General features: G+C 35.5%; 11 protein-coding genes across 12 annotated transcripts in view; 9 read left to right on the top strand and 2 right to left on the bottom strand.

Annotated features, from left to right (window-relative positions):
* LOC103863765 (protein PLASTID MOVEMENT IMPAIRED 15) overlaps positions 1-216 on the top strand; it is a 2,484-nt gene extending 2,268 nt beyond the window's left edge. The window contains exon 3 of the mRNA XM_009141514.3: positions 1-216. This exon is cut by the window's left edge and continues 1,695 nt beyond it. The gene's annotated coding sequence lies outside the window, so the exon portion shown is untranslated.
* Positions 217-914: 698 nt separating this feature from the next.
* LOC103863872 (probable serine/threonine-protein kinase sky1) lies at positions 915-4,802 on the top strand. Of its 2 annotated transcripts, XM_033290018.1 has the most exons (3): positions 915-3,220; positions 3,254-4,370; positions 4,452-4,802. In XM_033290018.1, exons 2-3 carry the CDS (start codon positions 3,558-3,560, stop codon positions 4,743-4,745), a joined length of 1,107 nt encoding a protein of 368 aa, XP_033145909.1. In that variant the 5' UTR covers positions 915-3,220; positions 3,254-3,557; the 3' UTR covers positions 4,746-4,802. The 2 variants fall into 2 exon arrangements, with proteins under 2 accessions (XP_033145909.1, XP_009139882.1); XM_009141634.2 differs by having other exon boundaries at positions 915-4,370.
* Positions 4,803-5,272: 470 nt separating this feature from the next.
* LOC117133330 (secreted RxLR effector protein 161-like) lies at positions 5,273-5,725 on the top strand. Its single transcript, XM_033289321.1, has one exon. The coding sequence runs from the start codon at positions 5,273-5,275 to the stop codon at positions 5,723-5,725; it is 453 nt and encodes a 150-aa protein (XP_033145212.1).
* Positions 5,726-21,152: 15,427 nt separating this feature from the next.
* On the top strand, positions 21,153-31,759 carry LOC103863871 (endo-1,4-beta-xylanase B-like). Its single transcript, XM_033289320.1, has 4 exons — positions 21,153-21,167; positions 21,836-23,232; positions 24,082-24,180; positions 30,815-31,759. The coding sequence occupies exons 1-3, from the start codon at positions 21,153-21,155 to the stop codon at positions 24,125-24,127; spliced, it is 1,458 nt and encodes a 485-aa protein (XP_033145211.1). The 3' UTR covers positions 24,128-24,180; positions 30,815-31,759.
* LOC103863870 (transcription factor GTE4-like) lies at positions 24,508-29,685 on the top strand. Its single transcript, XM_033289319.1, has 10 exons — positions 24,508-24,759; positions 24,818-25,264; positions 25,471-25,716; positions 25,775-26,278; positions 26,549-26,619; positions 26,675-26,703; positions 26,794-26,817; positions 26,902-26,985; positions 29,272-29,394; positions 29,534-29,685. The coding sequence occupies exons 1-10, from the start codon at positions 24,508-24,510 to the stop codon at positions 29,683-29,685; spliced, it is 1,932 nt and encodes a 643-aa protein (XP_033145210.1).
* LOC103863868 (basic proline-rich protein-like) lies at positions 31,523-31,957 on the top strand. The gene has a single exon (XM_009141630.1). It carries the CDS (start codon positions 31,523-31,525, stop codon positions 31,955-31,957), a length of 435 nt encoding a protein of 144 aa, XP_009139878.1.
* A 570-nt stretch (positions 31,958-32,527) lies between these two features.
* Positions 32,528-39,386, bottom strand: LOC103863867 (putative F-box protein At3g28280). Its single transcript, XM_033290017.1, has 2 exons — positions 33,757-39,386; positions 32,528-32,603 (listed from the first exon to the last, which is right to left on the bottom strand). The coding sequence occupies exon 1, from the start codon at positions 36,178-36,180 to the stop codon at positions 34,990-34,992; it is 1,191 nt and encodes a 396-aa protein (XP_033145908.1). The 5' UTR covers positions 36,181-39,386; the 3' UTR covers positions 32,528-32,603; positions 33,757-34,989.
* A 1,383-nt stretch (positions 39,387-40,769) lies between these two features.
* On the top strand, positions 40,770-43,983 carry LOC103863762 (E3 ubiquitin-protein ligase SINA-like 7). Its single transcript, XM_009141508.3, has 2 exons — positions 40,770-42,075; positions 42,197-43,983. The coding sequence occupies exons 1-2, from the start codon at positions 41,968-41,970 to the stop codon at positions 42,887-42,889; spliced, it is 801 nt and encodes a 266-aa protein (XP_009139756.1). The 5' UTR covers positions 40,770-41,967; the 3' UTR covers positions 42,890-43,983.
* Positions 43,984-45,635: 1,652 nt separating this feature from the next.
* Positions 45,636-48,525, top strand: LOC103863761. Its single transcript, XM_009141507.3, has 3 exons — positions 45,636-47,103; positions 47,192-47,267; positions 47,379-48,525. Exons 1-3 carry the CDS (start codon positions 47,059-47,061, stop codon positions 47,966-47,968), a joined length of 711 nt encoding a protein of 236 aa, XP_009139755.1. The 5' UTR covers positions 45,636-47,058; the 3' UTR covers positions 47,969-48,525.
* Positions 48,526-48,588: 63 nt separating this feature from the next.
* On the bottom strand, positions 48,589-51,769 carry LOC103863760 (pyridoxal kinase). The gene is made up of 13 exons (XM_009141506.3): positions 51,520-51,769; positions 51,311-51,407; positions 50,880-50,973; positions 50,696-50,800; positions 50,512-50,595; positions 50,343-50,416; positions 50,077-50,141; positions 49,817-49,880; positions 49,573-49,638; positions 49,401-49,457; positions 49,158-49,202; positions 49,006-49,059; positions 48,589-48,904 (listed from the first exon to the last, which is right to left on the bottom strand). The coding sequence occupies exons 1-13, from the start codon at positions 51,576-51,578 to the stop codon at positions 48,764-48,766; spliced, it is 1,005 nt and encodes a 334-aa protein (XP_009139754.1). The 5' UTR covers positions 51,579-51,769; the 3' UTR covers positions 48,589-48,763.
* A 233-nt stretch (positions 51,770-52,002) lies between these two features.
* Positions 52,003-58,306, top strand: LOC103863758 (uncharacterized protein At1g66480). Its single transcript, XM_009141505.2, has 2 exons — positions 52,003-57,914; positions 58,061-58,306. Exons 1-2 carry the CDS (start codon positions 57,327-57,329, stop codon positions 58,112-58,114), a joined length of 642 nt encoding a protein of 213 aa, XP_009139753.1. The 5' UTR covers positions 52,003-57,326; the 3' UTR covers positions 58,115-58,306.
* The last annotated feature ends 888 nt before the right edge of the window (positions 58,307-59,194 follow it).

Below are 59,194 nucleotides of genomic sequence, written 5' to 3'. Positions count from 1 at the left end.
GATCATATCTTCACATCTCATCACATATTCGTGATAGTAAGTTTTGTTATTCAATTTCTGCATGGTCATATCTTCACATCTCATCCCATATTTTCGAAATGATTCATATTCTTATTCATTGTTATGCATGGTCGTCATATCAGTATGACATTCTAATGGTTTGAGTTTTTCTTTCCTGAAAAACAGTATTATAAATATCTACCACTTCGATTTACATAATTTGGGATTTTGTGAATCAAAAAGTTAAAGGTTTAACGTTTCTCATACATCGACAAATATGTTTACTGAAACATATTTGAACTCTTTTAACTAATCTGATACATGTACTTGTTTTTCAAAAAAATGTGAAATGATTAACCGATATATAGAATATTATTGAAGATACTTATTATCAACTAATGTTTATGTATAGACCAATATAGATAGTTATTTATGATTACTAATTTCATAGTTTTACATATATTGTATATACGAACATGTTAATTCTTTTTAATAAAAATCAAATTTGAAGCTGTTGTTTCTTGATCAAAACTATTTGAGATACAATAAAACCCCTATAAATTAATATTCTATAAATTAATAATTTCTATAAATTAATAAATTTCGCAGGTTCCAACTTAAGTCAATTCAAAATTTGACACAAATAGATAAAATAATAAGATAATATTTTTTTAAGAAAATTCTATGTAAGTATACATATTTTATATAAGTAAGAACCTATTATTCTTTTGTTTGTTTTAAATTCACAATGGAATTATCTTTATATTTTCTTAACACTTCATATATTTTTAATGAGATTTAGTAATATTATATCTAAAATCACATTTAAATTCTATGTAATATATATTATATACACCAAATAGTATAATAAAATTAATATAAATATCAAATTTTAAAAATAACAATTAATTTATGTACACTAAAATCAAAGATTTTTCTTATCTTAGAATAAATATATCTTACAATAAAAAATCTAAATAAGGATTTTTTGTAAATTAGCATTTCTATAAATTAATAAAATTCCAAAGTCCCAACATTATTAATTTATAGAGGTTCTACATTAGTCGTAATTAAAATATTAAAACCAGCCCGAAGTGATCCTTTGTGGTTGTGCTAGAGGTATGTACTTCCCACATCCACGTAGGAGGCGCGGTAGTAGACTAACTGAATAAGCTCTGCATCATCTGATCTTGATGAGGAAAACTCTAATTTCCATTCATAATCGTCTGACCAACCGCAGCATCAATAAGAATTCTGAAATCCCTTGGTCTTGTAGGTTTAGTGATAGTAATTAAGGGACCGAGTTCAGTCAAGTAATCATACCAGAAGGAAGCTTTGATGCCTTAGCGAATGACACGTCTAAGGAGATTGAATAGCATAGGATTGAGCCGTAGCATATCTCTTACTGGTCTTGAGAATCAAGACGCGTCATCTGTCAGCCAAAACCCTCTTTTGCCAAAAACATGAGTGTTAATCCAACCAAATGCCTGACCCTCCCTCTTCTTTAGGCCAACAAATATCAGTTCAAGAATTTCTGGCTTTTCTTGCATGTAATCCTACTATATTTTTTTAAAGAAATGCAGTACATAAAAAAGCAGCCTTCAAGTGTATTGTTCGGAAGGAAGAAAACTGAACTTCAAAAATTGACTATACCCTACACAGTCAATGCAGCCAGCCTTATCGTCATGCCCGCAAATGAGAGGAATTTCATAGTCCAACAATGAATTTTTGGCTTTTAAGCCAATGTCTTAGTATGAGGATAGCATACTGATATTACCACCCAATGTAAGTTTGAATTCATATAAGCATTCTGTAACAAAGTTTCATGATAATTTACATATGTTATTAGCTACTTGATCTATTTAATTTCAAATTAAATTTATCGTAAGTGTCATTCAAAACAACTTTTCATATAAAGTATTTCTTTTACCCACCCAAATTAAAACAATAAAATACTAGTGGATTTCAGTAATCAAATTAAGATAGAATTGATCAATTAATTATTTTTTTAATTTTGTAAATAATGTGAACTCTATATATAAACTGAAATAGAAAGAGTACTATCATGAAGCTTCGCGCGTGGCTTTCACCAAAAAGGTCTGCGAGTGGTTCTTACTTATGTAAGTGTCACGAACTCCATGAGGTAAATCCTTAATGTTTTCATATTTGTACCAAAAGGTGTTCTTCATTTTGAAGGGAATCTCTTTGTCATTGATTATGGCTTAAATGATACTCGTTACGTTACTATTCAAGTTCCGTATATAAGCCCATGCTCTCCTCATCCGCTACACCTTTACCCGTTTCTCATAATCTGTTGTGAAGTATAACATGAAGAGGTCAATAGTTGCAAGCTCAGCCGAGTTACCAAATGCATCTGTCAAAGCATCTCGCATCAGGATGGACCTGTTGCGCCATATTCACATAGCATGATGGCAATGCCTACATCAACAAGATGTTTGTTGATGAATTTATCCTAAAGTTTTCATAATTTTTTGATGAGTTATTCTTAGTTCATTTTCATATCTATCTCATATGCATTTAAAGAATATTTAAATTGTATAAATATATTGGGGTATTTGATATTTGGGTAATTTAATTATTTTAAATAATATATCTATAAACCATTACGACTATTAGTGATGGTAACTTTTGGTGATTAATCATTGTAATTTTTGGTGTTAACAATTATAACTTTTAGCTAACTATTTTAACGTTTGTTTTTTGTAACCATTGCAATCTTTAACTTTCTATATAAGAAGTCGTGAATATTGACAAAGAATGAAAAATAAATAAATAGTTGAGATAAAAAAAAAAGATATCCATTTTTAATTGATCATCAAATATCTTGAAGAAAGACATTGATTACGAGAATTTTTAGTTATTATTTATCTACATTAGCCAAAAACATAATGAAAATGATTGTCTTATCCTATAAAGAATTTATAAAGAATTTTGTCTTATCCTATATTACTATTATTAATAATAATAACAAATTTACTAAAATGTCTTGTTTTTTTCTAATTCTTATAAACTGCATAATTTTTGTTATGTTACCTGATACGCTTTAAATCGGAAAGGATCACTTTAGCTGGGTGTTGGATATGATCCGAGAAGGCAAACGACACTTCTGGAACTGAGATGAATTGAAAGGATCGTCAAAAGATGTGAATGGCTCTTGATATACCCACGATCTAAGGCTAACCACCCAAGAAAGAATCTAGTGCGTTGGCTAACCACCCAAGAAAGAATGTAGTGCGTTGGCTAACCACCAAACAACACACAAAGATGAATTGGCTAACCACCAAATCAACATGCCGGTTCATACCAATGAAGTAGCTAAAGAACTCTCTCTCTCACTCAGAGAAGAAACAAAAATAAACTCAAAAACATAGACTGATTTTATTCATAGAATGAGACTACATATTTATAGTGTTTGTAGTCAAAGACTAATAAAGAAAATACACGGAAAATGATGCATATAAAATACAAATTTGACTAGTTCTGAATAAACAAGTCAAAAAGTCAAAGACTCAGTCTTCCATGCAGAGTGAACAAAGATGGCCCTTCAGATAATGTTCAGGTTCCTCTCAGCTGCTGCCGACGGAGACCTCCAAAACACCAAATGCGTAGTCCGTCTCATCGACCATTTCAAGCACGCTGGCCCCAACGGGCAGCACTTATGCATGGTGCTCGAGTTTCTCGGCGACAGCCTTCTCCGTTTGATCAGATACAACCGTTACAAAGGTCTGAAGCTAGACAAAGTCAGAGAGATTTGCAGATGTATACTAACCGGTTTGGATTACTTGCACAGCGAGCTCGGTATGATACATTCCGATTTAAAACCTGAAAACATTCTTCTCGTTTCCACCATTGATTCTAGTAAAGATCCGGTTCGATCCGGTTTAACTCCATTGCTGGAGAAGCCTGAGGGGAATGCAAACGGTGGTGGTGGTAGTTCGACGATGAATCTGATTGAGAAGAAGTTGAAGAGGAGAGCGAAGAGAGCTGTTGCTAAGATCTCAGAGAGGAGAGTTTCTATGGTGGGCGGTGCCTTAGGTGAAGAGGCATCGTCCAAGAGTGAGAGGAGTCTCGATGGGATTGATATGAGATGCAAAGTTGTTGACTTTGGTAACGCTTGTTGGGCTGATAAACAGTTTGCTGAAGAGATACAGACGAGACAGTATAGAGCTCCTGAGGTGATATTAAAGTCTGGTTACTCGTTCTCTGTTGACATGTGGTCTTTTGGTTGCACGGCGTTTGAGCTTGTCACGGGGGATATGCTGTTTGCTCCTAAAGAAGGGAATGGTTATGGAGAAGACGAGGATCATCTTGCTCTTATGATGGAGCTCTTAGGGAAAATGCCGAGAAAGGTATTTGTTTTTTTCTTGTTTTTGGTTTTTATGTTTCTTTTTGCTCGGTTCTTGTCTTCTTGACTTAATTTGATTGAGCAGATTGCTGTTGGTGGAGCGAGGTCTAAAGACTATTTTGACAGACATGGGGATTTGAAGAGGATCCGGCGGTTGAAGTATTGGCCGCTGGATCGGTTACTGGTGGATAAGTACAAGCTTCCGGAAGCAGAAGCGAAGGAGTTTGCTGAGTTTCTGAGTCTGGTTCTGGAGTTTGCACCGGAGAAACGACCAACTGCTCAGCAGTGCTTGGAGCATCCATGGATGAATGTAGTAAGTACACAGAATGATGCAGATAATGTAGAATCCCAAGTGAGGAACTTGAAGATCAAAGGGTGAACAGAAACTCTCAGCTTCGTCTTTTTGTTTTGTCTCTTTTTTTTCCTTCACACCTTTGTTCTTGTACTTCTTTTTGAACTAAGATACACCACCTTAACGTTAAGACCGCTTTTCTTCACGGAGAACTAAGAGAAGAAGTTTTTGTTACTCAACCGGAGGTTTTCATTGTTGCTGGGGAAGAACATAAAGTATACAATCTTAAGAAAGCTCTCTATGGTTTACGTCAAGCACCAAGGGTCTGGAATATAAAACTTAACCAGATACTGCATAGATTAAGTTTCCAGCGATGCTCAAAAGATCGTGGTGGCTTATGTAGATGATCTACTGGTTACCAGATCTTCTCTTAAAGCCATACTTGAGTTTAAGTGAGAGATGGCAGCTAAGTTCGAGATGAGTGACCTCGAGAAGTTAACATACAATTTGGGAATAGAAGTCTTGCAATACGAAGGAGGGATAAGCAAGACAGGTACGCTCGCAAGATACTTGAAGAAATTGGAATGAGCTTGTGCAATTTAACTCATGTACCGATGGAGTTAAATGCAAAGTTCTCTAAGGCGCCTAACGATGAGAAGATTGATGAGAAGGAGTATCGTTGGAGCATTGGCTGTCTGCAAAACTTGTTGCACACACGCCTGGATCTATTGTTCAGTGTTGGAGTCCTCAGTAGATACATGAAAGATCCTAAGGCGTCTCACGTTGCAGCTCTGAAACAGATTCTTGGGTATCTACGAGGTATTTGCTCTCTTGGTCTTTGTTACTTGCATGGTAGAGGGACTAAGTTGTTCGGCTATAGCGATAGTTCGCATAATGTTGACATAGACGAAAGCGAAAGCACGACAGGTCACATATTTTATCTTGGAGAGAGTCCTATAAATTGGAGTTCAACGAAGCAAGAAATAGTAGCTCTATCTCGTGTGAAGCTGAGTTTATGGCTGCATCAGAGGCTGCAAAACAGGCTATTTGGCTGCAGGAACTCTTAAGTGAGGCTATCGGAGAAGTTTAAGCAAACAGTGGTTATCACGGTCGATAACAAGTCTTCGATTGCGCTTACAAAAAATCTGGTTCTCCATGGACAAAGAAGCACTTTCACATGAGATTTCATTTTATACGAGAATGTGTCGAAAAAGAGCAAGTTGAATTTGAACATATCCCGGGAAGTGAACAGAAGGCATATATTCTTACTAAATCGCTTGGATGATAAAATTCAAAGAAATAAGAGATCTTATTGGAGTTCAAGATGTGTGTGAAGATAAGTTCAAACTTAAGGGGGAGAATGTTGGAAAATTTAAGTTGCAAGTTTTCTTTTCCTTATTGAGTTATGATTATCTAAAGGATTAGGAAATATGAATTGTGATAATGCTATTAGGATTAGGAGTTATCTAGTTATATATAAGGAGATGCATATTGTGTTGCAAGTGATTTGTGATTTGAGGTTTTGAGTGATGTATAAGAGAAAGACTTCTTATTAAGATTAGTTGTGATTCTATATCATTTGTGTGGATAAGAAATGAGAAAATGAAGAATAAATCTCGATTTTTAGGTGCATATAGAGCTTGAAATTGGTTGTTTATGGTGGTTGGTGTATAGATGACAAAGATAATATTGAATATACTTATGAAGATGAGGATGATTGAGTAAAACATTCGTTTTTTAAAAAATTAATGACATTTTTGTGAATAACTTGAATTTTTGGAGTGAATAAGACAAATTAATTTTTTTTTTAAAGACTGGTCATATTTGCATTTGACTTGAAGTTTTGAGTCATATTTGAAAGATTTGCCATATATCTTTACTAGTTTTTTTTTATAATTTTATCGTAACTAGGTTTTTCGCGCTATGCAAGGATTATATATTTGTTTTCATTTTCTTTATATTTATATCTTTGTTTTCATATACTTCAAGATATATCAATTACATTTTCTAACAATTCAAATTGAACCGGTTTTGTTCTCCCAAATCCACTGAAAACACACAAACAACAAACAATCAATTTTGTAACTAAATTTCATAAATTGTGAAAATTCAAACAAATCAAAAGAAAAGAAAAAACATTAAATCAATCAAGCTGATTTCAGGGCTATATATAACCATCAGCCTGGAGTTACACAGACAAATCTTTCTTTCTTTTTCTCTCTTTTTACGCAGAGGGTTATCTCTCTTTTGTGTGACGTGATTATAGAATTATCACTAAATATCACAATTCTTCATAAGTTGTATGATATTGAAGCTTTACCAAATTATTTGGAGCTAAAAGTTTATTTTCTTAATACTTTTGATTCTTATTCAGTAGTTACAACATATAAACATATTAATATGTAGGATTTTTTTGTTGTACTTGTATATGATGTAGCTGTAAGAACTAAATGAGAAAAAGAATAAAAATGAAAAAATATTCCTACAACAGTACATTTTCAACAACTCACTATATAATGTTTTAGGAAACAGAATTTCTACAACAATATTTTTATTTTTTGGATTTATTTTAAAATTTTTGATAAAGCATAATTGATAATTTTTATTGTTGTAGATAGAAATTTAATTTAAAGACACTTGATAAACTCTAACCAATCACTTCCAATAATATTTATCACCGCGATATCACTTGCAACAATTTAGTATATTCTTTGAAAAGATGAAAGTGAATCTCTTTCACGTTTGATACGTACAGACTCAAATGACTCAGAAGATGCACATCCGCATTCGCAAATACAAAATACACAAGCTTATGCTTGCAACCTATTTGTTGGTAGATGGATTTTTGACTTCGGGCTCACGGTACAATGGATATAGTTAAATATGTCTAGATGAGTGGAGAAGAGCAACTCCTATGTTGAGGAACAAAGAGAGACACTTGTCATCTCTTCATTCAGAATTGGATGCCTTTTTCTGGTCGATGGAATATGCTTCGACACACGACATGTCAGCACTTTGGGACGGACTGCAAAAATGTCATTTCAATGATACAAACCCCATCAGCATAGTCTGGTTTTTCAACAGAATTGGCGGAGATAACTTTACTACAAACACGATTCTATAGTATTTCAAGATCAGATATATACAAAGAGCAAAAAAACTGGACAACATATTTTTTTAGCCAAGATAACACGATCTTTTTGTAAAAACTTAGTTTTTGTTAGTTATTATATTACGATCTGAATTTTCATACCACGTCTAGTTTGTGTAATAGAATATTGTTTGAAATTTTTTGTAAAAACATAGTATAATTTTGTGGCAATGGTTTTTTTCCTTATCTCAGTATCTACCATACACATACGATGCGTTTGGAACTATCAATCTAAATCCATAGAGTATACGAATCTCCGTTGTATAACATCAAGAATTCTTCACATTATTCACATGTTCACATGCGTTTGGATTTATGTTTCCGTCCAATGGCTAGGCCATTTCACATGTTACAAGGTACAAATATATCTGTCCAATGTGTCTTATGTCAAAACAAACTATATATAATAATAACTGTAATGTTTGTCATGCCCATGTTTTTCAGGTGTATAAGCAACTTGTCAAATATTTGTCCACATCCTATTCGAAAAAAATACTATATTCACCTTAAAGGTTGAGGACCAATCATTTAAAGACATGGCTTCCTATTTTTCTCTTTTGCGTCATTTCTTTATCATCTTTATTAATGTTACAAAGTTCTCCATCATCTTTTCGACATATCCGAAATGGTAGAAGTGACCGTGATATCTTCGAGCACAGTTCGGCCCAAAAACATACACAAATCTGGTCGAACAAAGATCCATCTAACTCCTCATGATCTTGATCCTCTTTATCTTGTTTATCCTCAGAAAGGTCTTCTCTTCCCTAAACCAGACCCGAACAGCCATGTCATCCCTCGATTAAAGGCCGCTCTTTCCACTGCCTTAGATATCTATTTCCCGTTTGCCGGTCGTCTAGTCAAGGTCGTGAGCACTATAACATAATATATTCGCGTTTTAAAGTTGAAGTCAGATTGAATGGAAAATAAAGGTTAACCTGATTACTTGAAAACTTTGCAAATTTGTCAAAATATATAAATGTCCCATATTGAAAGTTCGGATCAAAATTAACTTGTATGTATAGTAGAGAACCTGAGGTAGAGGGTAGACCAACTAAACATGGAAATGCGCCTTTATGACCCAAATCGGTGTTCTTTCTTTGGAAAACGTTTGTTTTTATTTTTTTTTGTGCTCCAAGAATTTCAAATAGCTTCGGACAATTCTCATAGAAACCACAAAATAGTTTTATCACAAAATATCACATAGTGAAGAAAACAAGAATAATTATTAATTAAATAATAAATGAATAAGCTATCTTTAATCAATAATAAATTTAATTTAATTAAAATTTAAAATTTTCCTTTAGAAATATTTTTTTTCTTATATCCTAAACTTAAATCATATACCTTAAACAATACTAACCCCAAAGCTTAAAACTTCTATCTCAAAAATTTAAACTAATCCAAAGCTGCTATCTCTATTGGTAAATATCTCCTACTCTAAGAGTAGATCTAGTTGTAAGGTTCGATTCTCAGCAGTTGCAAAAAATGAATTGTTGTCTCTGATGCAAAAAAACTACGAAGTTCAGATTTTTTGGTATGGAAGCATTAATTAATGAATCATTGGTCAAACTATTGGACCAAGAAAACTTCCACAGTTCAAATATTATCTTTAATTTGTGGTTATTCCATATTCTCTTACTGTGAATATCTTATTTTCTGAACAACAAGTAAGAAAGAAAGGAACCATTTCATTGATGTATGTGTGAAAACAAGCTTGAAAGAGTAAGAGTTTACATGTTTTTGGATTGTTTTTTGCTCGATGAGACCTCACACTTTCCATAACTGAAGGATGTAATAATGATGAATCTGGGTGTCACTTGGGGACTTTGAAACAGATTTGGGAAAATTGCAAATCTAAATTAGAACATGAACAAAAATAAAAAAATAAAAACTCTCTCCGTTGAACTGAAAAATACAAACAAAGGGGATGATTAATTGTACTGTACATGTAGAACTTAGTCTATAGAAATTTTTGATGAAGTTGTAATGAATGTAGCGTTATAAATTAAATAAAAAATAATAAAAAGAAAAGTGATTCCTACAGCAATATTTTTTTTTACTTTAGAAAATAAGGCTCTTCAACATTTTTTTAAAATTTTTTGGCTTCAGCTTTAAAAATTACATAGAGCATGATTGGTAAATTTTATGGTTATAGATAGAAACTAAAGCTAAATCACTTGATACAACCCAACCAATCACACCACCAAACCACATTAAAATTAAACCGAACCAAGCACAAACCAAACAGAACTAAAACCAAACCAAACACAAACCAAACCAAACTAAAGCCGAACCAAACCGAACATAAATCAAACCAAATTAATTTGGGTTGATTTTGGTTCAAGTTTTCTTTAACCCAAACTAAACCGAACCCATAATTAAACTGAAATTACACCCTATATCTAATGGTAGGTATATTTAAAAATAATTTATTTTTAATTATGTTTTACTGGATAACTTTCCGCGATATTGGGGATGAACCATAAATCCAAAAGAGGACGAAAACCCCTACGTAAAACACAACTAATTGAGAGACTGGCGCTGTTACTACGTGGGAATGAAAGCAGTTCCTAGTAATTTCTTACTTTGACGACTGAAGGCTGTTGTCGAATTATATCATATAAATATTACTGTAGTAAATAAGTTTTGTATATATTTAAAATTTATAATAATTTTGATAAATTATTTTTTTTTGATAAATTTTGATACAGAACTTGTGATTGGTTGATAATGAAATAATAAAATTAAATTTTATTACTTTATATTAATCATCTTAACACTTGCATCTCATAATTATTAAAAAAATGTAAAAAAAAAAAGAAACTACAATATGAGTTGTGATATAAATCTAATATTTATGAAAAATTAAAAAAGGAATAGTAAGTTTTAAAAGATTCTATTATATTAAATATTAGATCAAGTGAAATATTTAGATATCTATAATAATCCTTATTTCTACTTATTATATAAAGTTCAAATAATTGTATAAATTTAAATTGATGATTCATTAATCAAAATTTTAAAAACATGACAAATAAACAAAATTATCAGACAAGTAACCAAATTCACTTCTCAAATAATAGTATAAATTTGGCATACAAAAAAGATTTTCAAAATGAATTCTAAAAGAATTGGAAGTTTCGGTAGAATTTTGAAACGAGAGAGAGAGAGAAAGGTTTTCTCTCGAGTGTCTCTCCACCCCGACGCCATCAAACCCTAATCCCACCAAATCGATCTTGTTTTCGAGGGGATCGAAGGCACTTGTCGCCGCCGGTCTCCTCCTCCGCCTCTATTTTGCTCGTCTCAGCCACTTTCATCGATCCCATCGACCGCCGTTACGTCCTCTTTGTCGAGCTACTCTGGATTTCTTCTTCGGTGGACCTAATCGGAAGCTAGAGGCGCGTGCCTCTCTTCTCTGAAGTACAGACGAGGGTGTGATGGTGGTGCGATTCTCGGTGGCCTTGATTCTCTGCCTCCTCCGACTGTCGGCGTAAGATCTGGGTCAGATCTTAATCTCAAGAGTGGTGATTTTTCGAGAGCGTAGCTACCTCTCTTCTCATTGCTGCCTTGCCTCCCGACGGTTCAAGGGTCTAGTAGCTTCAAGGTTCTTTATAGCCTCTCCTCGAGAATTCGTTTTCTCTGAGTATGGCGGAGCCGTGGCTCTCCGTTGAGGGCCTCTTTCCTTTGCTTCAAGTGTTAGCTTCCATGGTTTGTCCCTGTGTTCTTGCTTGTGTCTCTTTCTATTGTTCTTTGGTGGTTGAATACTCAGGGTTCTTCGAGGACAGTCCCGCCGTGTTCCCTCCAGGTCATGATGCTAGAGCCTCGCTCACACTCGGATTCACCTGTTTTTGAGGTGTCTACTGACTTCTCCTGATCTTCATCTCCTTCGCAATGCTCCGGGATGCTTCTCTTGACTGATTTGTTGTCTGCACTTAATCTCTGGGTCGCGTGGCCGGATATGGGAGCATTAAGACCGCCTGCGCTTGACCATGATACCTGAGTTTCAAACCAAGTGTGGTCAGCTTTGATAGTCAGGTTGTGAGCTTCCCGAGCGGTTATTGGTGTTGTCTTCAACGAAGCCCACCTCAGCTTGCACCGGATTGGGTGTTGCCGGCCCTCCGTCGTCGCAGCTTGAGAGAATCTCCGGGTTTGTCTTCGGCATTTCAACACCGTTTTAGCCTACTCTTTGATGCTTAAGGCTCAGCCTCAGGTATCAAGAAATGCTTGTGTAAGGTTCTAATAGCTAATGTTTGTTGCAATAATCTTAGTTCTAAGTGTTGTTCACCTCTGAACACTCTTAGTTCTCTCTAGGTTCTATGGGTTTTTTATATTTTTGCGGCCAATAGAATTTGAATTAGCTTTCGAGCAGATCAGATTTCAATTTGTATTGTGATCAGACCTTCATTCAAGTTAATGATATTTACACTTTTAGCAAAAAAAAAAAAAAAAAAAAAAAAAAGAATTGGAAGTTTCTAAGTGTCCAAACCTCTTGGCTTTATTCATTTGTTTTGTTCGAGGACGAACAAAGGTTCAAGCCGGCGAAAGTTAATACCTCTTTTTTTTTGTTAAAAGTTAATACCTCTTGTTGTTCATATCTTAACATGATTTTCATAGGTTTTTATATAGAAATTATCAAAGTTTTGGAGTATTATTCTTACTTTGTGTTTTCGAAGTTTTTTAAGACTTTGTTATTATTTTATACGGTTTTCGATTTTCGGTAAAAAAAAAGAAGAAGAGAAAAACAAATTTGGAGATTAGACAGCATTATAGTACATAACGTTTTGCATCAATGTAGGACTTTCTACCCTTGATCTATCTCAAAATTGGACACAAGAAATCTTAGGATATTACCTTTCATCTCAAAAATTATTTGAGGTCAATATAACTGTTATATCTAATGGTATTCCAAAATATTAAAGACTTGTTTGTTTGGTGTCGAGGCACACTAACCATGGAAGATAAAGGTGATTTACTTAAGGCTATCAACCAGGCCAGGTTGATCACATCCCTGAATATTTTCGTTAGGGACATGAATGTCTAGAGCCCAAAATGATCAGTCGATCACGTACATTTAAAACTCAGTTAAAACTTCTATACATATTTAAATTGTTTGGTTTGGTTTCCTATTTTTAAGAAATAAAATTATAGAGATATTCTCGTTTCTGGATTTGGAAGTTTTATCCACATTTTTGTTTCAGGCAAGGCACACAAGATTTTCAAAATTTATCTCAAGTTCTGAAGCGCAAGAATGGCAATGGGTGACAATCTCCATTAAACCCCCTCTGTTTCTGTAAGATATTTGTTCTAAATCAAGTCTTGTTGGAGGCTGACTCTGTTTGATATGAATTCCAAGCTAAACAAGGTATTGAAGGAAATGGTTATTGAGGAAGAAAAACATACGAATCATCAGAAGTATGAAGACCCATATATGGGATCAACAACAGGCTTTCAACCTCTGTGATAGGGTCAGAAGTGTAAGAATATCTAAGGATATGAAATAATTTTCTCTTCACTCCTCAAGTGGGAACTATTGGAGAACCACCACTTGGTATGTTGTTTTGGTTTCAAGAAAGTACTATTTGTTGTTAGTTCATAGTGCCTATTAGAGATAAAGTTTCCCACATCAGTAGTTAGAAGGGATCATAAGTAATATAAGATATGTGGGATATTTTGTCTCTAATATACCCCCTCGAAACGATGGATTTTTGAACGTCAATTTGGAAATGTTTGGGCAAGGATCGATAAACCAGTTTTGGGCCAGATCGATGTGGATCGAGTTGGATTATGTGATCAGACTCTGATACCATGTTAAGTTAGATAGACTTGAACCTTAAAATAAATTGATGATAAATGGATTGGTGCATCTATTTTATAGATGAAGATGCAATTTCTAGAGATGTTATGTACCAGTTCATGAAGTGCTACATAAAATAGTACAAGTGTATGTCATGAAGCTGAAGCTATGCTGGAGTTCTTGTTTGGGCTACTTAAGCCTGAGAAAGGAAAATAATATTTGTTTGAAGGAAAATAAATTTTTTCATTAAAAAAAGAGTTTGATGGAAGAACAAGTTCAACATTAAAAGAAAAGGAAATCTTCTTTAAAGGAAATGAAATACTTAAGAATATTTATTCATTGGGAAATTGGCTAGGGTGAACCAAGCAATCTATCTAGTATAACTAGGTTAAGGGAGCCTTGTATTGAATTAACACAAAGAAAAATATTTTTCACAAAAGAAGTTTCATAACTTATATGGTGAGTGAAACATAAATAGTCAAAGAAGAGAGAGTTTCTTGGATGTGTTAGATCATAAGAACGTGGGAGGCTAGTGTTTTGATGGTTAAGATAGACTTGTAAGTTTACTTGTAAGAGATCTAATAAAGACATATTTCATTGTTGAAAAGTTCTTTGTGTTCGTCCATCGTAATATTTCTTGACACGATACTCGTACTACTCTATATCAAACTCATCTTGCACTTTCAATACATTACTTAGGATTCATCCGAATTACCGATATGGAAGACTGTCTCTAATAGTACCGGCCTAGTAATATTAGTGGTCCAAAGCCAAAAATATATATTTTTCAATCATACAAAATATACATAGTTTAACTAATTCTTTTTAAATAAAAACACTATATATATGAATCAAATATTTCTACTGAACTTATCATAACAAAATACAAAGTTATTTAGTGATTACCAAAACTAAAGGATTTTTCTTAACATTGAAATTGAAAGATTCAATTTTGAAATACCTCAAAAAACTAGGGTTACGATGTTTCGACAAGGATGGGATCCTGGGGAGCAAATGGTATCAGGGGATAAAGGAAGAGTAGATCTTCATTATTATGATGGAACCGGATCCGAAATTGACGAACGGAAGCAAAAGGAAGGTTTTTCAATCAAAAATCTTTTGGATCTCCGAAGACAGTGCAGGAAATTTGGAAAATCTAGGTGGTCAAGGCAAATAGAATCGGAGAAATCTTTGGTTTCATTCCGGATTGGAGAGTTTTCTTCAATCTTCTTTCAATCACTTGATCTTGATGGCACGATTCTCGTTCTCATTAAAACGAAATCGAAAGATCTTGTCTTTCTTTTTTATCGTTTAATAAGCTCTTTGAGCATCTATTTGTGTTTCTCCTTTGAGTTTTATTGCCAATATGTTGGCTTTTGTTTCATTGCAAGGTGTTGTCTTAAGGCTCTTTGGAATAAAACTGGTTTACTTGGTGTTTGCTTCTATTGTGAAATTGTTTATTTGGGGAAGAATTTTTTCTGGTTTGGTGATCAATGGGGTAAGTTATGTGTTGCAGGATCTCATAAGTTAACAGGTCTTTATGGTTTTTTTGGAAACACGTTGTTATCTGTACTCTTCACAACACATATGCTGCAATTGGTCTCATTAAACCAAATGCAGTGTCTTTCTAGATACTCGGTAATGACGGGTGTTAGATGGTCTTTACCGTGGTGGAATTTGGAACTACGGCGGTGTTGCGTTAGAGGAAGCGTCATATATTTACTCCCACCGGTTCTATATACTTATATATATTCTTTCATACGTGCGAGTAAGCATGAGGGTATAGTTTGTGTGTTATGGTCAAGAGATGGTACTAGGAAAACAATGTGGCCAGTGAGTAGCTGGGTGGACGAGGTTTTAAATAATTTCTTAAATTTTATGGTTTTGTTAAGAATTATGGGACATGAGGGACACATATTGGAAGGGGATTTAAGGTGGAGTGGTCACGGGACTTTAAATGAATATGCGGGAGAACAAGTGACTTTATGTGTTTCATATTCTCAAACATTATTAATGTTTGGTACGTGCCTTCATGTAGGAGAACGAGACATAACAGTATCCAAAGCTTTGGGATTTGACAGTGTTGGAAGTACAGGGTATCATTACACCCGCGTTTTTAGCTCTTATGAGCACAATCAAAGTTTTTTAATACTTTCTCTGTTTTTAAAAGATGCATATTCTATCAGTTTGAGAGGGAGTGTAATGGAAAGCAATGGATATTGGAAGGAAAAAATATTACCTTTATATAGAATGTATGGTCAATTATTATATGATTGCATGGATATAATGAGAATTGGACGACAGGTACAAGTATTGACCGTCAAGCACAAATACAAGTCGCTAATGGGGATGGAGTTATTGGAAGATATTATTTGTTTGCTCACAATAATATGGTGGTGGTTACGATTTCAGGGTAGCTTCAAACCCAACTTAAGAAGCTCTAGTGAGCCCAATCGCAGATTATATAATGAGAGCACTTAGTTGGAATTGCCGAGGAATGGGAAGTAAGTGGACTATAAGTTATTTAAGGGAGATATGGCATAAACATAAACCAGATTTTTTATTCTTATCCGAAACCAAACAAGCGTTCGAGTTCGTTCAAGGTTTTCAAGACCATTTTGGATTTGATAATCTGGTCACGGTTGATCCAGTAGGACGGAGTGGTGGGCTGGCACTATACTATAACAATGATTATGAGGTCAAGGTGTTATATTCCAGTAACCGAATGATAGATGTGGAAGCAGTGGCTCTGGGCAAGACGGTTTATTTAACATTTGTGTACGGGGATCCAGTGCCAGATTTAAGAGAACAGGTGTGGGAGCGCTTGACTAGGTATGGATTAGCGAGATCGGAACCTTGGTTCATTATTGGGGATCTAAATGAAATCACAGGAAATCATGAAAAGGAGGGGGGCTCTCTGAGGAGTGCAGCATCTTTTGTCCCTTTTAATAACATGATTAGGAACACTGGTTTACTGGAATTTCCTGCGAAAGGAAATAAACTTTCATGGCGAGGGCGACGAGGTAAGGGAAAGGGGGCAGTGACGGTAAGATGCCGACTGGACCGGGCACTAGCAAATGAGGAGTGGCACACACTATTTCCATGCTCCCATACTGAATATCTGAATATGGTGGCATCGGATCATCGTCCATTGGTGGCTTATTTGGAAGATAAGATTGTTAGAAGAAGAGGTCAATTTCGATTTGATAAGCGGTGGGTTGGTAAGGAAGGTCTAATGGAATCAATTACGATGGGCTGGTCAGCAAATAATGAAGATAGTGGTAATGGGTTAGTGGAAAAAATAAGTAATTGTCGTCACGCGATTTCAAACTGGCGTAAAAATAATCCGCCCTTTGGGAAGGACAAAATTGCAAATCTACAAAAGGCTCTCGAGGAGGTACAAACGGATGATACTAGGTCTCAAGAGGAGATATTGGAAGTTTCCAGAAAGTTGCAAGAGGCATATCAAGATGAAGAGGAGTATTGGCATCAAAAAAGTAGGAATATGTGGTATTCATCGGGAGATCTTAATACAAAATTTTATCATGCTCTAACTAAGCAACGGCGAGTGCGTAATAGGATTGTAGGACTTCATGATGTAAATGGAAATTGGATTACGGATGATAATGGGGTGGAGAAAGTAGCAGTTGATTATTTTGAAGAGTTATTTAGTACTACTTCTCCATCAGAGTTCGATGATTTTTTATCAGAGATAGCACCAGGAATTACGCCTGCAATGAATCAGTGGCTATTGAGGTTGGCAACTGAGGAGGAGGTAAGAGTGGCGTTATTTATGATGCATCCCGAGAAGGCACCAGGACCGGATGGTATGACAGCTTTGTTCTTTCAACATTCATGGCATATTATTAAGGGTGATCTGGTGGATATGGTGAATAATTTCTTGATTTCGGGGGAAATGGATTCAAGATTAAATATTACGCATATTTGTATGATTCCAAAAATGGAACGACCTACGAGGATGGCAAATTTAAGGCCAATTAGCCTATGTAATGTTGGATATAAAATTATCTCAAAGGTCTTATGTCAGAGGTTGAAAATCTATCTACCTTCTTTAGTCTCGGAGACTCAATCGGCATTTGTGGCTGGACGATTGATTTCTGACAATATTCTTATTGCTCAGGAAATGTTTCATGGATTACGGACTAATAAGGCATGTCAAGGAAAGTATATGGCGGTTAAAACGGATATGAGTAAAGCTTATGATAGGATTGAGTGGGAGTTCATTCGGGCATTATTGCAGAAGATGGGCTTTCACCAACATTGGATCAAATTAATGATGGAGTGTATTTCGTCGGTCCAATATAGAGTTCTTCTTAATGGCCATCCCAAAGGGCTCATTGTGCCACACAGAGGACTACGGCAGGGAGATCCGTTATCTCCTTATCTATTTATTTTATGTACTGAGGCACTGATTGCAAATATTCGGAAGGCGGAGAGGGAGAAGAAGTTAACAGGAATAAAGGTTGCCAGGGCATGTCCATCGATTTCACATCTACTTTTTGCGGATGATAGTTTGTTTTTCTGTAAAGCTCAAAGAGAAGAATGTCTTACTATTCTCCGGATTTTAAAGGAATATGAAGTGGCCTCTGGTCAGTTGATCAATTTTGAAAAGTCTTCAATTCAATTTGGACACAAGATTGAAGAGTCTATGAGACAAGAGTTAAGAGATATTTTGGGTATACATAATTTGGGAGGCATGGGATCCTACTTAGGATTGCCAGAAAATCTTGGAGGTTCCAAGATTCAAGTTTTTGGTTTTGTTCAGGATCGCTTAAATAATAGGGTCAATGGATGGACTTTTAAATTTTTTACAAAAGGCGGAAAGGAGGTGATCATTAAATCTGTGATTACGGCTTTGCCGAATCATACGATGTCTTGTTACCGGTTACCTAAGGCCACTGCAAAAAAACTAACGAGTGCAGTAGCTCAATTTTGGTGGAGTCCTGGAGGTAGTACAAGAGGACTACATTGGAAATCCTGGGATAAAGTATGTGTCAGCAAGGAAGAAGGCGGCTTGGGTTTTAAGGATATAACTGATTTCAATACAGCAATGCTTGGAAAGCAGTTATGGAGGCTAATAGAAAAGCCAAATACGTTATTTTCACGGGTTTTTAAGGGTAGGTATTTTAGGAATGCCTCACCCCTTGACCCGGTTCGATCATACTCTCCATCATATGGCTGGAGGAGTATTGTCTCTGCTAGATCTCTGGTAAGCAAAGGACTAATCAAAAGGGTGGGAACAGGAACGTCTATATCAGTATGGAACGATCCCTGGCTCCCAACCACTCGCCCGAGACCAGCCAATAAAAATCAACATAATTTGTTTCCTGACCTTACAGTGGATGCCCTTATTGACTCCACATCGCGAAGATGGAATTCGCAGGTTCTTCGGACTTTGGTAGATCCACAGGATGTGAAAATTATAGAAAGTATACCCTTGAGTAGATATCAGATGGTGGATAGGAATGGATGGCACTTCACGAATAATGGTAAATTCACAGTTAAATCAGGATATCAAGTGGAGAGGATCTATCCGGATAGGGATCGATTACCGCTATTAATTGGTCCTTCTGTTGATGATCTAAAGGCTTTTTGCTGGAAAATACGGTGTCCACCAAAAATCAAACATTTTCTGTGGCAATTGATTTCAGGATGTGTAGCAGTAAAGAAGAATTTGCAGGCCCGAGGGATGCATGGGGATATATGCTGTGCAAGATGTGGAGCGGAAGAGGAATCGATTAATCATGTTTTCTTTGAGTGTCCTCCGGCTATTCAGGTGTGGGCCCTGTCAAAGATTCCAACAAATCAAGCTACTTTCCCGACAGGTTCTATATTTACAAATATGGATCACCTATTCTGGAGAGTCTTTCCACTGATGGAGGATCATCAATTTGCTTGGATACTTTGGTACATTTGGAAAGGAAGGAATAATAAGGTTTTTAGTAACTTGGATATAGATCCGAGGGAAACTCTTAAATTGGCTGAGACGGAATCGACACTCTGGGCTGATGCACAGTTACTAAAAGATCAGAAGAGGGGGACAGAGACTCAGGTTACGCCTCTCCCGTCAATTCCCGGTAGGTGGTGCTTTACAGATGGATCGTGGAAAGAGGGAGATATGTACTCTGGCCAGGGCTGGTTCAGTACTCTAGCTGGTTTTGAAGGTCTGATGGGAGCAAGGAATGTAAGAGCTTCCCTCTCGCCTCTACATGCAGAGGTCGAAGCCTTACTATGGGCAATGGAATGTATGAGGAATTTAAGACAAGTTCAGGTTACGTTTGCAACGGATTGTTCTCAATTGGTGAAGATAGTTTCGGAACCAGAAGAATGGCCAGCTTTTGCAAGTTATTTGGAAGATATCAAGAACTTGAAGGAGAGTTTTACACGATCAGAGATTGTACATGTACCAAGGATGCAAAATACAAAGGCGGATAGTCTAGCACGCAGTGTGAGAAAACAGCCGTCTTTCGTCATCCACATGGATCAATGTCTCCCAGGGTGGTTTACAGAGTCTATATGAGTCTGTAATGTTGTCGACAAAAAAAAAAAAAAAAAAAAATTTTGAAATACCTAAGAGATCAAAACATTACGGGTTAGTTATTAATAAGAAAAATGTGGCCGTCAAAATTAAAATATTTAAGTGGCCTAAATCTTCTGCTTTACATGCCTTAAAAGAGGGACGCCTCTATTAGTTCATGATGAAATTGCCATGAATATTTTTTTCTCCTACATATGACCCCTTGTTTGTTGCTAGTCAATGTTTTGAAAACTGGACCGATAAAAATTAAGCATAGGTATTGGTTGACTGATTGGACCGTTTCAACCGGTCGAACCGAGTTTTCTATTTTTTAAAAAATTAAATATATATATATATATATATATATATATATATATGTGATCATATATTCTACATATGTTTTGTTCTCTGTTTTTTTATTAACTTAAATAAAAAATAAGTATAAATCTAGCTATATATACATTAAACAAGTGAATATTATGTACATTGTAATGGATAAAATCTGAATGATGGAACCGTTTAAATTACTGTATTTAGATATTCTTCCAACTAAATCCCAAATTTTATGAATATAACAACATGGAATGGTATATGAAAACCAAAAAGAATTTTTTTTACTTTCTTCTTTTTTAGGAAAATAGAATTAAATAAAAACCAATGTAATAGTGATAGTTAAACATTGATTATGAAATATTAAATTTTAATAACAATTAAAAACAAATTAATTATGTGTTGATTTTTTATTGTCGGGTTTTGAAGTTGACATGGGTTTTACTAGTTTTTATAACTGATTTTATCGATTTTTCTTAAATCTGGGTTTTAAGCCGCATCAGACTCGGCTTCTTCAACGAGTCACGGTTGGTCCGGTTCGACCAGCAAGTCCTGCCCAGTTTCCAAAACACTGGTCGCTAGTTCATTAATTTGTCGCTAAATTTGCACGAGGCAAAACCACAATTTGGTAGTGAAATATTCCCCCAATGTCGTTTTCTATATATAAACACAATAACAACTATGTCCAAGTTCATTGTAGAGTAAGCGAACAGACCAAATATCTTGCAGTTAATCGTTTGCAACGTTTACGTGTAAAATGCCAATCTAATTCTAACCTTTAAACTTTGAAGTGTTTAGATGCAGTGGTAGATCTAGAAATTATTTTTGTCCGGGGCAAAAATGAAAACTATTAACAGAAGCACAATAAATAAACAGGGGCATCACTCAAATTATATAAGAATTAAGAACAACACCAAATTTAAAAATATTATGGGTGGTAACTGCCCAACCCTTGCTCCATGTAGCATCACGGCATCGCCCTGTTTGGATGCTTGAAAATCAGACGCTCTCAACTTACAGTACAAAACGCTAGGAAAAAGAAATACCCAAGCATTCGAAACTAGTGCTTTAGCCGTATCACATACCATGCTCACGTTTAGCTATTATTCCCTAAACAGGAAAATAAATAAAACATTCCAAACTTGTACTTGACCATACCACATATCTCATTGTTTACGTTTAGCAGTTGTTCCCTCAAAGAACCGAACCAAACTTCAACTTGCTTTTTTGGTAAAAACCTAACTTCAAGTTTCTCCAAGTACCTATACCAGACCCATGCACACTTTATGATTCTTTTTATTTATATCAGAATGTGTCCATGTACCAACACATTCAATTTCAATTAAAAACACACAACCCTTTAGCAAAAAAAAAAGTATATACATATAATAATAAATAAAAGAACACATAAATCATGTTTCGTTGGCAATCTTTTATGCCATTTGGACCACCAAGAGGCATACCACTGCTACCAGACAGGAGATCCCCTAGTCCACCACCTTTGGGGAGATTGCCGCAAAGCCCAACACACCTGTGGGCACGGTCACCAGGTCCACCACTTCCGGAGAGTTGGTCTCCAGGTGTACCACCCACATGGAGTTGGCCTCCAAGCCCACCATCTCCAGAGTTCTGGCCGCAAGATCCACCATCCTCGAGAAGTTGGACACGAGGTCCACCACCCGTTGGGACCTGGCCGCCTTGTCCACCACCACCCCTTCGGAGATGGCTGTCTTGCCCACCACCACCAGGGCACTGGCCCCCAGGTCCACCACCCATGGGGAGTTGGTCTCACCATCCTCCACCCATGGGGAGCTGGGCAACAGATCCACCATTTTTTGAGAGCTTGTCGCCAAGTGAAATCTTCGTCTAAATCTTCGTCTAAATCCGGTGACTCGAGTAATTCTGGAAAGCAACCAGCCAATACAGATCCTCCAAAACAAACATTAAATCAAGATGACAAAGCAAAACCTTTGACTAAACATGGTAGCAACGACGGAACAAAACGTGATACCTTTGATGAGGTGAAACCTCCAACTAAATCTAGGGACAACAGTAGTTTAGGAACACCACTAGCCAACACAGGTCCTCTAAATCATGTAGAAAAGCCCGATGTCCAGGAAAATCTTTCAACTACACCTGGTGAGAATGTCAAAACAGAATATCCAGCTAAACACGGCGTCTCCTTTGAATTGAAACCTCCAACTACACTTGGCGACTCTAGTAATTCTGGAACATCACCAACCAGTAAAAATCCTCTTGAACCAGAACCAAATCTAGAAGACAAAGGAAAACCTTCGATTAAACATGGAGGAAATGACGAAACAAAATCTCCAATTAAAGGCGACGGTTTTAATGAAGTGAAACCTATAGCTAAACCTGGTGGGTCTAGTACTTCTGGAATGCCAGCAGCCAATATAGGTATTCCAAAGGTGGTATCTAAGCCGAATGACAGTGAAAAAAATTCGGCTGAAGTTGGTGGAAATGACGAAACAAAGCTTGGTGGATCTGATGAAGTGAAACCTCCAACTAAAACCGGTGGCTATGGTAATTCTGGAATGCTACCAACCAATACATATCCTTCAAAACTGGCCCCAAAACCATATGATAAAGAGAAGTCTTTGACTATTCTTGATGGCACTGACAAAACAAAATCTTCAACTATGCATGGCGGATCCAATGAATTGAAACCTCCGACTAACCTTGGTAGCAAGAATGAAACAAAACCTCCCACTAAACTTGGTGGTAGTGACGAAACGAAACCGTTACGTTCAGGGGCGGATCCAGAAAATAATTTCGTGTGGGGCACAATATATATAATTTTTTATCATAATATATATAAAAAATTATCTAGGATAAGTTTTCATAAAAATAGTTTTCAAGGACGAAAATGACCAATTTTTTTATTAAATATAAAAATTATATTTATACCTTATGGTTAACTAATCTGGACTTAAGATTTAGAATTAAGAATGAAATTCTAAGATAGGAGTTCAAATTTTAAAAAATAAAAAATTAAAAAATTATTTTTGTCATTTTTCTATTTAAAGAATATTTTTGTGACAAAAACATAAATGTACTATTTGAGAGAATTACCATGATATATATTTATTAAAACTTTAATTATATATTAATAGATTGAATTCTTCTTTAAATTATATTTTAAAAAAGTTACTTGAAAAAAAATTGAGTCAATTAATAAGATAAATAGGCTATGTTAAACACTTTTTATTAGTTATATTAATATAAGTATTAAAGATAAAATTGATAAAATGATTTTTAAACTAAAACTTAAATAAAATAATTTATTTTGTTGAAAAGGTGAAAACTAATATTAAAGTAAAGGAAGAAAACAAATTATTTCTATTTGATAGCAAAAACACGAAGGAGAAAGGAAAACTTGTCTTATAAAAATGTGACTAAAATAAAATAAACTGTACACAATTTTTTTAAAAAAGAGCTCAAGGGATTCGAACATGGGTTGCATGGGGCACTTTTGAGCCTTTAAAACCATCAGAGCTGGCAACATTTATACTTAACTTTGTACAAGACGCTATTTTAACTTTAGTATGTGGCACGTGCCACACCTTCTCAAAGGGTGGGTCCGCCCCTGGTTACGTTGGTTTTTGATCCGCAAGTCTACTCAGGACAAGCAGTAATATGGGATCAACGTTCATAAAGTTTAAAACAAATATTGAAATATGCCGTTACATCTATCCTATACTAAAAGCAGCATATACTTAATGGTGAGGCTGCCACCTCAGATTAAAAAATCAGCCAATCAGAAGATGTTGATTTGCCCCGTCAGACGTTCTTTGACACAGATTTACCGGGTCAATGTAATTGGGCCTCTAGCAATTATAATCTGCCCATTTATCCTTCCAACCTAAATATTTGTAGCAAGCGACGCTGCCGTTCCCACTTCCTCATCGTCGTTATCTGCAAATCATTGTTACTATGTTGTTATGTCGACTCCTGCTACTCCTTCAATTCCGTTCTTCATTCCTAACTTCATGCGGTCAGATCTTGGCGAAGCTTGATGAAGCACAGGTGGTCGTCGGTGTTCAACACGCCCGTCGACGTGTTAGGGTTAGGGCTTCACGGCTATCATCTGATCGTAAAGAAGCCTATGGATCTTGGTACTGTGAAGACAAATCTCGAAAAGGGGTTTTACAGATCTCCCGTTGATTTTGCTTCCGATGTTAGCTTGACTTTCACGAACGCGTTGGCGTATAATCCGAAGGGGCAAGACGTTTATAAAATGGCTGAGAAGCTTCTGAGTCAGTTCGATGTTTGGTTTGGTCCGATATTGAAGAAGTTCGAGGCTCAAAAGGGTTTGTCTTCAACAGATTTCAATAGCTAAAAAGTTAGATTCTTTGAAGTTGTTACTTACATTGCCTCTGCCACGTGTCCCATCTCCTCCTCCATCGCCACCTCCCCAGCCGGTGGTTAGCAAAGTGGAAACACCTCCTCCGCAACCTCCCCAACCGGTTAACCAAGTGGAAGCATCGCCTCTTGAGGTTGGAGAAGCGCCTAACGGGAGGAAAGGGAAGTTACCGAAGCCTAAGGCTAAGGATCCAAACAAGAGAGAGATGACGATGGAAGAGAAGGGGAAGCTCGGTGTGAATCTACAGGAGCTGCCTCCGGAGAAGCTTGGACAGTTGATTCAGATTCTTAAGAAGAGAACCATGAATCTGCCTCAAGATGGGGATGAGATTGAGTTGGATATCGAGGAGTTGGATAATGAGACTTTGTGGGAGCTTGATCGTTCTTTGACACAGATTTACCGGGTCAATGTAATTGGGCTTCTAGCAATTATAATCTGCCCATTTATCCTTCCAACCTAAATATTTGTAGCAAGCGACGCTGCCGTTCCCACTTCCTCATCGTCGTTATCTGCAAATCATTGTTACTATGTTGTTATGTCGACTCCTGCTACTCCTTCAATTCCGTTCTTCATTCCTAACTTCATGCGGTCAGATCTTGGCGAAGCTTGATGAAGCACAGGTGGTCGTCGGTGTTCAACACGCCCGTCGACGTGTTAGGGTTAGGGCTTCACGGCTATCATCTGATCGTGAAGAAGCCTATGGATCTTGGTACTGTGAAGACAAATCTCGAAAAGGGGTTTTACAGATCTCCCGTTGATTTTGCTTCCGATGTTAGCTTGACTTTCACGAACGTGTTGGCGTATAATCCGAAGGGGCAAGACGTTTATAAAATGGCTGAGAAGCTTCTGAGTCAGTTCGATGTTTGGTTTGGTCCGATATTGAAGAAGTTCGAGGCTCAAAAGGGTTTGTCTTCAACAGATTTCAATAGCTAAAAAGTTAGATTCTTTGAAGTTGTTACTTACATTGCCTCTGCCACGTGTCCCATCTCCTCCTCCATCGCCACCTCCCCAGCCGGTGGTTAGCAAAGTGGAAACACCTCCTCCGCAACCTCCCCAACCGGTTAACCAAGTGGAAGCATCGCCTCTTGAGGTTGGAGAAGCGCCTAACGGGAGGAAAGGGAAGTTACCGAAGCCTAAGGCTAAGGATCCAAACAAGAGAGAGATGACGATGGAAGAGAAGGGGAAGCTCGGTGTGAATCTACAGGAGCTGCCTCCGGAGAAGCTTGGACAGTTGATTCAGATTCTTAAGAAGAGAACCATGAATCTGCCTAAAGATGGGGATGAGATTGAGTTGGATATCGAGGAGTTGGATAATGAGACTTTGTGGGAGCTTGATCGTTTTGTCACTAACTACAAGAAGATGGCAAGCAAGATCAAGCGACAAGGGTTTATTCAGAATTTGTCGACTCCGACAAGAAATCTGGTAAGGGAAATTAATGATCTTCCACCTCCATCCCTCTCTTTTTCCTCTTATATAAACCCTTCGCTCTAAGCTTTCACTAAACAAAATTCTGCAACCTCCATTCAATAAACCAATAGATGATCATGAAATCAGTTCAAATCTCAGGCAAGTCTCCAGTGCCCCTATATTGCATTTGAATTACCCTTCTTAAGTTGAGGAGTGTGCCAATGTAACATTACAACCCGTTACGTTTTATTTTGAGTTTGATCTCATTCGTTCTTTTAGTTGTAGAAGATAGCTTATGATCTCGATAAACCTCACTACATTCTGAGTTTAATACTGACTAAGAGAGGACACACATGGTTTCTACTCTTTTTCTGTACAGCACTAAAGTAATTACAAGGTGGCCTTGAGCAGGGATGATGCTAAAGTTATTATTAATACGGGTACGTTTGGGTATCATTCTCTTCCTCGCGAAATAACACAGAGCATTATGAAAACTTTTGGTGATGGCTTTTGTGTGTTTCTTAATGTAGGTGTGAAATCGAGAAAAGGGGCAAGTATGTTTCGGTGTCTTGGTATCTTTGTTGATTGTATTGGCGTTAGGTACTGATGTTTATACTGATGTATATTCATTTTCTCAGGGAAAGATCCAAAGATTGGATATGAATATGTTTATTATGATCAAAAGATAAACAGTATTCTCTCTCTTCCTGCTACACTCAACGGTCAGTATTATGTATAAATCAACATGTTTTCTTTTGAATATGAATGATATATTCTCCTATTGCTTGCCTATTTGGTTTAATTTTTAGGCTTGCCATGCAAGGAAATCAGCTCCTGGTGTACAGTTAGGTCTGTCCGAGCTGCAACTCGGTGTTAACCCACGGTTCAAATCCCTAATGTTTTCAAATCCCTAATGTTTTCCCGTCAGCATATGAGTTTGATCATATAAGAGCTACATTCTCTTAACTTTACCGTGTTTTAGCAAATTTTTTTTTTTTTTTTACCGTGTTGCTGAGTCTAAATATATAGACAAAGATGATGACATTTGACAAAAAAAAAAGACAGAGATGATGGTTACAGAAAAGTTTCGTCTTAAGGAAGAAGCTAATTCTCTCTTTCTCTTTTCCAAACTTTTTGTTACCCATTTCATATTATTATGTGCATATGCTTTGTTCGGCACCCATATTGTTTTGTTGAAGATGCTAATATTTTATACCTGGTATTGATTTAATAAGTTGTGTGTTGAGACTAATACTTATTCGGTTACAGAATCCATAAACCAAGCTGGTGTTCAATGAGTGGGAGTTAGTGACATGTATTCGTGCAATGCAGAAACTGGAAACCTCAAACCAAAAATGATGTTCTACATTATCTCAAAGCTGTAAAAGTGTGAAGAACATTTTCACTAACTATTTTAGGAAATATGTGATATTTCTTGGAGAACTGTTGTATTTTGTCGATCCAGTCATGAAATGGGTTCGTTTTGGTATGTGAAAAAAAATTCAATTAAATCATTGGTTCTAATCAGAAACTGGCACTTGGTATTTCTAAAGTCAAACAAAAAATTAGAAATTAATAATTCTAAACTCAAACAAAATTAAAAACCAGTAGTAAATTTGATGAATATTTTACATAAAACATAAATAAAGTATTTAAATAAAAACTAACATTTAATTATTTTTTAAATTTTTCCTCACCATCCTAATAATTACAAGAATAAAATACTAAAAACATTTCATATCTCTTATTTGTATTTAATCAGATTTACTTTATAATTTTAAATTTGAATGTTTAATAAATCAGAAATAATAAGGAAAACAAGAGCGTAGTCCGAGAAACCATCTAATAACTTTTATAAACTAATCAAAAATAATGTAGGAAAATTAATACTCACCACAATACCATTTAATAGTATTTTAGTTCAAGACTTTCATAAACGCTATTCAAAATTTCAAATGAAAATTAATTATACAAAAGTATAACATAGGTCAACGTAATTAACAACTGAAGAAAATAATATCATACTTCATTTTTCTTCTTTGGTGTTAGCAGTGCAACTAATTTTTGGTTTCACAAAATTGTAAATATATTTTATAACATCAAAAATATGGTATATAGTAAGATAAATCCATCCAGGTATACTTTTAATTCTCTAAGAAAAACAATTCAAAATGTAAAATCTTCTGTTGAAATTATATTCTCAGACATTGAAAATCACTGTGGGTTTATTTAAAAAATACATTTTTTAAATATGGGAGTTGAGGCTTATATGGTAACACTGCTTGGGCTAAGATGATCAAACAATGGTGAATGAGCCATTGTCATTAACCACAACCACCAATTTTATTGTTGTGTGTGTCGTTTGTTTTTTCACTGTGGTTCAAAGAAGGAAGGTGCAAGTATGGGTTCTCACTGACCATCCAATATTGCGGCATAGAGTTTCATTATAAGCAGCAGATTTCATTTTTACTTCTTTTTTTTAATATGGATCATCGTTTTAATTTGGTTGCCATTTCTGATTTGTTTTGGTTTGTTCTTGAATTTGGATTATATTGTCAAATATATAGTCAGGTCTCTTATGGTTGAATCAATAGTCTAATGAATTTGTGTGTTATCTATACTTCTGAAACATATGAGCTTCCACACTACTTCAGGGGCATAGTTGGTCGTGTGGCAAACTGGATCTAAGACGGCAAATGTAGACTCAGTGGAATCGACTACACCTCCCATCAATAAGCCTCTAAACAGCATCCATGGTACGTAGCACTTATCTCTTCTTTTGTATGATTATATAGCATTTTGCAAAGTTCATCAGATATGTGTAAAACATAAATATCACTCATAAATATGGGACGTAGCAGAAGACGGTGAAAGACCTTTCATCATTTTCAAATATCACATATCTGGTCTAGAAGAAGGTCCCTACATCTATATATGGGATTAACGTTGCGGAAAAGATCTTTTTCATCATTTATCTTATACCTCTTGGATTGGTTATCCTGGTGCAGTTTCTAACACACCGACATACATTCTCATGTCAGAAACTACCATGAAACTTAATATGGAGGCATCTGCAGAGAACAAAAACACTCCGATTAACTTAGCTCAGAATACGTACTGGAACTTGGCGGGTAATGACTCATGGAACATTCTTGACCACATGATCCAGATTTGGGGTCCACATATCACCCATGTGGATCAACACACAGATCATGTGAGATCCTTTCGGGAAAAGGATCTCCTTTCGCTTTCACCACAATAAATGGATAGGCGAGTCTACAGGAGAGGTGGGTATCGGATATGATCATAACTACGTATTTGACTGTCCTGATCAAGATAAGGACAGGCTGAAACATGCAACAAAGCTGAAGGACGATGCGAGTGAACAAGTGGTTTTACATGGATGTGGTTTAGGTAACTGATTGGAATAATTGGCCGTTTAAATTATTTATGTCTTCATACATATATAAATTTTAAAAGTCACGGTTACTATATATTTACAAGGAGACTTGGATTTTTCCAGAGACATATTCATTTTCTCATTCAAAAATAATATTCCAAAGCTTTGGTCTATTGAATTGTTTTTTGACTATACAAAAACAATATATGGAGTTTTTGACTCATTAACACAAATAAGTATTGCTGACTCAAAAGTATTTGAATTACACAAAATATTATAAATTTTTAAAGTTATTGATCATCAATTATCTAAACTATCGCTTTAAATATATGGTACATCAAAACAAAGTTTGGACTATAACTTTTCTTTGAATAGTTTTAAGATTAAAAATTAGTCAGTCTCTTATGTAGAAGGATTAACTTATTGTTGGATCTATAAAAGTACGAACATTATGGTAACGTCATAAATTTTTGAATTAAAATTATAACAAGCTTATAGACATTATTAAAAAGTTTAAAGAAATATCGAAGAAAAAATATTAAAATACAGAAAATAGTACTACATCACTTCATATAAAAAGAAAGAGGAGTTGAACAACAAAGGAGAAAACCACCCACAATACACCTTTGTCATGTTCTTTGTTGTAATTGAGTATTTTGGTTTATTAGAATGTAACTCTGTCTTTAAAACTAGACCAAAAAACTCTGTTTTAAAATAAGAATTTTTTTTTACATTGGCCTATAACAATAATTATTACCTATTTACATAGAAAACAATGTAAAAATAAATTATATAGTAATAAAATATATTATAAAAAATTAAATAATACAGAAATAAAATATTACACATGATTTGAATAATAAATATAAAAATGTGATGCTAAGATTAATAATATATTTTCAAAATAACCAAAATATGTAAAAAAAATATATTTTGGATAATAACTAAAGTTTAACAATTTTAAATTCATTTCACATTTGTTCATCATCCCATACATATTTTAGATAATAAAAACAACAAATTGCAAGTTTTATTCATTTCTAATTCAAATTACTATTTATTTTTTTATAAATAGATATACTATTGTAATATAAATATTAAATACAATGCTATTTGTATAAATCCGGGCGTAGCCTGGACAAAATCTCTAGTTGTATTAAGTATTCTAATGGTTGGTCTTGTACAAAAAAAACTAATGTTTAATACTACTACAAGCTTGCTTTACTTCAAAACATTGTTTGTATGAATATAAAATTACAGTGAGATAACTGACAACGAGATAATTAACATAACGGGTTAAAACATGTAGACCTTGAATACATTAAAGTCACTGACTATTTCTTGAAAACGATTAGCCCGAAAAGGAATTTCACCAAACATGTCAAACTTTACATTAACATACCGGCTTTGAGGAATACACGTATATCGAGATTCAAACTTTCCATGTTAAGAAAATAAGAAGTGCAGTAATATAAGTCCTTTTGGTCAAGGTGGTTCCAAGAACCTAAATCAAAGAAATTCATGAATCTATCTACAAAATGGAAACCGTACGTCGTTAAAACACTGTACGTTCATAATAGTCACGACCCTTATTCCTAGGTATTAAATACTCTATGAACATTTTGTATTCTAAAAAAATTCAGTTTTTTTTTAATTATTTAACATTAATCTATATATGATAGTGTAAAGAATACTCTCCTATAGTTTGTGGGGGTTAATAGTTTATGTATTTCAGTGGATTTAAAAATCCAATGATTTATAAATTCTAAGTCTAATTATGTGTTATTCAAACGAATTGATTTGATTACATAATTGATTTTAAATGAGTTTTTTATAAAAATACAAATAAAAATCCATAAATGATGCCTTGCTGGCCGCCTTTTCCGCCGTTCGGACCACCAGGGTGCGGACCTCCGACACCGGGATGCGGACTACCCCCAGGGTGCTGGCCGCCAGGTCAACCACCACCAGGCTCCATGCCACCGGGCTGGCCACTTGGTCCACCACCTCCTGGCTCTGTGCCACCGAGATTCCCTGGCTGGCCTTCTGGTCCGTCACCACCTGGCTGCATGCCACCAGGATGGCTACAGCAACAAGGTGACCCTGGTAACTCAGAAACGCCAGATCCTCCCAAACCGCCACAAAATCCACAGATCCTCCGATCTCCCCCTGGACTTGATGGTTCTAATGTAGTGAAACCTCCAACAGGTCCAGTTCCTGGTAGTGGCAATAATGAAGTGAAACCTCCAACTGGTCCGAATCCTGGCGCAGAATCTGATCCGCCACTCTACTAGAAAAAAGAGTCATATGTGATCAATGTTAATAAAGTTTATATCAGGTAATAAAAATGTTATTTCAGTCTGTGCTTGTTGATGTTAGGCCTTGTACGTATCCGCTAATATACTGTACTACAATCACCGTTTGTAAGGCTGTTTGCACCAAACTTCATCTGAATTGCATATGTAAATTTTAATAAATCATCAAAATTCCCTAGAACACGACCAACATTATTTATGGTAAGACTTCATTTGCCAAAAACACGTTTCTTAATCAACAAATTCTCAACTTTTATGTTAACTTAAAGCCATGGATGGAATAATAATAATAATAAAATAAAATAAAAACTACCTAAATGCAAGTTACTCTACAAGAAACCATTAGTTAAATCCCTAAACAATAACCCACTATTAATTACTCTTCTACTCACCATCTATTAGTTACTTTACAGAAAAATCATTACGAGAAACGTTGCTCAAAGGCAAATTGACCCTCTTTCGGTCTCAAAAAAAGGAAATGTGCCTTTGAGAGTAAAAATAAAGAGAAAAGTGCCTTAGGAGTAATTCACTCTTTTATTTTTTATGTCCCTTAGTTAGTTCTTGTTTTTTTTAAATGTTTCTTAAAGTTATATCTTATCAAAGAATTTCATGTATTATACTATACCTAGAGATGGCAATTGGGTTGTACCGACCCGTCTTGTCCCGCCCCGCCGCGGTACACGGTCAATGCGGGTCTTCGTGGTACAGGCCCGCGCGGGATGCGGTTCCTAGAAGAGCTGCCCAATCCCGACCCGCGACTTGCACAAGCCTTGACGGTACAGGTCCGCGGGATTCCGATCTTCATCAACACATGCGCTACTGATGGCAATTGGGATGTACTGACCCGCCTTTCCCGTCCCGCCATCTCTATCCTGAGCATAGCACCTGCAAGAAAAAGAGCCCAATAGAGATGAGAACACAACATGTCCTATGAATCAGTTGAACATAATGATGCTCAGCTAAAGGATTGAGAATCATATCGAAAGCGCACATAGAAACTCAATGTAACATAGAAACATAGAAAGAAAGAGATCTATGTAAGATCAAGGATGAAGACATTGTCACGCTTGTTGACCAGTTCCCTGGCCAATCCATCGGTAATAAAAAAAAAATATTAGTACCTTTATGTTTGTTGGTGCATTGAGGGCGAGAGTGTACGATGATGAGGTGAGGAAGTTCGTTGAGGGACTAGGAGTGGAGAAGATAAGCAAGAGGCTGGTGAACTCGAGGGAAGGTCCTCCAGTGTTCGAGCAGCCGGAGATGACTCTTGAGAAGCTTATGGAGTATGGTAACATGCTTGTGATGGAGCAAGAGAACGTCAAGAGAGTCCAGCTTCACTGTGTAACTTGCGTTGCAGGTAAAAGTGCACAGTAAGTGAATTTGCCGGTTCAGGACTTTTGAGTTGATCAAGTTGTTTATGACCTGGGATGTAATAAAGACCGAGACTAGTTGATCTTCACAGAGGAGATGGAAACCATATCAGGACTTTTGAGTTGATCAAGTTGTTTATGACCTAACCGAAGCAAATACTCGATGTACTGAAAGGAGTTGTGAAAGAACGTACGATGATCAATGATAGAGACCAGTCTTTGCGGATCCCCGCGCGTCCCGCGGGATACACCGAACCCATCCCGCTTCTGGCCCGATCCCGCACAAGCTCATCCCGCGAAGCCCGCAAAAAATTCGGGCCTGGATCTTAGTAACCAATCCCGCCCCGCAACAGGTTCAAACGGGCTAGGCCCGCGGGCAGGTTCAAATTTTGCCATCTCTAACTATACCAGTATTTGGTTAATTTACTCATCACTGCGATACTAAGATACATTTTCGATAAGAAAAATTGTACAAGCCTTTCATGGAAAGTCAGTCAGTAATGAACTTGAGAGTTGAGACCAAGTATGTTGCTTTTCATCTATGCCTCAATACCACTAGCCAGGGAATTCCAGTGTACGTATCTTCCTTAAAAAATCCAATGCTACCTTAGTTTACTCACGTACATACGTGGACAAATTTATTCATTTACATATGTGGGCTCGTTATTAATTTCAATGTATAATAGTTATTCTAGCATTTGAAGCTAATGATTTGTCTTTAAAGATTCTTTAGTATGATATGGTCTTTTTTTTTTTTTTTGCAACTATGATATGGTCATCTTTAAACCAAGAGTTCTATGTTTTTGCGAAAAAGGTATATTAGCCACGGATGATTATCTGTAGAATGGTTAGTCTAATCATTGTTAGTTTGTACAGTGTAGTCCGTGGCTTTGGTGAAAGAAACTCCCATAGTGGTAGGACCTTTACATAACTCAGAATCCATCTTGAATTGTTGAAATCAAAGACTAGGGGAGCCTGCATCTTCTGGTATACATTATACCTAACTAAGGGAAATCGAATATGTTAATGTGAAATATTGTAGTTTTTGATCTAAGCTCAGGCATGTAGCTTGGGTAGGAGAAAGCTTCATCACGAGCTGGCCCTTATTTAACTGCAGAGACGGGAAATTCACTGGGATACAAACTGTCATGGCTGCAACTGAAAGGAGATCTTCAGCATCCTATTGATGTTGATCCCTAGCAGTTTATTGCAAGGTGAATTGTTGGAATTGGAAATTTGGATTAGCGAGTTGAGCTAAGTGAAATTCATGAAAATAAATGGCTTTTTGACTAATAGATGCTTACTTGGTCTGTTTTTTCTTTCTAAGAATCTATGTAGCTCCCTCCACTCGTCTGCACGCCAACCTTGATCTTACCATGCATGTTCTCTGTCTCAATTATATATATTCAGTTATCTTTATACGAACTAGTGATAAAAGTGTAAGGTTCATATGTTATATCCTCCACGAATCAAGAAATCAGACCTACAATATGCCCAAACCATTTTTCCAATATTTTTGCCTTCAAACAAAACACTTAAAAAAGAAAAGCACCATCTTACAACTTCTTGTATAAAAGAGAACTAACAGTAATTATAAGAAAAAAATGTAGGATCAGGAATACAGGCTCTCAAAGACTCTTCTCACCGTTGCTGCCTGGGTAACCGATACAGCCACTGTGGGAGAACGAATGAGTAAAAATAAGAACCTTGCGAGTAGCGAAGAGATCTCAGAATGCGCCGCCCACCGCTGCTAAGTTCCAACTCCCTGTGGAGCATACGCTCACCATTGCGTAAGTTAATAGCTATCAAACGTTTGTGCTTCTGGCTGAGAAAGTAGGCTGTTGTAGCATCACAAGAGTTAATTCTCAAAGGAATATAATCGAATTTGGTCTCAGTCAAAGCCGTAGAGATTTCAGATATTAGTTGCCATTCCCAGCTCTTGAGCCGCCATACGCATAACTTATGGTCTACACTTCCATCTTGGGAGACTATGTTAATATACATGAGACTTCCTTGATAAGTTGTGCAAGCTCTTGCGAATTTGACACGTTTTTCTAAATCAGGGAAGTCCGTGTAGCGGAATGGACCAGATGCCATGTTAGTGGCGTTGAAATCCATAGATACAAGTTCATCATTATTGCGGGATAGCCAGTGAAGATTTCCGTTCAAGCTAATGGTATGGGGACAACTCTCAGACTTAGAATGGAGATGCAATTTGCGACTCCACAAACCTGTCTCAGATGAATATATCATCAAACCTAAGTTCTCAACGTAGCTCTCAGATGAAAACGCAACAATTTTATAACTTGTAACGACGCCGTTATTAGTTCGTGTGGCTATTCCAAAAGGCCTGAAAATTCCACTATTTTCAAACGCTTTAGGAGCATCAATCTCAATGCACTCCTGTGAAACTGGATTGGCCACGCACAGGGATCGTTTCTCGAAAGTCGATCCAGCATAGCTGTAAGATGATACATCCATCAAAACAAACCCTGCATCGCTGTAAGCCACGACGCTGCCTCGTCGGTAATTGTGTCTCTGGTTCTCGAACTTGTAGGCAATGAAAGAGGAGATGTAGGAGTCTAGAGACCGTTGAAGCCCCCAAGTGTTGCATCTGTAGTGAGCCAAGAACTCTGTCCTATCAACTGCACCCATAATGAGCGACCATGAAGAAGAATGAGTGTTTTGGTGTTGGGCTATGAAAAGTTCGCGGAAAATCGGAGAGTCAACAACTGAGTTCCATTGCTTGCAAACCAGTTTGAAACTTGTGAAGACTTTTATCGGTAGTCTCGATAATATTGTTGCACAGAGATCATCTGGCAAGAAAACCATCTTCCTCTTTCTTTGTTTCAATGGGATTAGGGTTTTACTTTCTTTTTCTCGGACATTGGTTGCTCTTTTATAATGGACTGGCCCAATTATAATCTAGTGGGGTCACTTGACACCTCAAATATGTGAATTTCTTTCTTAAACCTTTTGTTACTTTTGAACATTTTACATATTTGAATCCACATAAAAGTTCTTGCTTAAACCTTTTTTTTTTAATTTGGATCAACTTTTCATTGAAACTCTACGTGATTGAAACATCAATTTGAAGAAAACCCCAGTTTATTATTGAAATCTAATTAAGGATTTGATCCTTTTTTTCCAACAGATACTGAAATAGATTTTCGGGGTTTATTGGTTTATGAATCTGAATAGATAAATCCAAGAACAATCTATTGTTATTCAATTTTTTTTTCCTTTACTGATTCTTATATTTAGAATATTTTTATTTTAAATTCAGTGTTATTGTTCTTGGATTGACAATTATTTAGTTTCAACAGTTTGAAATCTATTGTTATTTAATTCAAAATCTGAAATGGTGAATTAAAATCTAGTGTTATTCATGTTGGATTGATTTTCATTGTGAAAAAGTTATGAAAGAGTGAATAATTTTGATATTAATTTTATGAATAATTTTTAGTAATCAGAATCCAACTTTACCTTAATATTTTAAGTTGAAGATCAACTAACTTTTCCCACGAAATTTGTTTAATGTAGAAGATTTTTTCTATATTTTCCTGTAACTTTAAATTCTCCTTAAACATGAACGTTTTTTTTTTTTTGTAAACTCACTCTTTTGTTGTATATCTAATGCTTGAACTTGATAAATTACCTAATTCATGATCTTAGGTTTTTTATATACAGCTACAGTTTATTTGGTTGATTGAAAATAATCCATGTGAGAAAAGTATCCTTGGCCAACATGAGTTTTTTTTTTTTTTTGTAAACTAGCCAACATGAGTATTAAGTTGCTTTGTGAACTTATAAAAATTCGAACTTAAGGCATGTTTAGATCTCCTAGGTTAAACGAGTGTTAGTTCTCTAGGTTATTAGACAGTCATTGGAGTCACCAGAGTGGAAAAATTATACAATTGTATTTTTGATTCTAGAATGGTATTTAATTGATTCTCTGAAGTTATCTACATTGATGATCTGATTTCTTGTGAATTCATGATGTATACTGATTTTATTCCATAATTTACCTGGTTGATTTATTTGACTTGGTTCTAGTTCAGTTATACGTTGAAAACAATAATGTATTTAGTGTTGTCTAGCTTAATATGAACTTTGAATTGAAGTGTGTATCTGATTTCTTTGGATTCGATCTAGTTCATTACGACTGCAAATTCCTTTGCACCAATGGGGCTCAGACACACACTTCAGATGCAGGGTCATAGGAGTCCCACATTTAGAGATATCAGTTCACCGGAATCTCTCGTTGTGAACCATGACGAAGCGGAAAGTGGACGTTTGATTCCGATTCCGGTTCCAAAGAGGAAGCGGATGTTCGATGAAGTTTCTGTGCAACCCCAGGCTGTAGCGCATGAGTTGATAGTTTCATGGACTCAGTGTTTATGGGAATTTCAATATTTTCTTTGGTACAATATTAATGAACATATTTGTCTTACTTATGACTCATAAAGTGAAGAAGATTCTTGAACTGATCTCTCAAAGCCCTAAAGTGAATATAATGTCTGTCCCTAATGTTTTTTTTTTGTTTTTCCCCATCTATACTATTAAATCTGGATACTATCTAATTTAAATCCCTGCTATACCTTTTTATTTACTACCTATGCCACTGATTTTTCAAAGATTTCGACAGCTTCGTTAAGGTCATTCCCGTAATTTAAAACCCTAACGATTTCTCCTTTTTCTATTGGCTCTTACTTAATGATGTTCGGTAATAATAAAGATGTAGGCCCAAATATTGTCGAACAATATATATTGAATGTCTTTGAGAAATAGGTCTAACCACAAAACGATGTAGCCTTGCTAATCAATAACGTGGGAAACAAATATGTATTTATTGCAATATATTATTTTATTTGGGTGACTTAGATTTCAGTCGTCTTGTGAAAATTAAAAAATCATTATTTTATTAAAATTAGACGACTTACTATTAAGTCGTCATAGATTAGTTTTACAATTGAAAAAAAAACTTTAATATTTAATTATACCCAAACAACTTACAATTCAGTCGTTCGCCCGACGACTTACATGTACGTCGTCTAAGATTTTATTCCGAGATTCTGGTCAAACCTCGTAAATCCTGGACGACTTACATGTAAGTCGTCGGACGGACGACTGAATTGTAAGTCGTCTATATATGATTAAATATTGAAATTCTATTTTTCAATTGCAAAACTAACTTATGACGACTTAATTTTAAGTCATCAAGTTTTAATAAATTATTGATATTTCAATTTTTCACGAGACGATTGAAATATAAGTCGTCCAGGAAAGTGAAACTTCTGAAATAATCCTGTCAAATGCAAAACTAACCTATGACGACTGAAATGTAAGTTGTCTAGCTTTTTGGAGTTTTTTTTAACCAAACAAAAGTAGACGACTTATTTTTCAGTCGTTCTAGATAACAGATTTCAAAGTCAATTGCAAAAATAACTTCTGCATTGACCAGACGACTTATATTTTAGTCGTCTGGAAGACTTAGATTGAAGTCGTCCGCGTCGACTTAAATAGACGACTTCTCTGGAAGTCTACTAGACTACCTCCGTGGATGTCGTCTGCGTCAATGTTTAATAAACTTGCATTTTCTCTAAAACTATAAAGACTTTTTAATATTTTCTTGTTAACTCATGTTTATTAATGAATATTTAGCTTACTGAACGGAATTTATAACTTAATTGGTGATATTTATGAGGTTACCAAAATTCACGTTAATTAAAGTTTCTAACTGATCCAAGAACACTTCTGTGAAAGTTTTCTACGCTAGTTTTTAAGTCGTCTACGCTAGTTTTTAAGTCTTCTACGCTAGTTTTTGAATAACTTGTATTTTTAAGAGTGATAAGTAACTTCAAGATATATAAAACTCATATTTTTAAAATATGTTTTCTCCCTTAGTTTTACTAAATTTGACTAAGCTTTTCAACACAAACTTATAAAAAATATGATATGCTTTGACTAGTTACTATTGTTTGTTTCCATCTTTTAATATTATTGTTATAGACACTAATGATGATTATTGTTATGAGTTGGAAAAAAAATGAATATGCTTCTCAAAATATTGTATCAATATGAAGCTACCAATATTCTTGTTTATTAAGATGAGAAAAAGACAATTGGAGTTTATTATTGCATATGAGAGATCCAAAGATAAGAAAAAGACTATTGAAGTCTATTATTTCATTGATTTGTAAATGTGTAAACACATTGTTAGCACATGTATTACATCTTGGAAAACATTATTACTGATTTTACAAAAAAATCACAACTAAATGAGTAGACATGCAAATCACAAAACATACCACAAACAAAACTATTATAGATCATTCCTCTACAAAGTTAAGTTTGGACTCCACTTGAAGTCGTCTTGGAAGTCATCTGGAAGACTTCCTGGAAGTCGTCTGGAAGACTTTCTGGAAGTCGTCTGGAATACTTCCTAGAAGTCGTCTAGCGCATTATATTTTAGACGACTAACAGGTAAGTCGTCCAGAAGTCTTCCTGATCTGAAAAACTTGCATATCAAATCGAGATCTGAAAAACTTGCATATCAAAAAAACGTTCAAATGGGTTAAAAACAGAGAAAATGAGTGGAAGATTAGATAAATCTACCTTTATAGAACATACAAAAATACATATCTAAAATTAATAAATCTACCTTTAAATGAGTGGAAGATGAGTACCATCTGATTAAAAACCTGTAAAAAAAGATAGATTAGTAAGAAAGACATGAGACAAAACTGAAAAATTCATATAAAGTTTGGTGTTTTCAAGTCAAAGAGATTAGAGTGGGTTTAGAGAGTTTTAGTTTGGAAAAAAATTAAGAACTTTATACAATAAGAAGTTACCAAATGAAGAAAAATCATACATAAGAACTTACCAAAACGCTCAGATCTATTATGAAAGGGAGACTTCGTCAGAAGACTTCCAGTAAGTCCAGACGACTTACAGGAAGTCCAGACGACTTACAAGTAAGTCGTCTAGAAGACTTACTGGAAGTCGTCTAGTGCATTATATTTTAGACGACTAACAGGTAAGTCGTTCCAGAAGTCTTCCAGATCTGAAAAACATGCATATCAAATCCAGATCTGAAAAACCTTCATATCAGAAAACGTTCAAATGGGTTAAAAACAGAGAAAATAAGTAGAAGATTAGATAAATCTACCTTTATAGAATACACAAAAATACATATCTAAAATTAACAGATCTACTTTTAAATGAGTGGAAGATGAGTAACATCTGATTGAAAATCTACAAAAAAAAGATAGATTAGTAAGAAAGACATGAGATAAAACTGAAAAATTCATATAAAGTTTGGTGTTTTCAAGTCAAAGAGATTAGAGAGAGGTTGAAGAATTTTAGAATGATGAACATTACATTTTTGTTACAGCCATTTGAGAGAATGAGAGAGAATGTGTAATTTTTCTTTATATAGGGAGACAAAAATCCAATTAGGTTAAATACTTTGATTCAGACGACTTCCTAGACGACTTACAAGTAAGTCGTCTGGTTTAAATTATTTAAGCGGGAAAATAATTTTTAAAAAAAAATTAAGCGGGAATATTTGGACGACTTACATGTAAGTCGTCTGTTTTAATTTTTTCACCAGACGATTTCCATGGAAGTTGTCTAGACCCTAAACATAACCCCTAAACTTAATTAACTAACTAAAAACTTCATAAAATCAAATTAAACTTCAAAAGTGTTTACTATACACAAAAATAAACACGTATAGGTAAAAAATTTAATTTTTCAAAAAAACATTCAAGCTTTCCAAAATCTAACCCTAAGAATACATACAATACTACAACATATGTTGCCAAATCCTAGACCAAAGAATACCATGAATCACTATCTACACTCATCTATGTTGAAAACAATTCAATTTTGTTATATTTTAATTTTAATTTATATCACTTAAAATTGCTTATAATTACATGATTTTAATTTTTCGCTTATCAAAGTATTTTTTAAAATTTTAAAAATTATTTTTAAGATCAGCTACACTAGAAGACTTACTTTGAAGTCATCGAGACGACTTTCAACTTCTGAGACGACTCAGACGACTTACTGTGATATTCGTAAATATAGTTTCTGTTTTTTTTTGTGGTCACAAGGAGCTGGACTGTAATTTCACAAGGATTTTAGGTTAGTTTTGCATTTGATTCAAGTTTAGTTATATGTTTGGAGTTAAAATTAAGTTGTGAGCTAATTTTGGCAAATTCTCCTTAATTAAATGATTAACTGACCCGCGATTGATCCGTCATTGACCCAATAACCTCGAGATTTGGGAAGTTATCCGGTTTGGTTTCGGATTCAGAAACACCTTGGATTCCAAAAAAAAAAAAACTAAACAATGAAAAAAAGGAATAATTAATGAAACACCTTGGATTCAAAAAAAAAAAACCTAAAGAACTGAACAATGAAAAAAAGGCATAATTAATGACAATTACTCGTATTCCTTATTACATAAGGAAATTGACTATTCCTAGTGGAATCGAAAATCTCAATTGGTATATATATATGTTTGTGTTCGAAGATTGTGAATTTGACGGCCGACTAAAGAGGAAAAACCACGTTCCTATCCAAGAAACCTAACCGAAACCTATCGTCATGGAGTGTGTCTCAAGCACAGAGGATAAACCACGCACAGGAATACTTAATCTTGATGTTCTCAGTTGCCCTATTTGCATCGAGCCATTCACTATTCCTATCTTCCAGGTTACTCTTCGAATTTTGCGTTACGGATTCATGTTGTTTCTGATGATATTTGATTTTGTGATTATCTACTAGAATAACTTTGATGCTGCTTTGATTATAATTCATTAGTTTTGTATTTCAGTGTGATAATGGGCACTTAGCTTGCTCCTCTTGCTGTCCCAAACTGCGTAATAAATGCCCTTCCTGTGCTTGGCCTGTTGGCCACAGTCGCTGCAGAGCATTGGAGACTGTTCTTGAGTCGACCTCTATCCCATGCCAAAACGCCGAGTTTGGATGCACCGAAAAATTGACTTATGGGGAAGAATCAACTCATGAAAATACGTGCAGTTTCTCTCCATGCTCCTGCCCTGTACAAGATTGCAATTACATTGGCTCATACAAGGATGTCTACGTTCACTATAAAAAACTTATCCACAAGAACCCCCAATCAACATCACAGCGCTATAGGGTCCGTTGTGGCGAATCCTTTTGTGTCAAGATGAATATCAGTGATAACTTAGTAATCGGTACGTTGTATAAGGAGAGGCTATTGTTTACAGTGCAGAGTTTCAGGAAGTCTAATGGTGTGTATGTTACTGTAAGCTGCATTGCACCATCTTCTCCAAAAGCAGGAAAGTTCTCATATTGTATAACTTATACAGTGCATGGACTCAGTATAACTTACAAATCACCAGAGTTGAAGAAGATTCAGAGAGTGAGCTTTCATACACCTACAGAGAATTATATGTTGATTCGTAACAGTTCACTGCATGGTGAATCGTTGGAGATGAGGATTTGCATCAAGAAGGAAAAAGAGATGAAACGTACGATATAAAAGGTCCTCATCAGAAGCGAAGAGTGTTCTTGAAGTAAGCTCTTAAATCTCTAAGTATGAACAGAGTTTCATGTTTGTTCCTAACAATTTTTTTGTTTGGTAAATCGTTGAAGATTAATTACCAACTAGTCCATTTCTCACTCAATCAGACATTGTGTCTCTCTTGTAATCTGATATACAAGATTGGTCTTTTTATTTTTGCTTTTGATATTCTTATGATATCTCTATCTACCTTGTCTGATCGATTTAATGCTCCCGTTTTCATTAACTACGATGTAACTTTGACATGATGAACTAAGATCAAATTTAATTATGACGAGCTTGATAGTTTCGTATATGGATATAATGCGAACATGAGTGACGATTAGCATATCGCCTGCTTTTCGTCTGGTTAGTTGTTTCTCTGGAAACTCTATCTATCTCGTCTCTTTTGTTTGAACGGCCCATTTTCTTAGTATTATGAGAATATAGTTAGGACTAAGTGTTGTAGGGAGGGAGATGGTACTATTAGACGCATTGCACCTTCTACTCCAGGATTAAGGAAGCTATCATATCGTCCTTCCTACAGTGATGATGGACAGATTCTTATTTGATAACCAAAGCGGAAGATACTTCTTGACGTGAGATCTCTCAAACCCTGAAGAGACTTTCATATTTGCCAGATTCTCCCTGCATTCTTAATTGGATTATGAGCATATCATATGGTGCATATCTCATGATGTGCACCATATCCCTAATGCGCGTACAACTGATTCGTAAAACTGGCAATCTCAATATTATACATATGAATTCTACTGTGAATCAACAGTAAGAGAAAAAAATTTCATCATCGAAAAGATCAGAGAGAAAAATAAATAAATAGTGATTGATAGGTACATGAAACGCACCACCACATGGCTACACATCTGCAAAAAAACCAATATATTGAAAACTACAGGAATTATATGAATTGCATGATGACATCACTGAACTAATATGTGTTAGGTTTCTAACACCATAAATATAATTTGAAACTTGAAAAATGGGCTGGATTGAAATTTGGCACCATCCAGTGAATTATCTTTTGAGAAACGGATCATAATATATATCCAAATGATCAAAAACAAAATGAACACAAGTAGATCAAGTATACAAAATCAATGTTATACATCAAAGAACAGTTAAATGTCATCAGAAATTGCTGGATTTAAGTTCGATTTACTCTAATGGCTATTAGAATTATGTTGATATATAGTGTTAGTAGCATAAAACATATATTAGTTCAAGGTTATTGTAATGTGATTGATATATTTAAGTATTTCATCATTAGTTTTTTTTTTCAAATGTGTGTCTATGTGGTGATGTATGTTCCTATAACTGGCAATCATTTTTTTCCAAAAAGAAGCAAGAATGTGTTTTAGAATTAGTAAAAACAGTGTCTAACCATATATATATATTTGTGACTAAAGTTCAAATTATGTGGATATATGACAAAGAACTACGGCGAGTCACAAAAAAAATTGTATCGTCTATATATGATGGTGACCAGTTTTTTATGCTGCTTAGTTTGTGACTATATCAAATATTTCTGCTAGTGTTTATTTCTTTACCCATGAAACTTTAACATATCGTTACAGATGTTGTCTCATGTATAGAGTAGACAACATGCTCGTCCTTGGTGGATCTTGATGTTCTCAGATGTCCTATCTGCTTAGTTGTGCATTGGAAACTCTATTTATCTCGACTTTAATGTTTAAAAAAAAACTAATTTGATGCATTAAAGTAAATATAACCAATATGGTTTTAAGACCATATAGTTTAACAAGTATGATGAAAAACCATAGATGATGAGTACAAAACCTTGAATAGTCTAATAGACATTAAGCTGTATTTGGAAGAAAAGCAAATATAGTATTAATAGTTAAGGTTACCACGTCCTCTCGAGACATGTTTTCATCTCCCATTAACTTTTGTCCACTCCATTTCTTGAACCTTTTGGGTCGGTTTAATTGACCTCCCACCCCTTGAACATGTGAGTCATGTCTAATTCACAATCTTGTATATTGATGGTGGTGTTTATGGCTGGATGGGAATCAATTGAAGCATCATCTTTGAAACGAATTTGGTGATAATCATGTTGTATGGAGTATTTTCCATATTTTTGTAACTTGGAGAAAATGAGTCCCCTCCTAATGGTGAGAAAGTAGACTCATAATGAGGAGAGTGTAACTATTGAAATGGTGAAGTAGCTTCTTGTTGAATAGTTGTTGCTTCTTTAGTAGATTGTTCCATTTTTTTTTTCTTGATCACGTATGATTTACACGTGAGAATGAAGTTGAGTATCATGAATGGCAGCCAATTTCTTTTGAGAGGTTGTGGATTTAGGTGATGAAATGATAGACACGGGTGATTTATACTTTATTCATTAACTCTCAAGATTTTACTCTTCGAGAAGTTGATAAATTGGGAGGGAAACGACATATTTTCTCTTTATGTCCCAAGTTTGTGCACCTAGTGAAAGTAGACGGAATTCAAGTGTACTCAACTTCAACCAAATAGACATTTCCTATCTTATCATCGCAACCAGTTAGTTTGTGGTCAACTGAAAATGTGTTGTTGTTTTGTATAAAATCCTCATATTTTATAATAATTGAAGATTTATTTTTATGATCTATGTTTATATATTTTAGGTTAAATTATAGTTTATATAATTTAATTTATAAATTTAAAACCATATATTTGTAACCAAATTTATGTCAAATGTAGCTACTGACTTGCTAAGGCAATTATTGCTAATGTTTGTAGCCATATAGCTACAGTTTTTTACAAAAAAAAAAAAAAATCAGTAGCTAAAGTCATCACTAATTAGAAATGAAACAAGTCATAGCCATATTGTTACTATTGGCTACGGAAACTGCTCTCGCTAATCCGTCATAAGTTACGGAGCTGAGGCCAAGGAATTGATCTGTTGCTATCCGTTGCTAGCATGATTTTAGCTTACAAATTGTGTCTGATAGCTACAAATTTTCAGCAGCTGATTTAGTAAATTCTTGTTGTTATAGGACTTATGTGCTGATAAGTAAGTAAGAAGAAAATGGATACCTCTGCTGCAAACCTTTCGTAGATATCACTTTTCTTGTAGTGAGCCACTAGAGAGAAAAGAGTATGTGACTGTTGTCACAAACTCAATAATCTGTGTGATCTAAGTGATACTAAAACCAAGTTCGAGCAACATCACATGAAGAAAAATGTCATTCAATGATCATACATCTTGCTCATGTCAGTTTTACCACCATCGAACAATGTTTTATGACTTCTAAAAGCGTGATATAATATAGTATCATGGGTAATTAACATTATCCGAGATGGCTTTTTGGCACAAAGGCTGACTGGTGACTAAAACTGAGAACATCTTCGCTATGATTTTATAGCCACCTTACATTTATCTTTAAACCTGAAATATCTAAACACTAAAAAAAGTGCCCCGAACTGAAGAAACGAATGCCATGCCTAATATATATGGTAACATTGCAAACCAGTCAATATGCAAATTTATATAGTGAACCGGTTTCGACATTCAATCCAATTTACCGATTCCAGCAAATTTAGTCATTTATAACGGTTAAGTTAGAGTTCAAAACTTGATGCAAACCGGACTTGCCAGAAAGTCTTTTTAACGGTCATACCATTCTTGACAACGTTGAAAAAGACAAAAACTGAAGATGGTACGACTACCTACACTCGAGTTATTAACCAAAGTCTGCTTGATAAAGAAGTAATGACCAAAAACAGAAGAAAAACACTAAAAGCTCTGTCTGTAGCCGCTTATTTCATTTAATTAAGCTTTGCAGTGCCAGTTTCTTAGAAGTGGTCCTTCACTCCTTATTCCAATTCTTTTGTATTTTGTATTATTTTTCTCAACTCTTAAATTCGAACATGATATTTGACACTTAAAGCTTATGATCGTTGACCAACAGAAACTCTCTCTTCATCACAAGAAAGTGGTGTGTTGTCCTCTGAAACTCACCTGTTAGAAAGCTGACTAATTCAATATTTTCTCTGTCCACCAGAATCTTTGTCCCTCTCTCTCCATATCTTTATGTGCATCTCTCTTTACTCCTCTTCTTATACCACACTTTCTTTGTTAATAGTTCAAACGCACAAAATAAAAGAAGTTAAAGAAAGGTTCAATGGAGAAATCAAGAATGCCAAGAAACGTTTATGAACCTTTGAAGGTACAAAAATCCATCTTCTATTTTTTCCTTTAAGGTTCAACATTTGGAGAAAAACGCTTTTTTTTTAATATAGGTTTTCATGCAACAGACATATTTTCTCAAGGTTAACATCAACTGCCATGGATGTAATAGGAAAGTGAAGAAAACATTGAGAAAAGTTGAAGGTGAGAGTGTCTCTTCTCTGTAACTTAAGATTTGATCAGATGCAGATCTTTGTAATGGATTGTTCTTGTATGTTGGTCCCAAGCATTGATTCTTATGGATCTTGGTTTCAGGTGTTTACTCTGTTGATATAGACACAGATCAACAAGCAGTGATTGTTAGAGGTAACTTGGATCCAGAGATTTTGGTCACGAAGTTGAACAGAAGAGGAAAGTATGCAGAGCTTTTGTTCATGAGTCCTTTCCATGGTAATCATCATGACAACAGAAGCTTGAGGAACGCACCATACAACTTCGGAAACAATCACTTTAACAATGTCCCAAGTTACGAAAGGCAAAGCGATGGAGAGATGATGAAGATGATGATGGCGAACAACATGAAACCTGTGATGATGAACGAGGCAGACTACTTTCAGATGAGCGATTCTTCTGAAGATTTCCAGGAGCTGTTTGGAGAAACAGCGCAAAGACACAACTATGATGAAGAGGTGCATCCAAATCTGATGAGGGACATGGATCTTGGATATTCTAATGCATACCCTGCAGCAGAAACAATGAACATGCATATTCCAGGAAGATCTAATAATACGATGATGAATGAGAGATCTTTCCACGGTCAGATGATGAACGGTCCATCTCTAGTTCCACAGTTTATGAATCAGGAACAGTTCAGCGCAAGGCAACTTAATGGATTCTACTACTGACTGAAGAAGTTAGTGACTGAAGACAGTTTTTAAGATATGTGTGTGTTTCACCTCTTTATTTCAAGCACAATAGACTAGTAGTATAGAGCTTTATATTGTTTCAATGTTGGTTAAGTGTGTGTTTGTCACCACATTAGCCATTAATAAGAACCTAGTGGTATCAATCTAAAAGCTATCATCACATTTCCCATGATCTCAATCTCCATGGTTATGGTCATTAATGGGCCTTATCTGATATTTGATTTTGCAAATTTTAACCAGATTCAGTGTCCGTGAATCACAAAACTTCTCTTGCCAACACAAGCAATGATCATTCGCCTCTATGTGCTAAGTTGGGACGTGCAGGTTTATTATTCAGATTCAAAGACCAATAAAAGCACAAGGACACATTTGTCTGAAACTGCAAACAAGATTACTACAAGACATACGGATGACAGAAACAGAAGAAAACTCAGGAATGGGTAATGAATGAAGTCTACAGGGCGTTTCTAGATGGTGATGGCATCGTTCAGAGCAGATAGAGAAAAAAAAATGCATGCAAATGAGCAAATATCAAAGAAAAAGGATCATCGAAAACAAGATAGCCTAAACAAGGATCCGTTTAATGGTGTTATTTTAAATGCATGATATGAGCTCTTTCAAATCCTCTTACTCTGAAGTCTGAACTGTATTATATTGTATAAAAGAATTGTACAGTTGTATCCCCAAAAAGGAGATCTCAACTACCTTACCCTCATAAACATATCTATGTTTTCTTATTTTAAGATAAAAATATGTTACATTTTTTCACCTGCTTCACCTGTATCTCTCAGCTTTCAGTTCAACATTTGGGTTTCGAATATCGTCCTGGCTCTGTATCAATCTAATCTCCAAGCTACTTGAGGTGGGATCATACCCGGCTCGTTTGTAATCATCAAGCGTCCTTCGCAGAAGCGCCTGTTCACAGTAACAAAGATTGAATCATATTTCAGCAGAGCCTCAAGAACTTTGTGACATTGTAAGAGAAGTTAGTAACTTTATAAAGTTTAGAAGATTACCTGCAACGTTGAAACTGCAAGCTCGGCAGCCTTGTCAAGACTCTCAGGGTATTTCTGGATATTATTATAATTATTAACAAGAAACGTTAGTATAAGGAAAAACGATAGAGAATATTTTTCTTTTCACATGGAAATAAAAGAGGCATTATTACATTACTCCAACCAAGTAGAAGAGCAGTCATGAGATCCCCTGTTCCCTGCAGGTGGTGTTTAAGAAAGTGCATCATTTTTAGCATTTCACAGGTAGCCTATTGGCATTTTTTAGCCACTGGAACCAAATGATTCCATTTGCCAGCACTAGCAAACGTATTCAGATGGAATGTATCTTCTTTACATAACCTAAGCTAGTGTTATGATAATATTTGAATGTGTTCTTCAAGTCATCAAGTGAATACCGTAAAATACGCAGGGATTTTGTCTATCAAAATCTTGAATTGCTCAGGCTTCTGCCCCTGAAGTTGAAACACTAAGATCAGTTCACTAGAAAAGTCATTCTTCTATTTGATCTACAATGATACTGAGGCGGATAAAGATTTAGAATATCTTGATGTTGTTCCAGTAAAATACCTTTTCTTTCTGATGGCTTCCAATAAGTAATAGAAGGCCTCCTATAGTGATGCTAGTGATCACCACCTGCCAAACATTAGAGCCATTGAATTTATGTAGAAACAGATAACATACGCCAAGAAGATTCTCAACCTTTAAATATGGATATAACCAACTTCCAACACTAAATTATATATTTATATGGAAACACATCTCTCACGAATGTAATCAGTAGAGAAAAGACAGCAAGGTTAATGAAACAAACCTTTGAAGGACCAGCTGCATGAAGAATAGCACAAGCTTCTCTGCCATCTTCCTCAGAATTTATCCTGTAAATATTTTTAGAAATGTGTGATGTTTGGAGCCATAACAAGACAAGAGAGCGTGAACTTCATAAAATGCAAAAGATATAAACTCTGGTGCATAAACTAGAGATCGAGAACAAAACACTTCAAAGGAGATTCCATTTCTGATACATCATAGATTAAACAAATGCAAGTTTTGGTTTTGGGGATAAACAAGTACCTTAGTCCTGTTAATTTTTCTGCCTCAAACTGGTTAGGAGTCAACATAGAAGCCAGGGGAACTACCTAACAACAAAAGATTACCATGAGGAGAGTCCACATCAACTACTGTTATATCTAAAGATGTGATTGCCAGTTTGGAAAAAAAATATGTGAACTTGAAAAAGGAATCGTATATGCTGAGAAAATGGTAGTATATAAAAGTAGATTATCAAAAAATCAAATCGAAAGTACACGATCACTTTGTTTCTTGAGGTTTTGTTTTACCTTCTCACGATAAACATGCACCAATTCTTCAGGTACATACAACTTTCCTTCATCACCCATCACCGGATCACATACTAAACAAGAGCAGACTATAATTAGCATAATTATTCCATTTAAGAGGCCCTTAATGATTACAATATTTGTTCCAAGAGTACCACAATACACTCACCATATGTAAGATTCGGGTTTACAGAACGAAGCTTATTGATAACCTCCAAAATTGTATTCAGAAAAGATACAGATCCAATATAGCCTGCATGCATTTCATAAAAAAAAAATAAAGAACTAAGAGCTAAATAAAAATAAAAAAAGTCCGCTGCTGTGAAAATAAAAATTCTTAATAAAATTGCTACCTGTTAATAAGTGAGTGTAGAACAATAAATCATTAGCTTCAAGGCCTTCAATCAACTCCCACAATTGTTCCCCATTCAAAACCTGTCCTTTGAATGTAGGATACCCTGCATATACCAATGATAACAACACACTATTAAAAGTTTCTCACAGACCCTATCTACATTACTGTGACTGAGGCTTTACCTGTATGGTTCGAGAACTGTACGGAGTTGATTGGATCCACATCATACCCCAACAATTGAAGAGGAAACACAGCTGACTTGTTACCAACATATCCCTGTGTAAACGGCATCACACATATAGCAACAAACCAATCAATGGTTCTTACACACCCAATTTAAAATAAAGTGTGGAGCTTTTCTAAATTATCCAGTAACTAAATTAGAAATCTTCAATCTTGTAATAATCATATCACACTACTAAACCTATTTAAGATGAATCTAAACACAACACAATATTAGCTTATTGATCTAAACCCAAATTAAGATTCAAAAGCACACGAGTAAGTAACATGCGCTCTCTGTTTTGTAATGATAAGACAAGCGATAACTTACAAAAACAGACACAAACTTTCAACAGAAATTTCGTAAAGTAGGAGAGATTTAGAAGAGAACCTGTACAGTGTGAGATTGGATACTAAGAACACGACCAGTGTCTGAAGGCAGAGCAAGCGAGAGAACAGGAGGCGTCGACATTCTCGATTTTCTCGATCTTTTACGGATCGTAAATCAAATTCAGATCAAATTAATCACAGTTAATTTGGAATTAAATATTAAAAAACATTTTAAAAAGGAAAAATTGAATCAGGGGTTGGAGATTAGACCTAAAGTTTGGATTAGGAGATCTGAGAGTGGTGGTTGTCGTCGACAGAGAGAATGGCATCAAGAGCTGACCTTTAAGATAGCGTCTTGTTGACCAGCGGGAGTTATAATAAGACTCTCTGCTTTTTTAAACCGATTGGTTTGGACCGGTTTGAACCTTACATACAAGAATCCGGACAGAACCCCGCTGGGTAGATCGGTTTGACCATGAACCGGAGGATTATACGATTTGGATTGTCACACTAATTTATATCACTTCAATCGGTACTAGGGTTTCTTAAAGTCGATTAAGTTTTTCTTTCGTCAACAAGTGGTTATCTTAATTCAACTAAAAATAAAACTTATTATAATAGCAACTATACTGTTAGATGAAAACAAAACTATATTGTTAACTTATAGACAACTTGTAGGTTATTTGATTAGGCGACATGTAAAGTTTAATAATTATAATAAGAGTAGGCTACACCATGTTATAAACATTTTTTCTTGAATGGGAACATCAAAATCTTGCCGAACAAATTAACTTTTTGATCAATATGTAAGCATCTCGTTTTGGGCTTTAGGGAATACAATTTGGCATGACAAATATCCTCATTCCTCTGTTCAGTACTTACGCATGCGAGTCTGACCATCGACATGTTCTGGAAAATGTTGAGGTTGAGGTTGATCATGCGAGTCTGACCATCAACATCCTCATATCCTCATGTGAGTCTGGCCATCCAACATATTCAGTCCAATCAAAATGAAGAAAACATTTATATTTGATAAGTGTTGGTTAGATAATGAGGATATCAAGCGTATTTTTACCGATGGATGGAATTACACATACCTTCCTCAAAACACCACGATCATAGATCAAGTATTCAGTTGTAGGAGGGCTTGAGTCAATGAATATGAGAATGTCCAGAACTCTGAAAAACAAGTGGAAGAGTTCAAGGAAAAGGTGGATAACTTATATTCGAGTGATTGAGTGGATATGCCACAACAGTGAACATTGCGAAGGCTTTGAAAATATTGATTATGCTTTAAATATAGAGTATGTTTAGGAAACAGGAGAGTCAGGTGCTCTGGCTCCGGTAAGGGGATAGAATTTCAAAATTATTTTTCACTAGTACTAAACAGGGACGAGCAAGGAATCAGATAATCATGTTAATATATGATGTTAGAAATCAAATAGAATATGAGGAAGGTTTAGTATCCATTGCTACTAAATATTTTAGAGAGATTTTTGATTCATCAAATCCAACATGAATAGCTGAATCTCTATCTAGTGTTAGCACATTTATTACTGTTGCTATGAATGATGAGCTGACAAAACGAATTTCAGAGTGGGAGGTTAAGTGAGTTATATTTGCAATGCACCTAAAAAGGCACCCGGACCTGATCGTATAGCGCACTTTTTATGAAAAATTTTGGGAAAATTTCAAATGAGACCTGACCCATATGGGCAATGATTTTTTCATGGAATAAATGCACCAAGACTTAATTAGACGAACATTCTTATTATCCCAAAGATTGATCAACCTCAATAAATGACACCATTTTAGACTGATCAGCATGTGCAATGTTAACTAAAAGATTATTTCAAAGCTCTTATGCTAGCATCTGAGGAAGATCCTGCCTAACCTAATCTCTGAAACTCAGGTGGCCTTTGTCCCTCGGAGGCATATTACATATAATATATTGATATCTCAAGAGATGTTCCATGTGTTGCGAACGAATCCAGGTCGACGTCATAAGTGAATGGCGATAAAGACAGAAATGAGAAAAACATATGATAGGATGGAGTGAGATTTCATTGAGCCGGTAATGGAGAAGATAGATTTTCACATATGTGGATCGTTGAATTATGAGATGTATTAATTATGTCAAGTACCAGTGTTTTTAAATGGTCAACCCATAGGGAATATTATACTGAAGAGAGGATTATTTCAAGGAGACCCTTTGTTTTTTTTTTAATCTTTAACTAGTGCACAGAAGAGCTCGTTAGCCTTCTAAATCATGCAGAATTTTAGGGTAAGATAACAGGAATGCGTATTGCACACACTAGTCTTCCAGTGTCTCACCTACTTTTCGCAGATGAGTTTTCTTTTGTAAGGCAGAGCCCCTAAAATATGATGAACTTATAGAAGTTATCTAAACTTATGGCAAAGCATTGGGTCAATGCATGAATTTTGACAAATCATATTTTCTCTTGGCAAACAAATTTGTGGGACGATGAAGGAGTCGATAAAAACTGTTTTGGGTATTCATAATGAAAGGGAAATGGGCTCATATCTCAGCATACATGAGGATATCAGTGGATCAAAATGTAAGTTCTTAGCTTTCATTAAGGAAGGACTACATAATAGATTGGTTGGGTGGTCAGCGAAATGGTTGTCTAAGAATGAAAAGAAGGTCCTAATAAAATCATTTGCTTTGGCTTTATCCACTTATGTTATGCTGTGCTTTCTTCTTTCTTAGGAGATTTCTGAGAAACTAGCTAGTGCCACTGCACGATTCTGGTGGAGTTTGAAAGAAAACATGGAATGAGATTCAAGGTGATTCATGAGTTTAATCTAGATTTTTTGGCTAAGAAACTTTGGAAATTACTTTAGTTTCTAGATGCGCCCTTGACTAGGGTGTTGAGAGGAAAATACTTCAAATTCAGATCGCCTTTACGAGCTAAATTGAGCGATAACCCTTTTTATGCTTGGACTAGTATTGTAGCATCGAAGGCCTTCCACTCATTTGGTATTAGAAAAAATCTTCACTCTGGTTATGAGAAAAAAGGATGAGAGAATCCATGGATTCCAACGATCTCAGCTGGAATCACTTGTGGTCCAAGACTATATTTACTCTAACCAAGAGTTTACTGGTAAGTCACGATAGAAAACATGATGGGTATTGCTAGATTTATACCAGACATGGTTTCTACACAGTGAGATAATGGTGTTGGGTGGCTCACAATGTGATGGTAGAAGGAGTCTCAGATATATGCACAGAGCCGAGTTTACGTGCGTTTCAGTCTTATGTTTGGAAAATTAAAGCGCTCCACACCATGTGTCATCTTATTTGAAAGCTGACGATTGGTCATATGGCAGTTACAGAGAACTTAACATACAGAAAAAAATGAGATGTGACAATCATTGTCCCAGATGTGAGGAAGAAGACGAGTCGATAAACCATGTAGTTTTTAAATGTCCCACGGCATTGCAAACTTGGGTTTTGTCGTCTACACCATCAAAGCCAACAGCCTTGCCTTCAACAAATGTTTATACAAATATGAACTATTTGTTTTGTAGAAAAAAATTACTTTCAAAACTTAGAAGATAACCAAGATCCACATTAGAAGCATGCATCAAAGCCACGTTTTTCTGAAAGAACTTGTTCGATTATTGAGGGAGAATGACTTTTTCTTTCTATTTGTAATACAGATGTTAATTTAAAGACTAATGAAAGTTGTGTTTACAAAAAACATTGGTTCGAAAATAACCTATAATTTTAATTCTTGAAAAATAGGATTCACATTTTACAATGAGAAGAAACCGGTTTCAAAATTTTTAATTGCTGGAATCACAAAACAAGAGATAATTTGTGTAGATACATACTATGTGACAATTTCAAGAGGACGATTAGCTCGTACCCCAAATTTATACGGATAAACATTATTATATACTATATAGTAGTACAATATTGGTATGACGACCTAGTATAATTTGGGAATTTTTTACTCTCTAAAACACTTTTTGTCTTTCAATTTACACAAAAGGACACTTGTTGCTGGAGGCACATTTCTTTATTGTGTAATGTCCTACATGCCCTCAAATTAACTAAATTCTCTCCTCACTAACTAAGCTGTCACTTTCCATATTTTTAAAAATAGTTCAACAAATCAGTTTCTTTATTTTCGAGTTTTCGGAAACCATCATTTATTCTCTCTCTCGCTTTACTTTTTGAAATTCAAATCTAATTTTCCCAATTTCCCAGCCCCTTCGTTTACTAACCATAATTCTGCTAAATCTTTTCTTCTTCATCTTCAATTTCTCTGTAAAACACCATGAATCCAGAAGGCTCACAGCGGTTGTGACTGTATAATCTCGTATCTATCTCTTCATATCTCATCACCTTTCTCCTTCATTCTCCGTCGCCCGATTTCAATACCTTTCTCCTTGAAACCCCTAACCTTTTTTATATTTTTTTCTTTTTTTAATTGTTTGTGTTGTACTTTTTCAATTGAATCGAATCTCTGAGATTTTGTGGACATGAGAGCTGACGAGCAGATCCGAGAGCTCCGGTATGGACAGGACAACGCGACGGCAACCAGGTCCGACTTCCGTTTTGGAGAGGACGACAGGACGGCCAACAGATTCGAGATCCGGTATGGAGAGGACGCGACGACGAGCAGGTCCCACCTCCGTTGTGGAAAAGACGATGACAAGCTCTCGTGCCTATTATGTTTTGTGATTATGTTTTCTGATGTGTCTATTAGAGATTTTACGGATGATGTAAGCTCTTGCTTGTTGATTATAAACCCTTCCTCATGATTAATAAAATTGGCTTCATCTGTTTATTGAACATGCTATCTTTGTTTGGTTAATTGGATTTAGGATATGCTTTAAATATGTTTGGACTTTACATGCTGGAACATCTTCAGGCTCAGCTTGAAGCAGTCATTAAGTCTTACAAGCTTCTATCAATTTGTTAAGGTCTCTTTTAAAGGCGTCGAATCAGGGACTGGTTCTTTGAACTTTGTATGATTTGTCTACAAACTTTGTCCACAAAAATCTTGTCCACAAAATTTTATACATAAAATTTGTAAGATTGAGATTTTTGTCCATAAAATCTTGTCTATAAAATTTTGTACACTAAATGTCTCTGCCATTCAGTGGATATTTTGAATTTATCCATCAAAAATGTATCTACAAAATACCAAAAAGCTATCCACAAATACATGTCCATGACTATTTTAAATGTGTCCATCAACAATGTATCCACAAAAGTGTGTCCACAGGTATCAAAATAGACAGTATGTAATTTAAATTTAATTTTGATAAATATTAAAATACATATATATACATATGGATATCAAAATATAAAGAAAATTTTTAATAATTTATTTTATGTTTTTATATATTTATTTATACAGTATGATATAAAATAATGACACATATAATATGTTGGGAAATTTAAAAAGTTATTTTTAGTATAAAATACTCTTTTGCTACATATAAAAAGAGTCAAAGTATATACACTCTCTCTTTTAAGGAAACACGTTGCTCATCTTTTGGTCCCCACAAAGCTGACACTAATTTTATATAATAAAACTAACTCATCACTAACCAAAGCAAAAGGGTATATGAGTCAAAACACATAGGAATGGAAAGGAAGAAATGTCCCTCAAGTGAGATGTGTTAATGAAGTAAAAAAAGAGAAAAAAATGTCTCATTCCGTAAGTCTCTCATAATTTGGATAACCGCCTACCAAATTGAATATATGGTACCATAGGGAGGTTAGTTATGGTCTTATGGACGTATAGTCTTAGTATATATTTAAATAAGCCTTGGCCACTAGTGGTGGCTACATTTTAAAATGCTATGATAAACCTTAAGTTTAGAAATGTATTGCCGTCGACCGACCTTTTCAAGAATTAGTAAATAAAAATTTCATAGACTTTATTAAGAAAATATAATCTCCCGAGTATTTCAAAGTTTCACACACTAATCAAATCTTTAACCTATTACATATCTAGTTAATCTTTACTCTTACTCAACGTATATAAATAGCGCTGCATGCTTTACGGGATTCATCAAGTTAAAAAGAGAAGACAATGGGGAACATTATCATGGTGAGGAGAAAGAAGGCGACAGTAATGAAGATCGACGGCGATACTTTCCGGCTCCAAACTCCGGCCCGAGTGAGCGACGCCACCAAAGAATATCCTGGCTTCGTGCTGTTTGACTCCGAGTCCGTGAAAAGATATGGAGTTCGCGTCAAGCCGCTTGAGCCGAACCATATCTTAGCGCCTAATAAAACTTATTTTCTAGTGGAGCTGCCTAACCTTGCGAATAGGAATAAGCTTCCGTTCCGAAGAGTTATGTCCGGTATACATGTTAGCGCCAAGGAGCGTCTGGAAATGCTAATGCTTTCCCGGAGGGCCGTCTCTGACGTGGCTTTAGCAAGATCTGACGGCGGAAATGGGATTGGGTCTGGACAGACGAGGGTGAGCCTGAAGCTGCCTCGGTCTCAGATCATGAAGTTAATGGGAGAGAGCCACGATGCATCTGAAGTCACGGAGAGGATCATTGCTCTCTACCGAGAGAGTTCCGGCGAGATACAAGGCGGCCGAGATAGCAATGATATTTGTTGGGAACTTGGAGCTGGAGTTTTGAAGAACAATAATTACAAGGCCCGAGAGGTAAATGTTTGAAATATATTTGAGAATTAATGATATTTTAGTAAACTCAAATAACCCTTTTAGTTAAACATTGCATTTAAAAGCTGAAGTTTGGTAACCAGAAGAAGTACTGACTTAATTTTGTTGCTATTTCAAATAATATGTAGAAGCATGTGAGCTTCGCGGAGAACGGAGGGAAAGGTGAAATTGTTGTTTTATAGAGGAAAACGCTAGAGAAGCCATCCATTATTATCAAGATTTTATACTTTCTTACTTACCTGCATGCATTTGTTAATTAGCACTCACATTTGTTTTCCAATGTTAAATTTTCATCTCCAAAGAGAAATGTCATAGAGAATATTTTCAGTGGAGACATTAACTTCTTTGTCTGGTAGTGAATGAATCAAAACTTTGTTTTTTTTTTTTACAACCTCCTTCGAAGACGAGTGAACGAAGTCCCATGTTCCAAACATGTTGCATTGCTATCCGAAGAGCTTTAGATTCAGCTTCAAGTAGAGATTTATTGGAGTGACTGACTGTAACACCCGTATTTTCCAAAATAAAATAAACAAATAAAATTCTGAAATCTCCATTTATTACTTCTCAAAAGTCAACTCCAAAATCGTAAATCCAATAAATAGCCATAAATCCAAATAACATAATAAATCTCGAGAATATCGATAAAAGCATAAAATCCGCAAGTTTGAAAAAGAAAGAAATAAAACTCCCAAAGCATCAATCCGATAGCAATCACTCCTGCTCGTCAGTCTCACCTGAAAGGGGGAAAGAAGGAGGGGTGAGTAACAGGGGAGTTACTCCGTGAGGTATGGGATGCTAAACCACAAACCACTGACTCAGTACATAGCACTACGACTATGTAGGCCTAGTTCTAGCATAAAACAAACACAGTGTCTAATACACCACATAAAAACATCAAATGCGCTGATAGTGCATAACTAGATCACACACCCCGCATTCTCCTTATACGGATATAAATATATAACTCTATGCGCCGCTAGTACAAGAGTCCATCCTTGTACCCCGCAATCACCTATGCGCCGCTAGTACAAACGTCTTTGTACCCCGCAATCCCTCATACAATGCGCCGCTAGCATAGACGTCCATATGCCCCGCAATCTCCATACAATGCGCCGCTAACACAAACGTCTCTGTGTCCCGCAATCTCCACACAATGCGCCGTTAGCACAACATCTTTGTGCCCCGCAATCTCATAACAGACTTATGTATATACATATAGAAATAACAGTTCTTAATTCATTCAATTCAATCAACCGTTGAAT

Source organism: Brassica rapa, chromosome A04 (genome assembly GCF_000309985.2).
Source record: "Brassica rapa cultivar Chiifu-401-42 chromosome A04, CAAS_Brap_v3.01, whole genome shotgun sequence".
Lineage (NCBI taxonomy): Eukaryota > Viridiplantae > Streptophyta > Magnoliopsida > Brassicales > Brassicaceae > Brassica > Brassica rapa.
This window is presented reverse-complemented; position numbering and strand designations above follow the sequence as displayed.

Excerpts from the sequence above, each read along its gene's own strand:
- LOC103863872 (XM_033290018.1), top strand. The coding sequence starts at position 3,558 with ATGGCCCTTCAGATAATGTTCAGGTTCCTCTCAGCTGCTGCCGACGGA. Across the intron at positions 4,371-4,451 it reads TAGGGAAAATGCCGAGAAAG|ATTGCTGTTGGTGGAGCGAG; the intron begins GTATTTGTTTTT and ends TTGATTGAGCAG.
- LOC117133330 (XM_033289321.1), top strand. The coding sequence starts at position 5,273 with ATGGAGTTAAATGCAAAGTTCTCTAAGGCGCCTAACGATGAGAAGATT.
- LOC103863871 (XM_033289320.1), top strand. Across the intron at positions 23,233-24,081 it reads GGTAGTGACGAAACGAAACC|GTTACGTTGGTTTTTGATCC; the intron begins GTTACGTTCAGG and ends GGTCCGCCCCTG.
- LOC103863870 (XM_033289319.1), top strand. The coding sequence starts at position 24,508 with ATGAAGCACAGGTGGTCGTCGGTGTTCAACACGCCCGTCGACGTGTTA. Across the intron at positions 26,704-26,793 it reads TAAAGTTATTATTAATACGG|GTGTGAAATCGAGAAAAGGG; the intron begins GTACGTTTGGGT and ends TTCTTAATGTAG. Across the intron at positions 26,818-26,901 it reads GAAATCGAGAAAAGGGGCAA|GGAAAGATCCAAAGATTGGA; the intron begins GTATGTTTCGGT and ends TCATTTTCTCAG.
- LOC103863868 (XM_009141630.1), top strand. The coding sequence starts at position 31,523 with ATGATGCCTTGCTGGCCGCCTTTTCCGCCGTTCGGACCACCAGGGTGC.
- LOC103863867 (XM_033290017.1), bottom strand. The coding sequence starts at position 36,180 with ATGGTTTTCTTGCCAGATGATCTCTGTGCAACAATATTATCGAGACTA.
- LOC103863762 (XM_009141508.3), top strand. The coding sequence starts at position 41,968 with ATGGAGTGTGTCTCAAGCACAGAGGATAAACCACGCACAGGAATACTT. Across the intron at positions 42,076-42,196 it reads TCACTATTCCTATCTTCCAG|TGTGATAATGGGCACTTAGC; the intron begins GTTACTCTTCGA and ends TTTGTATTTCAG.
- LOC103863761 (XM_009141507.3), top strand. The coding sequence starts at position 47,059 with ATGGAGAAATCAAGAATGCCAAGAAACGTTTATGAACCTTTGAAG. Across the intron at positions 47,104-47,191 it reads ACGTTTATGAACCTTTGAAG|ACATATTTTCTCAAGGTTAA; the intron begins GTACAAAAATCC and ends TTCATGCAACAG. Across the intron at positions 47,268-47,378 it reads AACATTGAGAAAAGTTGAAG|GTGTTTACTCTGTTGATATA; the intron begins GTGAGAGTGTCT and ends TCTTGGTTTCAG.
- LOC103863760 (XM_009141506.3), bottom strand. The coding sequence starts at position 51,578 with ATGCCATTCTCTCTGTCGACGACAACCACCACTCTCAGATCTCCTAAT. Across the intron at positions 50,417-50,511 it reads AAACCCGAATCTTACATATG|TATGTGATCCGGTGATGGGT; the intron begins GTGAGTGTATTG and ends GCTCTTGTTTAG. Across the intron at positions 50,142-50,342 it reads TGCATGTTTATCGTGAGAAG|GTAGTTCCCCTGGCTTCTAT; the intron begins GTAAAACAAAAC and ends TTTTGTTGTTAG.
- LOC103863758 (XM_009141505.2), top strand. The coding sequence starts at position 57,327 with ATGGGGAACATTATCATGGTGAGGAGAAAGAAGGCGACAGTAATGAAG. Across the intron at positions 57,915-58,060 it reads ATAATTACAAGGCCCGAGAG|AAGCATGTGAGCTTCGCGGA; the intron begins GTAAATGTTTGA and ends AATAATATGTAG.